This window comes from Salvelinus fontinalis, unplaced genomic scaffold, assembly GCF_029448725.1.
Source record: "Salvelinus fontinalis isolate EN_2023a unplaced genomic scaffold, ASM2944872v1 scaffold_0073, whole genome shotgun sequence".
Lineage (NCBI taxonomy): Eukaryota > Metazoa > Chordata > Actinopteri > Salmoniformes > Salmonidae > Salvelinus > Salvelinus fontinalis.
The window spans coordinates 186,636-258,724 of record NW_026600282.1 but is presented as its reverse complement, the minus strand read 5'-3'; the positions used below and the strand labels follow the sequence as shown (position 1 = coordinate 258,724).

The 72,089-nt window shown below is 43.7% G+C and overlaps 2 protein-coding genes across 2 annotated transcripts; both read right to left on the bottom strand.

The window, feature by feature from the left end:
* Window positions 1-23,570: 23,570 nt before the first annotated feature.
* On the bottom strand, window positions 23,571-29,426 carry LOC129842887 (olfactory receptor 2AT4-like). Its single transcript, XM_055911583.1, has 6 exons — window positions 29,204-29,426; window positions 28,272-28,449; window positions 26,058-26,222; window positions 25,754-25,892; window positions 24,508-24,656; window positions 23,571-23,706 (listed from the first exon to the last, which is right to left on the bottom strand). The coding sequence occupies exons 1-6, from the start codon at window positions 29,424-29,426 to the stop codon at window positions 23,571-23,573; spliced, it is 990 nt and encodes a 329-aa protein (XP_055767558.1).
* Window positions 29,427-41,057: 11,631 nt separating this feature from the next.
* On the bottom strand, window positions 41,058-64,328 carry LOC129842886 (uncharacterized). Its single transcript, XM_055911582.1, has 14 exons — window positions 64,112-64,328; window positions 63,139-63,316; window positions 59,773-59,937; window positions 59,477-59,615; window positions 57,470-57,618; window positions 56,597-56,729; window positions 55,878-56,096; window positions 49,305-49,310; window positions 48,727-48,955; window positions 47,664-47,841; window positions 43,585-43,749; window positions 43,282-43,420; window positions 41,572-41,704; window positions 41,058-41,206 (listed from the first exon to the last, which is right to left on the bottom strand). Exons 1-14 carry the CDS (start codon window positions 64,326-64,328, stop codon window positions 41,058-41,060), a joined length of 2,199 nt encoding a protein of 732 aa, XP_055767557.1.
* Between the last annotated feature and the right edge of the window lie 7,761 nt (window positions 64,329-72,089).

The window sequence follows — 72,089 nt, the reverse complement described above, 5'->3', positions numbered from 1 at the left end:
TAATCCCTAATTACAGGAATGTTTGATAAAAACTATAAGTCTTCAATTTAACGATAGCAAAGACACGACACAGCTTTCAAGTTGAAGGCGATCGATCTGGCTGTTGGAAAAGGAAATAGAGCTGCTGCATGGGAGCTTGGCCTTAACCTTTTACGGGGGCAGCCCGACACCGGTACACTTATGACAACATCCAGCTCAAAGTGCAGGGCGCGAAATTCAAAATCTATTTTTTTTTTTTATATTTAACTTTCACACATTAACAAGTCCAAGACACCAGATGAAAGGTGCACATCTTGTGAATCAAGCCAACATGTCCGATTTTTAAAATGTTTTACAGGGAAGACAAAATATGTAAATCTATTAGCTAACCACGTTAGCAAAAGACACAACTTTTCTAACTCCATCAGTTTCTTACTCCATCAGGTGCTATCACAAATTCGACCAAATAAAGATATAAATAGCCACTAACCAAGAAACAAATTCATCAGATGACAGTCTGATAACATATTTATTGTATAGCATATGTTTTGTTCGAAAAATGTGCATATTTCATGTATAAACCATAGTTTACATTTCAGCTACAATCCGAAATTGCACCGAAAGCAGCCATAATATTTACAGACACCAACGTCAAATAGCTAATTACTCATCATAAAACATTTCTGAAAAATACATAGTCTGGAGCAATTGAAAGACAGGCATCTTGTGATTCCAAACAATATTTCCGATTTATTAAATGTTTTACAGCGAAAACAAAATGTATCGCTATATTAGCGTAGCTACAATAGACAGATACAATTGGGCGCCCATGGCCAGTTCACATGCACGACAGATATATGAAATAACATCATAAAATGGGTCTTACTTTTGCTGATCTTTCATCAGAATGTTGAAGAAGGTGTCCTCTGTCCAGATGAGTCGTTGTTTCGATTCAGAATGGCAAATGTCCCTCTTCAATTAGCATTGGCACTAGACGAGTGGCATAAATTTCTCCAACGTAAACACAGTCAGAGGACGGAACACGGCAAAACTCGAGCCGGAGATGTTAGCCGTTCGATACGAAGGCAAAACAGAAGTCAATCCCACTTCCTTCAGAGTACCGGAAGTGGACGGTCACGTCAAAGAAATCGTTTTTTTCCCACCACAGAACAAGATGAGCACAAAAATTCCTTCTCTGACATCCTCTTTACACCAATAGGAAGGCGTATAGAGTCTAAGTAGACTCCTAAGTGTCAAGACCATGTATAGGCATCAAGTTGAAAAGAGCATCGATTTCTGACATTTCACTTCCTGTTCAGGAAAAGTGCTGCAGAAGGACTTCTGTTTCACTCAGAGAAATAATTCCAACTCTTTTAGAAACTAGAAAGTGTTTTCTATCCAAAAGGAATAATAATATTCATATTGTACCAACAAGATTTGAGTAGGAGGCCGTTTGAAATGGGCACGATTTCACTGGCTACTCAACACTTTGCCTTGCAGCCATAAGAAGTTTTAACCTGTTGGGGATGGGGGCGCTGTTTAGACTATTTATGCTAATGTGGCTAATTTTTTAAACGGCTTCCCACAAAATCCTTGATCGTACAATATGCATATTATTATTATTATTGGATAGAAAACAGTCTATAGTTTCTATAGGAGTTGAAATTTTGTCTCTAAGTGGAACAGAGCCCATTCTACAGCAATTTCCCTGACATGGAGTCAGATTTGAGAAACGTTGGCCACTTTTCTGAAGTCATTTAAACGGGCACTGTCGTTGCTATGACTATACGGACACTTCTTACGTCTTCCCCTGGATGCCTTTACGTGATGACGATTCCAACGGGCTCGATTGCTCGTTCACAGGCCCTACAAATGAAAAAAACCTTTAGCTAGCAAGTCTTTTCTTGCTGCGTAACGCGCGTGGAAGACACCGACCCTCTCCTGTTCCAAGCGTTAGTTTAGCCTGTTATATTTCTCCGGTCATCTTTTCACTCGTTATAGGAGTTACAAACATCACAAAGTAGTTAATTTAAAGCGTTTTATAGCAATTTATATCCGTTTAGTGCGATTTTGGGACATTTATTTTTGCAACGATGTGAAAAGTTGGTCACGCTTTTCAGTTCATCCCGAACGTAGTTGACATTTCCACATGGCAAGAGGACAGCTTTCCACCAAAAGACGATTTCTCCCAAGAAAGGATCCTTTGCCCAAGATACTGATGGAAGAACAGCTCAAGGTAGGACATTTTTATTATGATAAATCGTGTTTCTGTCGAAACATTTTAGTGGCTTAGGACGCCATGTTTTTTGACGTAGCTTCGCTTGGCGCAAACTGTATTGAAAAGTAAGGATAAATTAAAAAATGTAATAACGCAATTGTATTAAGAATTAAATTGTCTATCAATCCCTGTCCACCCTATATTTTTTAGTCACGTTTATGAGTATTTATGTATAAGAGTAGATCACTGTCTAAGTGGCGCAAGGACGTTTTCTTTACCAGCTTGTCTACATTTCACATTGTCTAACCATGATTTTGGTGGCTAAATATAAACATTTTCGATCAAACTGTATATGCATGTTGTAATGTGATGTTACAGGAGTGTCATCGGAAGAATTCTGAGAAGGTTAGTGAAAAAATTAATATCTTTTGGCGATGTTGACTTTTATCGCTCACTTTGGCTAGAATCAATGCTGGGCTGCTAATTGCTATGTGCTAAGCTAATATAACGATTTATTGTGTTTTCGCTGTAAGACACTTAGAAAATCTGAAATATTGTCTGTATTCACAGGATCTGTGTCTTTCGATTCGTGTATGCTGTGTATTTTTACGAAATGTTTGATGATTAGTAGTTAGGTAAACACGTTGCTCATTGTAATTATTCTAGTCCATTTGTGATGGTGGGTGCAATTGTAAACTATGCCATATACCTGAAATATGCACTTTTTTCTAACAAAACCTATCCCATACCATAAATATGTTATCAGACTGTCATCTAATGAGTTTTTTTGTTGGTTAGGGGCTATAAATATCTTAGTTTAGCCGAATTGGTGATGGCTACTGGTGTTGGTGGACAAATAAAAGATGGTGGAATATGCTAATGTGTTTTTTAGGTAATAGATGTACATCTTTACATATTGTGTCTTCCCTGTAAAACATTTTAAAAATCGGAAATGTTGACTGGATTCATAAGATCTGTGTCTTTCATTAGCTGTATTGGACTTTAATGTGTGAAAGTTAAATATTTTAAAAAAATATTTTTTTTGAATTTCGCGGCACTGGTTTTTCAGTGGGGGGGGGGGGGGAGTGCCGCTAGCGCCACGCTGATCCTAGACAGGTTAACTTCTTATGGCTGCAAGCCCGAAGCCGGGCACAATATGACAACAGCCACTTCAAGTGCAGGGCACGAAATTCTAAATATATTTTTTTGAAATATTTAACTTTCACACATTAACAAGTCCGATACAGCATATGAAAGATGAAAGATAAACATCTTGTGAATCCAGCCAACATGTCCGATTTTTAAAATGTTTTACAGCGAAAACAGCACGTATATTTATGTTAGCTCACCACCAAATACAAAAAAGGACAGACATTATTCACAGCACAGGTAGCATGCACAAAGCCAACCTAACTAACCAAGAACCAACCAAACTAACCAACAAACAACTTCATCAGATGACAGTCTTATAACATGTTATTCAATAAATCTACGTTTTGTTCGAAAAATTTGCATATTTCAGGTATAAATCATAGTTTACATTGCAGCTACAATCAGAAATTGCACCGAAAGCAGCCAGAATAATTACAGACACCAACGTCAAATACCTAAATACTCATCATAAAACATTTCTGAAAAATACATAGTGTACAGCAAATGAAAGACAAGCATCTTGTGAATCCAGCCAATATTTCCGATTTTTTAAAAGTGTTTTACAGCGAAAACACAATATAGCATTATATTAGCTTACCACAATAGCCAGAAACACAAGCCATTCCCCAGTAGCAAAAGTTAGCGATCGTAACAAACCAGCAAAAGATATATAATTTTTGACTAACCTTGATAACCTTCATCAGATGACAGTTCTATAACATCAGGTTATACATACACTTATGTTTTGTTCGAAAATGTGCATATTTAGAGCTGAAATCAGTGGTTATACATTGTGCTAACGTAGTATCTTTTTCCCACAACGTCCGGATATTTTTCGGACACTTTTTCTGACACACATATTCTGACCAAATAACTATTCATAAACATAACTAAAAAATACATGTTGTATAGGAAATGATAGATACACTAGTTCTTAATGCAATCGCCGTGTTAGAATTCTAAAAATAACTTAATTACGATATGCAGTTTACGTTATGGCGAGAGAGTACCCAAAACCTGGCCGCAAACGACTAGTTCACATGTACGACAGATATAAGAAATAACATCATAAAATGGGTCCTACTTTTGCTGATCTTCCATCAGAATGTTGTACAAGGGGTCCTTTGTCCAGAACAATCGTTGTTTGGTTTTAGAACGGCCTTTTTCCCTCTCGATTTAGCTAGCACACTTGCCAAGTGGCGCGAATCTCTCCATCGTCAACAAACTCAGAGAACGGAACACGGCAAAACTCCCGAAAAAATTTCAATAATCTTAAACTATATTGAAAAAACATACTTTACGATGATATTGTCACATGTATCAAATAAAATCAAAGCCGGAGATATTAGTTGTCTATAACGACAGCTGAACAGAAGGGAAATCCAGGTCCCTTCACGCGCTCTCCAGAAAACAGGAAACTGGTGACACGTCATACAAAGAGCATTTATTCGAGCCCAGATCAAGTTACACACTCCATTTCTTCTCTCACTGCCTGTCGACATCTAGTGGAAGACGTATGAAGTGCATCTAAACTAATAAATATCAAGGACTTTAATAGGCAGGCCCTAGAAGAGAGCATCGATTTCAGATTTTCCACTTCCTGTCAGGAAGTTTGCTGCAAAAGGAGTTCTGTTTTACTCACAGATATAATTCAAACGGTTTTAGAAACTAGAGAGTGTTTTCTATCCAATAGTAATAATAATATGCATATTGTGCGAGCAAGAATTGAGTACGAGGCCGTTTGAAATGGGCACCTTTTATCCGGCTACTCAATACTGCCCCTGCAGCTCAAACAGGTTCGGAACCCCCCCCCACATTCCACTGAAAAGGCAGCACGCGAAATTCAAAAAGATATTTTTTAAATATTTAACTTTCACACATTAACATGTCCAATACAGCAAATGAAAGATAAATATCTTGTGAATCCAGCCAACATGTCAGATTTTTTAAATGTTTTACAGTGAAAACACCACGTATATTTATGTTAGCTCACCGCTAAATACAAAAAAGCACAGACATTTCTTTCACAGCACAGGTAGCTTGCACAAAACCCCCAAATAGAGATAGAATGAATCACTAACCTTTGAAATTCTTCATCAGATGAGTCATATAACATCATGTTACACAATACATTTATGTTTTGTTCGATAATGTGCATATATATATATATATATACTAAAAATCTCAGTTTACATTGGCGCGTTACATGCAGTAATGTTTTGATTCCAAAACATCTGCTGATTTTGCAGAAATACTCATAATAAACATTGATAAAAGACGCAAGTGTTATTCACATAATTAAAGATAAACTTATCCTCTATGCAACCGCTGTGTCAGATTTAAAAATACACTTTACGGAAAAAGATTAATCGGAATGGCGTTTAGAGCACAATCCAGCCAAAGAAATAATCGCCATTTTGGTGTCAACAAAAGCTATAAAAACACTATAAATATGCACTTACCTTCGACTAACTTCATCAGAAGGCACTCCCAGGATTCCCAGATCGACAATAAATGACTGAAAAGTTCCATAAAGCCCATCATTTAGCCACTTGTTGTTAGCATGTTCATCCCAGGAATCCATTTCATGACGCACGAACAATCCATCCAGACAAAAACTCAAAAAGTTCCGTTACAGGTTGTAGCAACAGGTCAAATGATGTTTGTAATCCATATTTAGTATGTGTTTTACATGAATCATCAATAAGGATCCAACCGGAGAATTTCATTGTCTGAAGAAAGAGCATTGGCACGAGAGCTCTCTCTCTCCCTCGCGCACAAATTCTGACGACCACTAACTAACACAGCTCCTATGAGCCCCTCCTTTATAGTAGAATAATAAGACTAAAATCGAAAGACGACGACATCTAGTGGAAGCCCTAGGCAGTGTTTGTTTGGTCATATCTACAAGGGATACCATTTGGATACCATTTGTTTTGAAAATCGACTTCTCATTTCCTGTTTTGACCTCTTCTCAGGTTTTTGTCTGCCAAATGAGTTCTGTTATACTTACAGAAGTAATTCAAACAGTTTTAGAAACTTCAGAGTGTTTTCTATAAAATAGTAATAATAATATGCATGTATTACCTTCTGGGACAGAGTAGGAGGAAATTTCGTTTGGGCACACAATTTGTTCAATGTGGAAACACTGCCCCCTATCCCTATGAAGTTTTAAGCAGGACTGTTTCCAGGTATGGGCGTTTAGATTCGTGTTTAGTGGACATGTTCCCCACAAAGTGGAGTGTTTGTTCGCAACCACGTGATGTGCCATTTCTGTTCAAGGGGGAAGTTGATCGAATAATCGTATTTTGAGTGGGCTTGGCTTTACTGAAGCTTTTGACCTTTTTCTTCGCAACCTTTGTGTATGAGTCTATAGACAAAGCCTGTGGGCTTGTTTCTTGATCAAGCGGGCCCTGGATAGCGTCTCGAGTGAGAGCGGGAGAAATTTGAATTTTAACGTCCTTGCTATGGGTATTCATTTCTGCGGACCTGATGTCCGGTAATTCCTCGTCTAGTCCTTCCCCATCTAGTCCTTTAGTTCTTCACCTAGTGGAACTTCTGGAGAACATTTGTCTACGTTTTGATCGCCTTTAACCCTTTGTTAACCTTGTGATCTGACACTTTGTATGGGTTGGATGCAGGAACGTAGAGGTTGATTGTAGTGGTAGTCGTTTCGATGGCGACGTACTTTACAGTTATTTTGACTCCGGAGGTTATTGGAATCGTGGTTTTGTGGTAGAAACCGTTGTTGTGCGTCATCGCTCAACGCTCCAATACCTGATAATGCACCCTCTAACTGGAGTGAGTGCTCCTGATCAAACTTCAAAACCGAGTGGTCAGGGCTCTTAGCGTTGTGAACTTCTGATGCCTCAAAAGCTGTGCTTGCAAGCTCTCTGAGTTGTAAGATTGCTCAAGCCAACGTGGGCTGCAGGGCCGAAGTAGGTAATGAAGGTGGGATACATGTTCGACAGAAACATTTGTTTGAATGGTAACAGCTCTTCCATTCCTGTTTCAGTGAGTAAGCCAAAGTAAGCTGAACTAAGCCTATGACAGTAAGCTTGTGGGTGTTTGTTCCGAGCTTGTTTGACAGTGTTAGCCAGTGAGCTATCGTGTTTGCGAGTTGCAGAACCACTGAATTCTAATTTCAAAGCTGTGGCAAGTTTAGTGTAGTCATCTAGCACGTGTTGTTGTTGTAGATGAATGAACCTCGTCACGTGTCTATAAGACATTTGCTTCAACAGGTAAACCCTGTCAGATCCCATAGCATTCCGGTAGCCATCCAATGCGTCCTCTATGTCAGCTAGGAACGTATCAGTATCGTTTGGCTGTCCTGGAACAGGGTCAAAGGTGGGGAAATTCTTGACGAGTTTGTCAAGGTATTCCGCGTCAAATGGACGGAGAGGGTTGGCTTTATCCTGTGGGGAAATTGGGGCCGAAGAGGCACCATATCACACAGTGCCGAATGGCCAGGAGGAGAAGATTGAGGGACACATGAAGGAGGCAAAGTCTGAAACCTATCGTCTTTACTCTTTTGAGTACCGGGCTCCGGTTGCTTGGATGGATAGTCACACTGTAGAGCATGACCATTCTGGACTTCTTCCAGATGGTACCTAAGGGTGGTATTCTGCAGCATTGCAGAGTCCACTTGAGCCCTTAGAGTACTGATTTGGGACACGTGAGTGTCGCACTTGCTCCTTTCGGTCTCAAACTTATCTGTCATGGTTTGCAGATAGAGGTCTTGAGTACGGAGAGAGAGATTCTGTGATGAGATTTCCTCCACTTGCTTAGAAATCAATATTTCCATCTTCATCACCTAAGTTCTCTCATCATTCATTTGGTCAGTGACAGAAATGAGTTCTGCTGATCTGTCATCCAACTTAGTCATTGTGTTCATTAACTGATCGTCTTTGGTCTGCAGCATTTTCAGTAGAACCTTGTTACTTTGAGTAACGTTTAACAAAGCTGCATGCAAGTTGAGCGCTCCTGTTTGTAGATAACTCGTCATATTTATCTAGTTTGGCGTGGACGTCATCAAATTATGTTTGGCTAAATGTTGTTGTTCCTGTAGAAGTGATTTTGTTCCTGAGAAGACTATTTTGTTGAAGAGTTTGTACTCGTTCATCGACATAAGTTTTTTCAATTATATTTAATTGTTCTGTTTTCAAACGCAGCTCCATAGCTAGCAGAATTTTTCCCTTTTCTGCATTTGTCATTTGTTTCCCGGTTCTCGCCTTCTGTCAGTTTATGTCTACCGTTACCTGCTCATGCTTCAGCTGTGTACTGCAGTATTGGACCAATGCCAATCTCGGATGGCAAGACATCAGGGCTGGACGGGAGAGAACCTTTCCGAAGCCTGAGCCCGATGGTTGATTTTGGAGATGGTTTTACTGAATGTGCTTTGAAAAAGCAGATTTTACTGTTTGATCCATTGTAATGATAAATCAAACCTGTATAGCCATTTGGGAATTAAACTTTAAATTAACCTGAGAGCGTTGCCTCGTCTAGGTTAATGTGGAAAGTTTAAATTGTCTCATTGTGGAAAATCAATCAAATTGGATATTATTTAAGACTGGCTCTATGCCCTTGCTCTAGAAATTAAGATTGACCGACAGAAATAGTATCGTTTGGCCTAACGGACTAAATCTGGATTTTATAACTCATTGCTCTGACGCTATCGACACACGACCGGAGGCGCTTCCCGTAGCTTGTTATTATTACGTGATTAAACTAATCATGTAAATTTAATTAACTAGGAAGTCGGGGCACCAAGGCAAATCTTCAGATTACAAAGTTATAATTTTCCTAATATAACCCTTCAGCTCATTGAGGAACTCTCCAAGGGCACCTAGTGGGCGATAGATGACGACAATAATAAGCTTGAGCGGACAAGTGACAGTGACAGCATGGAATTGAAATGAGGAAAAGGACAGGTGAGGGACGGAGGGTACAGAAAATCTCCAGATATGAATAATTAGTAGCCCTGTGCCACCACTGTGTCGACCAGATGCTCTCGGACTATGAGAAAAAACCTAGTCAGATGATGAGAGCAGCTGGAGTAGCAGTGTTGTCTGGGGGGGTCCATGTCTCCCTCAGGGCCAAAAAGTCAAGGGACTGAAGGGCAGCATAGGCTGAGTTGAACTCAGCGTTCTTGACTACAGATCGGCAGTTCCAAACATTACCAGAGACCCAGAATTTCACATGGGTTGTGTGTGCAGGGTACACTAAATTAGAAGGGTTGCAGCCAGGGGGTGAGGCACGTCTGTAAAGCCAACAGGGAGAGGAGCCAACAGGTATAGAAAACACGCACATAGTTGCCAGAGCTACAAATAGGAGCAAAAATTTGATAATCAGAAAATAACTAGATAAGATACTCTACAGAACAACTCGGCGGAACAGTCTTACCAAGACAAGTCACACATTTATCAATCAATCAATCAAGTTTATTTTATATAGCCCTTCGTATACATCAGCTAATATCTCGAAGTGCTGTACAGAAACCCAGCCTAAAACCTCAAACAGCAAGCAATGCAGGTGTAGAAGCACGGTGGCTAGGAACAACTCCCTCGAAAGGCCAAAACCTAGGAAGAAACCTAGAGCGGAACCAGGCTATGAGGGGTGGCCAGTCCTCTTCTGGCTGTGCCGGGTGGTGATTATAACAGAACATGGCCAAGATGTTCAAAATGTTCATAAATGACAAGCATGGCCAAATAATAATCAGGAATAAATGTCAGTTGGCTTTTCATAGCCGATAATTAAGAGTTGAAAACAGTAGGTCTGGGACAGGTAGGGGTTCCATAACCGCAGGCAGAACAGTTGAAACTGGGACAGCAGCAAGGCCAGGTGGACTGGGGACAGCAAGGAGTCATCATGCCTGGTAGTCCTGACGTATGGTCCTAGGGCTCAGTTCCTCCGAGAGAGAGAAAGAAAGAGAGAAGGAGAGAATTAGAGAGAGCCAAGATGTTCAAAATGTTCTTAAATGACAAGCATGGTCAAATAATAATCAGGAATAAATGTCAGTTGGCTTTTCATAGCCGATCATTAAGAGTTGAAAACAGCAGGTCTGGGATAGGTAGGGGTTCCATAACTGCAGGCAGAATAGTTGAAACTGGGACAGCAGCAAGGCCAGGTGGACTGGGGACAGCAAGGAGTCATCATGCCCGGTAGTCCTGACGTATGGTCCTAGGGCTCAGTTCCTCCGAGAGAGAGAAAGAAAGAGAGAAGGAGAGAATTAGAGAGAGCCAAGATGTTCAAAATGTTCTTAAATGACAAGCATGGTCAAATAATAATCAGGAATAAATGTCAGTTGGCTTTTCATAGCCGATCATTAAGAGTTGAAAACAGCAGGTCTGGGATAGGTAGGGGTTCCATAACTGCAGGCAGAATAGTTTAAACTGGGACAGCAGCAAGGCCAGGTGGACTGGGGACAGCAAGGAGTCATCATGCCCAGTAGTCCTGACGTATGGTCCTAGGGCTCAGGTCCTCCGAGAGAGAGAAAGAAAGAGAGAAGGAGAGAAGTAGAGAGAGCATACTTAAATTCCCACAAACCACTGGATAAGACAGGAGAAGTACTCCAGATATAACCAACTGGCCCTAGCCCCCCGACACAAACTACTGCAGCATAAATACTGGAGGCTGAGACAGGAGGGGTCAGGAGACACTGTGGCCCCATCCGATGATACCCCCGGACAGGTCCAAACAGGAAGGATATAACCCCACCCACTTTGCCAAATCACAGCCCCCGCACCACTAGAGGGATATTTTCAGCCACCAACTTACAATCCTGAGACAAGGCCGAGTATAGCCCACAAAGATCTCCACCACAGCACAAACCAAGGGGGGGCGCCAACCCAGACAGGAAGATCACGTCAGTAACTCAACCCACTCAAGTGACGCACCCCTCCTAGGGACGACATGAAAGAGCACCAGTAAGCCAGTGACTCAGCCCCTGTAATAGGGTTAGAGGTAGAGAATCCCAGTGGAGGGGAACCGGCCAGGCAGAGACAGCAAGGGCGGTTTGTTGCTCCAGAGCCTTTCCTTTCACCTTCACACTCCTGGGCCAGACTACACTCAATCATATGACCTGCTGAAGAGATAAGTCTTCAGTAAAGACTTAAAGGTTGAGACCGAGTCTGCGTCTCTCACATGGGTAGGCATGGGTAGGCAGACCATTCCATAAAAATGGAGATCTAGGAGAAAGCCCTGCCTCCAGCTGTTTGCTTAGAAATTCTAGGGACAATTAGGAGGCCTGCGTCTTGTGACCGTAGCGTACGTGTAGGTATGTACGGCAGGACCAACTCGGAAAGATAGGTAGGAGCAAGCCCATGTAACGCTTTGTAGGTTAACAGTAAAACCTTGAAATCAGCCCTTGCCTTAACAGGAAGCCAGTGTAGGGAAGCTAGCACTGGACTAATATGATCAAATTTCTTGGTTCTAGTCAGGATTCTAGCAGCCATATTTAGCACTAACTGAAGTTTATTTAGTGCTTTATCCGGATAGCCGGAAGGTAGAGCATTGCAGTAGTCTAGCCTAGAAGTAACAAAGGCATGGATTAATTTTTCTGCATCATTTTTGGACAGAAAATTTCTGATTTTTGCATTGTTACGTAAATGGAAAAAAGCTGTCCTTGAAACAGTCTTGATATGTTCGTCAAAAGAGAGATCAGGGTCAAGAGTAACGCCGAGGTCCTTCACAGTTTTATTTGAGACGACTTTACAACCATCAAGATGAATTGTCAGATTTAACAGAAGATCTCTTTGTTTCTTGGGACCTAGAACAAGCATCTCTGTTTAGAAAGTTTGCAGCCATCCACTTCCTTATGTCTGAAACACAGGCTTCTAGCGAGGGAAATTTTGGAGCTTCACCATGTTTCATTACAATATACAGCTGTGTGTCATCCACATAGCAGTGAAAGTTAACATTATGTTTTCGAATAACATCCCCAAGAGGTAAAATATATAGTGAAAACAATAGTGGTCCTAAAACGGAACCTTGAGGAACATCGAAATGTACAGTTGATTTGTCAGAGGACAAACCATTCACAGAGACAAACTGATATCTTTCCGACAGATAAGATCTAAACCAGGCCAGAACTTGTCTGTGTAGACCAATTTGGGGTTCCAGTCTCTCCAAAAGAATGTGGTGATTGATGGTGTCAAAGGCAGCACTAAGGTCTAGTAGCACGAGGACAGATGCAGAGCCTCGGTCTGACGCCATTAAAATGTAATTTACCACCTTCACAAGTGCAGTCTCAGTGCTATGATGGGGTCTAAAACCAGACTGAAGCATTTCGTATACATTGTTTGTCTTCAGGAAGGCAGTGAGTTGCTGCGCAACAGCTTTTTCAATTTCTTTTGAGAGGAATGGAAGATTCGATATAGGCCGATAGTTTTTTATATTTTCCGGGTCAAGGTTTGGCTTTTTCAAGAGAGGCTTTATTACTGCCACTTTTAGTGAGTTTGGTACACATCCGGTGGATAGAGAGATGTTTATTATGTTCAACATAGGAGGGCCAAGCACAGGAAGCAGCTCTTTCAGTAGTTTAGTAGGAATAGGATCCAGTATGCAGCTTGAAGGTTTAGAGGCCATGATTATTTTCATCATTGTGTCAAGAGATATAGTATTAAAACACTTAAGTGTCTCTCCCGATCCCAGGCCCTGGCAGAGCTGTGCAGATCCAGGACAGCTAAGCCCTGGAGGAATACGCAGATTTAATGAGGAGTCCGTAATTTGCTTTCTAATGATCATGATCTTTTCCTCAAAGAAGTTCATGATCTTATTACTGCTGAAGTGAAAGCCATCCTCTCTTGGGGAATGCTGCTTTTTAGTTAGCTTTGCAACAGTATCAAAAATAAATTTTTGGATTGTTCTTATTTTCCTCAAATAAGTTGGAAAAGTAGGATGATCGAGCAGCAGTGAGGGCTCTTCGATACTGCACGGTACTGTCTTTCCAAGCTAGTCGGAAGACTTCCAGTTTGGTGTGGCGCCATTTCCGTTCCAATTTTCTGGAAGCTTGCTTCAGAGCTCGGGTATTTTCTGTACACCAGGGAGCTAGTTTCTTATGACAAATGTTTTTCGTTTTTAGGGGTGCAACTGCATCTAGGGTATTGCGCAAGGTTAAATTGAGTTCCTCAGTTAGGTGGTTAACTGATTTTTGTCCTCTGACGTCCTTGGGTAGGCAGAAGGAGTCTGGAAGGGCATCAAGGAATTTTTGTGTTGTCTGAGAATTTATAGCACAACTTTTGATGCTCCTTGGTTGGAGTCTGAGCAGATTATTTGTTGCGATTTCAAACGTAATAAAATGGTGGTCCGATAGTCCAGGATTATGAGGAAAAACATTAAGATCTACAACATTTATTCCATGGGACAAAACTAGGTCCAGAGTATGACTGTGGCAGTGAGTAGGTCCAGAGACATGTTGGACAAAACCCACTGAGTCGATGATGGCTCCGAAAGCCTTTTGGAGTGGGTCTGTGGACTTTTCCATATGAATATTAAAATCACCAAAAATTAGAATATTATCTGCTATGACTACAAGGTCCGATAGGAATTCAGGGAACTCAAAGAGGAACGCTGTATATGGCCCAGGAGGCCTGTAAACAGTAGCTATAAAAAGTGATTGAGTAGGCTGCATAGACTAGAAGCTCAAAAGACGAAAACGTCATTTTCTTTTTTGTAAATTGAAATTTGCTATCGTAAATGTTAGCAACACCTCCGCCTTTGCGGGATGCACGGGGGATATGGTCACTAGTGTAACCAGGAGGTGAGGCCTCATTTAACACAGTAAATTCTTCAGGCTTAAGCCATGTTTCAGTCAGGCCAATCACATCAAGAATATGATCAGTGATTAGTTCATTGACTATAACTGCCTTTGAAGTGAGGGATCTAACATTAAGTAACCCTATTTTGAGATGTGAGGTATCACGATCTCTTTCAATAATGGCAGGAATGGAGGAGGTCTTTATCCTAATGAGATTGCTAAGGCGAACACCGCCATGTTTAGTTTTGCCCAACCTAGGTCGAGGCACAGACACAGTCTCAATGGGGATGGCTGAGCTGACTACACTGACTATGCTAGTGGCAGACTCCACTAAGCTGGCAGGTTGGCTAACAGCCTGCTGCCTGGCCAGCACCCTATTTCATTGTGGAGTTAAAGCCCTGTCTATGTTGGTAGATAATATGAGAGCACCCCTCCAGCTAGGATGGAGTCCGTCACTCCTCAGCAGGTCAGGCTTGGTCCTGTTTGTGGGTGAGTCCCAGAATGAGGGCCAATTATCTACAAATTCTATCTTTTGGGAGGGGCAGAAAACAGTTTTCAACCAGCGATTGAGTTGTGAGTCTCTGCTGTAGAGCTCGTCACTCCCCCTAACTGGGTGGGGGCTAGAGACAATTACTCGATGCCGACATCTTTTTAGCTGATTTACACGCTGAAGCTATGTTGCGCTTGGTGACCTCTGACTGTTTCATCCTAACATCGTTGGTGCCGACGTGGATAACAAAATCTCTATACTCTCTGCACTCGCCAGTTTTAGCTTTAGCCAGCACCATCTTCAGATTAGCCTTAACGTCGGTAGCCCTGCCCCCTGGTAAACAGTCTATGATCGCTGGGTGATTCGTTTTAAGTCTAATACTGCGGGTAATGGAGTCGCCAATGACTAGGGTTTTCAATTTGTCAGAGCTAATGGTGGGAGCCTTCGGCGTCTCAGACCCCGTAACGGGAGGAGTAGAGACAAGAGGAGACTCGGCCTCAGACTCCGACTCGCTACTCAATGGGGAAAACCGGTTGAAAGTTTCTGCCGGCTGAATGAGCGACACCAGTTGAGCATTCCTACAGCATTTCCCTCCAGAAGCCATGAGAAAGTTGTCCGGCTGCGGGGACTGTGCGGGGGGATTTATACTAACGTTACTATCTGTACTTACTGGTGGCACAGACGCTGTTTCTTCCTTTCCTACACTGAAATTACCCTTGCCTAACGATTGCGTCTGAAGCTGGGCTTGCAGCACAGCTATCCTCGCCGTAAGGCGATCGTTCTCCTGTATATTATGAGTACAGCGACTGCAATTAAAAGACAACATGTTAATGTTACTACTTAGCTTCGGCTGTTGAAGGTGCTGACGAACCATGTCCAGATAAAGCATCCGGAGTGAAAAAGTTGAATGAGGGAAAAAAGTTGTGATGGGAAAAACTAAAAATATAAACGGTAATTAAAAAGTAAAAAGAAAAAAAAACGTAAAGTTGTCAGCTAGCAAAGTAAGGTTGGCAACAAAACGCACAGCAACAAAACGCACAGCAACACGTCTGCAAATTCAAGAGGAAGTGATGTCATCGATCGTAGACCAGAAATAGTCAGAAGTTGCAGTTGTTTCCTACTTCCTGGTAATGCAGACATTAACCTGCCCCTTAATCATGATTGACCTGAGAGAGCCTTTTTATTCTCTATTTTGGTTAGGTCAGTGTCACGACTTCCGCCGAAGTCGGCCCTTCTCCTTGTTCGGGTGGTGTTCGGCGGTCGACGTCACCGGCTTTCTAGTGGCCATCGATCCACTTTTCAGTTTCGTTTTGTTTTGTCTGTATTATCCACACCTGTTTTCAATTCCCCCATCATGTTCCCTATTTAACCCTCATGCTTTCATTTCTGTTTGTCCGTGATTGTTTGTGCGTTAGGTGTTGTATTTGATACGTGTTCGTATCTGTTTATGTTCCATTTGTGGAATTGTGCATTTATCGTGAGTAAAACTCTGTGGTTTCGCTCAACAGCTGTGTCCTGCGTTTGACTCCAAGTATTCTCCACACACAACCCCTGACAGAATCACGGACCAATTTCAAATGGAGTCAGCAGGCGCAGCCAGTCCTTCTCTCCCCGTAGAGGAGCAGGTTCAACAGCACGCGACTATGTTGCATAGTTTAGGGACAGCCATGGATCGTGTGCTACAAACTATGGAAAGATGGGAGAGAGGAGGTCTCCCGATAAATCATCACCCAGCACCCGCACCTCAACCTACACCACCATCCATCCCTCCACCGGTCGGAATCAGTGGAATTCGGCTCTCTCTCCCGGGAGCGTATGACGGAACAGCAGCCGGGTGTCAGGGTTTCCTCCTACAGCTGGAGCTATACCTGGCATCTGTCCATCCGTCCCCGTCGGTACATGAGAGGGTGGGCGCTCTCATCTCCTGTCTGACTGGTAAAGCCCTGGAGTGGGCCAACGCCATCTGGGGAAGAGAGGGATCTACCCTGGATGATTATGATGACTTCTCTCGCCGCTTCCGGGCAGTCTTTGACCATCCACCGGAGGGGAGAGCGGCGGGAGAGCGATTGTTCCATCTCAGGCAGGGGATGAAGAGCGCTCAAGATTTCGCTTTGGACTTCCGTACTCTGGCCGCTGGTGCGGGATGGAATGAGCGGGCCCTGATCGACCACTACAGGTGTAGTCTACGAGAGGACGTTCGTAGGGAGCTAGCCTGCAGGGACACCACTCTCAACCTGGACCAGCTGGTGGACTTATCTATCCGGCTGGATAACCTGTTGGCCTCCCGCGGGCGTCTAGATCGGGGTCCGCCCGTTCCATTACCCAGCCCCTTGGATCCTACACCGATGGAGTTAGGAGGGGCTGCTAGTAGGGAGACCGGAGGGAGGACCACTCCATGCACCAACTGTGGACGCAGAGGACACACTGCTGTCCGGTGCTGGGGTGTTTCTCCTGGAAGTCGAGGTAGCAGGCGGAACACTGATGGGTCATCTCCGGTGAGTAGGCACATAACTCACCCAGAGTCTTCTGTTGCGCACATGTGGTTACATATAGAATTTCCTGAGTTTTCCTCGCATCCTCAGCATAAGGCGCTAGTAGATTCAGGCGCAGCTGGGAACTTTATTGATCGCTCTTTAGCACATAGATTAGGGATCCCTATTATTCCTGTTGATGTTCCCTTCCCTGTACATGCCTTAGATAGTCGTCCTTTGGGGTCGGGACTGATTGGGGAGGTCACAGCGCCCATCGCTATGAGATCGCAGGGGGATCACGAGGAGAGAATTAGTCTCTTTTTGATCGACTCTCCTGCGTTTCCTGTTGTGTTGGGTCTTCCCTGGTTGGCCTCTCATGATCCGATTATTTCGTGGCAACAGAGGACTCTCAAGGGATGGTCCTGTCAGTGTTCAGGTAGATGTGTAGGTGTTTCCTTAGGTGCCACTACGGTGGAGAGTCCAAACCAGGTTTCCATCATGCACATTCCTCCCGAATATGCCGATTTGGCACTCGCCTTCTGTAAGAAGAAGGCGACTCAATTACCACCCCATCGACCGGGGGATTGTGCGATAGATCTCTTGGTAGACGCTAAACTTCCCAGGAGTCATGTGTATCCTCTGTCACAGGAGGAGACGGTGGCTATGGAGACATATGTCACCGAATCTCTGGGACAGGGATACATTCGGCCTTCCATCTCACCTGTCTCCTCGAGTTTCTTTTTTGTGAAGAAGAAGGATGGAGGTTTGCGCCCGTGTATTGATTATCGAGGATTAAATAAGATCACGAAAAAATACAGTTACCCACTACCACTCATAGCCAGTATGACCGAGTCATTACACGGGGCGCGCTTCTTCACAAAATTGGACCTCAGGAGCGCTTACAGCCTGGTGCGTATTAAGGGGGGAGATGAGTGGAAGACAGCATTTAGCACCACTTCTGGGCATTATGAGTACCTCGTCATGCCGTACGGGTTAATGAATGCTCCATCAGTCTTTCAATCATTTGTGGATGAGATATTCAGGGACCTGCACGGGCAGGGTGTAGTGGTGTATATAGATGACATTCTAATATACTCCGCTACACGCGCCGAGCATGTGTCCCTGGTGCGTAAGGTGCTTGGTCGACTGTTGGAGCATGACCTGTACGTCAAGGCTGAGAAATGTCTGTTCTTCCAACAGTCCATCTCCTTCCTAGGGTACCGCTTTTCAGCGTCAGGGGTAGAGATGGAGAATGACCGCATTTCAGCCGTGCGTAATTGGCCGACTCCAACCACGGTAAAGGAATTGCAGCGGTTTTTAGGGTTTGCCAACTACTACCGGAGATTTATCCGGGGTTTTGGTCAGGTAGCGGCTCCCATTACCTCACTGCTGAGGGGAGGACCGGTGAGACTGCAGTAGACAGCTGGAGCGAACAGGGCGTTTGGTCACCTGAAGGCTCTGTTTACTTCAGCTCCCGTGCTGGCTCATCCTGATCCTTCCTTAGCATTCATAGTTGAGGTGGACGCGTCCGAGGCGGAGATAGGGGCTGTGCTGTCTCAGCGTTCGGGTACGCCACTAAAGCTTCGCCCCTGTGCATTCTTTTCGAAGAAGCTCAACCCGGCGGAGCGAAACTATGATGTGGGGGACCGGGAGTTGCTGGCTGTTGTCATGGCTCTGAAAACGTGGAGACACTGGCTTGAGGGGGCTAGACACCCTTTTCTCATTTGGACTGACCACCGCAATCTGGAGTACATACGGGCAGCGAGGAGAATGAACCCTCGTCAGGCAAGGTGGGCCATGTTTTTCACCCGTTTTGATTTCACCCTTTCCTACAAACCAGGTTCCCAGAACGTTAAGGCAGACGCACTGTCCCGGCTGTATGATACAGAGGAGAGGTCCTCAGATCCCACTCCCATCATTCCAGCCTCTCGCCTGGTTGCACCGGTGGTATGGGAGGTGGACGCGGACATCGAACGGGCGTCACGTTCAGAGCCCATTCCACCTGACTGTCCAGCTGGGCGTATGTACGTTCCGTTTGATGTCCGCGATCGTTTGATCTGTTGGGCTCATACGTCACCCTCCTCTGGTCATCCTGGTATCGGTCGGACGGTGCGCTGCCTTTCTGAGAAGTACTGGTGGCCCACTTTAGCTAAGGACGTTCGGGTTTATGTTTCCTCCTGTTCGGTATGTGCACAGTGTAAGGCACCTAGACATCTGCCCAGAGGGAAATTACAACCCCTTCCCGTTCCACAGCGACCATGGTCACACCTATCGGTGGATTTTGTGACGGATCTTCCCCCGTCGCGGGGTAACACCACGATCCTGGTTGTTGTGGATCGGTTTTCTAAGTCCTGCCGTCTCCTTCCTTTGCCCGGCCTCCCTACGGCTCTACAAACTGCGGAGGCTCTGTTCACCCATGTATTCCGGCACTACGGGGTGCCTGAGGATATAGTTTCTGATCGGGGTCCCCAATTTACGTCTAGAGTCTGGAGGGCGTTTATGGAACGCCTGGGGATCTCGGTCAGCCTTACCTCAGGTTTCCACCCCGAGAGCAACGGGCAGGTGGAAAGAGTAAACCAGGATGTGGGTAGGTTTCTGAGGTCCTATTGCCAGGACCGGCCGGGGGAGTGGACAGCTTACATCCCCTGGGCCGAGATGGCCCAAAACTCCCTCCGCCACTCCTCTACCAACCTATCACCTTTTCAGTGTGTGCTAGGTTACCAGCCGGTCCTGGCACCATGGCATCAGAGCCAGATTGACGCTCCTGCGGTGGATGAATGGTTTCGGCACTCAGAGGAGACTTGGAACGCTGCCCACGTACGGCTACAACGGGCCATCAGGAGACAAAAGGCGAGTGCCGACCGCCACCGCAGTGAGGCCCCCGTGTATGCACCGGGGGATCGGGTCTGGCTCTCGACCCGAAACCTACCCCTTCACCTGCCCTGCCGGAAGCTGGGTCCGCGGTTTGTGGGGCCATTTAAAGTCCTGAGGAGACTGAACGAGGTTTGTTATAGGTTACAACTCCCCCCTGATTATCGTATTAATCGCTCGTTCCATGTGTCTCTCCTCAGGCCGGTGGTGGCTGGTCCGCTCCAGCAGTCTGAGGTGCGGGAGGTCCCTCCGCCCCCTCTTGACATCGAGGGGGTCCCGGCGTATACCGTAAGGGCCATCATGGATTCTAGACGTCGGGCGAGGGGCCTTCAGTACCTCGTGGAGTGGGAGGGGTACGGTCCGGAGGAGAGATGCTGGGTACCGGTGGAGGACATCCTAGATCCATCCATGTTACAAGAGTTTCACCGTCTCCACCCGGATCGCCCTGCGCCTCGCCCTCCGGGTCGTCCCCGAGGCCGGTGTCGTCGCGCGGCTCGAGGGGTACTGTCACGACTTCCGCCGAAGTCGGCCCTTCTCCTTGTTCGGGTGGTGTTCGGCGGTCGACGTCACCGGCTTTCTAGTCGCCATCGATCCACTTTTCAGTTTCGTTTTGTTTTGTCTGTATTATCCACACCTGTTTTCAATTCCCCCATCATGTTCCCTATTTAACCCTCTTGCTTTCATTTCTGTTTGTCCGTGATTGTTTGTGCGTTAGGTGTTGTATTTGATACGTGTTCGTATCTGTTTATGTTCCATTTGTGGAATTGTGCATTTATCGTGAGTAAAACTCTGTGGTTTCGCTCAACACCTGTGTCCTGCGTTTGACTCCAAGTATTCTCCGCACACAACCCCTGACAGTCAGGGTGTGACTAGGGTGGGTACTCTTTGTATTTCTATGTTGGCCTGGTATGATTCCCAATCAGAGGCAGGTGTCTATCATTGTCTCTGATTGGGGATCATATTTAGGCAGCCTTTTTTCCACCTGTTGTGTGTGGGATCTTGTTTTTGTATTGTAGCCTTTTTGCACTACAAAGCTGTACGTTTCGTTTGTTACTCTTTATTGTTTTGTTGCTGGTTCACCTTAATAAACATGATGAACGCCTTCCACGCTGCACCTTGGTCCAATCCTTCCAACAACGATCGTTACAACAGTACTAAACAACAGATAAAAACAAAAATTGTACTTGTCACTCCTGGAGATATCAAGTCCTCTAGCTATAGAATGAAGCATAAAAGTAATGTATTACTGTGACACATTACTGGTTACCACCAACACCGGTCATTACACAATACTTGCTTTGATACAGCAGATACCTGTAGGATACCTGCAATATTATATACAGTAACTTACTTGCCAATGAGCTGCTTGTAAGTTACTGTCAAATTCACAGCAACCCCTTTACAGTGCATCCATGAGATCAAAAGTCTAGTTTTAGCCATGTTTTGAAACTATACAGTGTTAATTTACATTGACTTTGTTTACACATGTGAAGTAAACAAGCTTTAATTTTGGGTTCTGATGGGGCACGGCAGTTCTGATGGGGCACGGCAGTTCTGATGGGGCACGACAGTTCTGATGGGGCACGGCAGTTCTGATGGGGCATGGCCGTTCTGTTGGGGCACGGCAGTTCTGATGGGGTACGACCGTTCTGATGTGGTACGGCAGTTCTGATGGGGCACGGCAGTTCTGATGGGGCACGGCCGTTGAACTAAGCTCATGATGCATTTATAAATTATATTCTTCAAGAATCAATGCTAATATGTCATTAATTTTAAAGTATTAAAAATTATGTACCAATTCTGGATTGCCCCGTTAAGGGTTATACTGCAGGTAGGAAAACGTATCAAATGTGATTTGATAACATCAGTGTCGTGTCTTTACTATCATTAAATTGAAGACTTAGTTTTTATCAAAGATTCTCTGTAATTAGTATTACGTGATTAAACTGAATAATCATATAACTGTAATTAACTAGGAAGTCGGGGCACCAAGGAAAATATTCAGATTACAAAGTTATAACTTCCCAATATAACCTTTCAGATATTTTCATATCTGATCAATAGTCTTCTGATTAATTAATTATTTATTTTAACTCACGTTAGTCTCATTCCAAACGTCGTAAATTGTTGGTTAACTGCGCGAACACAGTCTTCACTATGAGTCATCCATACATCAATTGTCTTAAATCATTTATTTATTACTAACTAAGTAATTCACAGAAATGCATAAACAAACAAACAAAGTAAATATGGTTACAAGAAATGATAGGAGAATGTGCCCTAGTGGGCAAAACCGGCATGGCGGCTTGTTAGACCAAAGGGAAGTGGGGGTCGACTGAGAAGTCACTACAGAGTTAATAATTATAACAATTGAAATGCTAATCCTTTGCACATGAACGCTCACTCATTCGGGAACAATTGCAATCAAAAATATATTTACGCTCAGTGTGTCGTCTTGATCGCTGTTGAAAAGTTCGTTTCTGTTGGAGAGTTTCCATCCTCTCTCTCTGTCTCTCTGTCGTGGTTAGAGTGGATAGTTCAGAGTGACATTCATTCGTGTTGTTGTAGAATGGATGTTTTGGCGGTTGTCGTTCTTCAATGATACCAAATTCCTAGCTGCAGACTAGTAATTAATATCAAAGACTTGTTCTTATTCTGTCGGTATCGATAGTCTAAGAGTTTAACCACGTGGTATGGTTAAAAGATTCAGCAATGGTCTGCAACCTTCGTCCCCTCCTAATGGAATTGAAAAAACATGGTCTGGTGATAATTTCTCAAAGTTGGGTTTTATTCGGAATTGCAGAAAAGGGGCTGTCCCAGGATGCCTGACCCTAACTGGGCTCAGGGGCGGTCCTCTGATTTAGTTCAAATCAAAAGGGAATTGGATTTTCCTTCATTAAACAGTCCAAAATCATATTACACAATTTTACAAACAGTATCATACTCACTCATTCATCTTATACAACAGTTAGATGTAAACCTCATATCTGAGGCTATTATATAAACAGCGTTATGGTAATGTGGCCACACCGTCTCCCATGAGCTTCCCCAAGTTGTAACAAACGGACCAGTTCGTAGCTGGATTCTTCACCGATCTTTTATACTTTCTCCGGAACATGACATTTGTTCGTACCTCAAGTTCTGTGAGGTTGAAGAAATTCCTTTGTTCTCTATGAAGATTTTCTCTGTCTCATATACTGTGTGGCCATGTGACAGGGTCTTCTCCTCAGGAATTTACGACCTCTCTCTGACCACAGCAGCGTAGTTGTAGGGGGCATGGAGAGGCAGGGAGAGGGGCATGGAGCTTGCTTTACCCAAATAGGGCAACGTCATGACAATCAGTCTTATTTGAGTGATGTGCCATTTCAAATAAAGATATGATTGTTGCTGTCTGAATCAGCACATTGAGTAAATGGGATCAAAACTACCAGACAGCAAAAACAAGTGTGAAAGTTTATTGTTTACCATAATGAATAAGGAAATGTAAAAAACATATCAGTTCTGGGGCTCAACATCTGCATGACCAGATGACGTTTCGGCCAATGGCTTCCTTCATAGGTGAGAGAACAGGTGAGAGTGCAGTCATAACGCCTCCTGTGTGGTTTGATTAGCAGCAGGCTGCCTGAGTGCCTGTCAGCAGGCTATGGGGTGGATGGAGGGTTTGTGATGTGCGTTGGCCTGCCCTCTGTTGGCCCACTTGGCCAGGGAAGCCTTGATCTCCTTGGTACGGAGGCAGTAGATGAAGGGGTTGAGGACGGGCGGCAGCAGACTGTAGAATAAGAAGAATACATTATTAAAACACACACACACACACACACACACACACACACACACACACACACACACACACACACACACACACACACACACACACACACACACACACACACACACACACACACACACACACACACACACACACACACACGGAGAGGCTGGAGCAATGGGCAGCTACTAGTGTAGTGCCCAGTGAGGAGTTTAGGGGTTAATTGCCTTGCTCAAGGGCACAACAGCAGGTGATGGCATCTAGGACATAGATTCCAGCAACCCACCACTCCCAACCACATTTTTCCCTGTCAAACATGGGATTCAAACTGACAACCTTCTGGTTGATGGCTCGCTTCTCTAATCTGTAAGCTACCTGCAATTTAGAAAAGGGTTAGGCAACAACAAAAAAATCCTGACTGATGGAGAAGTTGAGGATGCTGCTGGTGTAGACACAGCACCGGGGGACGTAGTACAGAGAGATGATACACAGTTGGGAACTACAAGGGCAAGAAAGGGACAGGACGGGACGGGAGGGGAGACAGGGACAGGAGGGGAGGGAGAGGGGGACAGGAATGAAGGGAAGGGGGAGAAACAGACAGAAGTGGTTTAGTTCAGACCGGGGAGCCCCTAGATGGATAGCTGTTTTTGGAATAAGTGCATTTCTCAAGGGCACAACGGCTGTGGTACTAATGATCTGACAAAATTAGCCAGATCATTCCACACTTTTGCATCGCCCGGCCCATGACTTGAACTAGCAACCTTTGGGTTTTCAGCCCACCTCTCTAACCTGTGGTCTACCTACCTGTAAAGAATGGTGAGGCCGATGCGCAGGTCAGGGGTCATGGTCAGGTTGGGGATGTAGGGTATAGTGTACACTACGAAGCGGGGGACGTAGTAAATAAAGATGATACAGCCCTGAGTAACACAGGTAGAGAAGGTCTTCAGCCTGCCCTGGGTTAGAGAGGGGAGAGACGGAGAAATGTTCTCATTGGGTTCACTTACTTTGCTAGCGAATGCAGCTAGCTAGTTTAACCTACTCAAACACCCGGCTCAAACAAAGAGAGATGCTATGTTAGCTAGCTGGCTATGGCAATCAAACACTGGAACTATTCCAAGTCATTGTAACCTTTTTGTTTTATTCATTTATTGCCACCGGGGCCCATCGATGTAACTGCTAAACTGCTTGCTGACTGTACACTGTAGTGCATGATTGTAGTGGGTTACCAATGTGTGAAATCTAGTAGCTCTCTTGACTATGAGATTAGCTAATATGGTGACAATGATGTGTAGGTGTGTAGCAGACGAGCAACGTGATCATGCTGTTTGTATGTGGCTGTTATGAAAGTGAACTGTGTTTGCGTGTGATCAGGGATGACTCATTACATCGATTCTGTTGAAAAACATTTATTAAACGGAAGCAAACGGAATGAAATGGGGATAAACATACCTGAATTTGTCCAATAGAAACTCTCGTTTACAACTGTTGGACTAATGGTTACACCCTAGATCAACTAGACGCAGGCAAGAGTGTTCAAGGTAGTATTGAATGTCACTGTCAGCTTGATTACTCCAATTTTTCTCTCGACCTGTGTAAACTTTCATTCATAGGACATGTTGTAGCAACCTCATGTTGGGTATAGGGAAAATTAGAGTATCATGTGTAGTAGCCTAAACCTATTCATGTTACGTTGAGGTCGTAATAGAAATAAAGCCATGCTCATAAACATTTAGTGGTGGGGTCACACACCCACCATCCCTTACCCCTCCTCCCACCCAGCACCCCTGCACTCCCCACCCGTCCTCCCACCCAGCCCCTCTGCACCCACCCTGCACACCTCCTCCCACCCAGCACCTCCTGCACTCCCCACCCCTACTCCCACACTGCACCCTGCACCCCTCCTCCCACCCAGCCCTCCTGCACTCCCCACCCCTACTCCCACACTGCACCCTGCACCCCCACCCCTCCTCCCACCCCTCCTCCCACCCCTCCTCCCACCCAGCCCTCCTGCACACCCCACCCCCACACCCCACACCCCCGGAGTTCTGACCTGTGTGTTAGCCATGCGCATCACGGTGACGATGATGTTGACATAGGAGAAGATGATGAAGCTGAAGGGGAGGAGGAGGACGAACATGGCTAGTGAGAAGGATAATCTGCTCTGGGACGAGATGTCAGCACACGACAGCCTGTTGAGTGAGTGAGAGGTTGTTTGGTTGATTTACTGAATTTATTTGATCATTTAAAAAAATACATATAGTGTATTTACATCAAGTATAACAGTAAAGTCACTAGGAGTCAAAACTAGTGCATTTTAAAGTGAATAGGGAGCAAATTGGGATGTGAGCATTGACTGGTTGAGAGATATGGTGTCGCAGTAGCAGTGGATGATGCGGTTGGGCCCACAGAAAGGCATCTGGGATGACTGGATGGTGGTGATGGCTGGAGATATCATGGCTGACACCCAGGACAGGGCTGTTAGGAGAGACATGGTCCTGTTGGTCATCAGCTCAGTGTACCTGGTAGAGAGGGAGGGAGAGAGGGATGGAGGGAGGGAGGGAGGGGAAGGGGAAAGGTGTCAGGAGGGAGAGAGGGGTGGAAGAGGGGGGAGAAGGGGGAGAGATGGGTGGGATAGGGGGTGAGAAAGAGAGAAAGAGACAGAGAGTTATGTTTGAGTTGCCTTCTGCAAAAGGTTGGTTGTCCTCTTTGAACACGTGAGAGGGAAATACCGGTAGTTACAGGTAGATATATCTACAGTATACTGATCAAGAATTTAAATGCAAAATGCAACAATTTAAAAAATGTTACAGTTCATAGAAGGAAATGAGTCAATTGAAATAAATAAATTTGGCCCTAATCTATGCTTTTCACGCGACTGGGCAGGGGCGCAGCCCCACGGGTGGGCATAGGAGGGCATAGGCCCACCCACATGGGAGCAAAGTCAACCCACAGGGGAGGCAGGCCCAATCAATCAGAATATGTTTATTACAGACAGAAATACTCAATTTCATCAGTTGTCTGAGTGTCTGGTCTCAGACAATCCCGCAAGTGAAGAAGCTGGATGTGGAGGTCCTGGGTTGGTGTGGTTACACCTGGTCTGCGTTTGTGAGGACGGTTAGACATATTGCCAAATTCTCTAAAAACAACTTTGGAGGTGCCTTGTGGTAGAGAAATGAACAATCAATTCTCTGGCAACAGCTCTGGTGGAAATTGCTAGACGTAAGGTGCTAGAGAGGGTAGTGTGTACGGCCCAGTACATCACTGGAGCCAAGCTTCCTGCCATTCAGGACCTCTATACCAGGCGGTGTCAGAGGAAGGCCCTAAATATTGTCAAAGACTCCAGACACTCTAGGTCCAAGAGGCTTCAAAACAGCTTCAACCCCCAAGCCATAAGACTCCTGAACATCAAATCAAATGGCTACCCAGACTATTTGGACTCCCTCCCCCACCTTTTACACTGCTGCTACTCTCTGTTATTATCTATGCATAGTCACTTTAATAACTCAACGTACATGTACATATTACCTCAATTATCTCGACTAACCGGTACCACCGCACATTGACTCTGAACTGGTACCCCCTGTATATAGCTTTGCTATTGTTATTTACTGCTGCTGTTTAATTATTTGTTACTTTTATTTCTTGTTCTTATATTTTTGAGGTTCAATTATTATTTTTCTAACTGCATTGTTGATTAAGGGCTTGTAAGTAATAATTTCACTGTAAGGTGAAACCTGTTGTATTCGGCGCATGTGACAAATAAAATTTGATTTGATTTGAATGATGAGACTCTCATGAACAAGATGGTTGGTGTTCTCCGTCTTGGGACTAGTCTTGAAGACGGTACAGCTGATCTGCCAACGTCTTTAGGGGGTGAACAGTTTGGGCAACACACTAATCTGTGTAAAGGAGAGACTCTCAGGAACACGTACATGTCAGTTGTTATCGCGAGGACACCCACAGGCCTCACAAGACTTGTCTGAAGGCCCCCTTCAGATTAAATGTATGGAATTATAAATGGAAACGTTTTAGTGACAAAAATAAGGGGTTAAATACATGTAAAAAAAATATATACAAATGTTGCCGGATCTTTCTTAAATCTCTATGACACTTTTTGTGAGGGGGACTCTTTGTTGTTCCATGTAGTGAATCTGTTATTCATTGTGTTTGTATGGGCTAATAACAGTAAGGACAAAACTATTTTTTCATCACATAAAAAAAAATATTACGATGTGTCAAGGGGTCTTACAATTAAAAATCAAAGAGTATAATGATCCTTGGTATGACCTTCTGAAAACAATTCGATATATCTTAGACAGGGCGTATACTCTTATGAGTTAATGTTAGGGTTAAGTAGATCTATGTTACCTGAGAGGGTAGCAGATAGCCAGGTATCCATCCATAGCCATGGTCAACATGATGAGAGAGTTAGGGTAAAGGTTGGGGTTAGGTAGATCTATGTTACCTGAGAGGGTAGCAGATAGACAGGTATCCATCCATAGCCATGGTCAACATGATGAGAGAGTTAGGGTAAAGGTTGGGGTTAGGTTTAGGTAGATCTATGTTACCTGAGAGGGAAGCAGATAGCCAGGTATTTGTCCATAGCCATGGTCATCATGATGAGAGAGGTGAGTGTTCCAAAGTAGTGGATGAATTGTTTCTGTATCAGACACGTATAGAAAGAGATGCCAGCGTCGTCCCACCAGTACCGAGCTATCACTTTGGGAAGGGCCACCGTGCAGAAGCCTGGGATATGAACAAGTACCACAACATATCAACATTTTTAAAGAAACAGTGAATTTTGTGATTTTTTTGGTGCTATGCAGATTGGAGAACAAGCACACAAATGAACAGGACAACAGGATAACAGAATAACCTTTCTGTCATGATGACTTCTCTCTCTTCTCTATATCTGACAAATCCAGGCTGAGTATATTACCTATTTCTGACATTGCCAGGCTGAGTATCTTACCTATATCTGACAGTGCCAGGCTGAGTATCTTACCTATATCTGACAGTGCCAGGCTGAGTATCTTACCTATATCTGACAGAGCCAGGCTGAGTATCTTACCTATATCTGACAGTGCCAGGCTGAGTATTTGACCTATATCTGACAGAGCCAGGCTGAGTATATTACCTATATCTGACAGTGCCAGGCTGAGTATCTTACCTATATCTGACAGAGCCAGGCTGAGTATCTTACCTATATCTGACAGTGCCAGGCTGAGTATATTACCTATATCTGACAGTGCCAGGCTGAGTATCTTACCTATATCTGACAGAGCCAGGCTGAGTATCTTACCTATATCTGACAGTGCCAGGCTGAGTATATTACCTATATCTGACAGTGCCAGGCTGAGTATTTTACCTATATCTGACAGTGCCAGGCTGAGTATTTTACCTATATCTGAAAGTGCCAGGCTGAGTATTTTACCTATATCTGACAGTGCCAGGCTGAGTATTTTACCAATATCTGACAGTGCCAGGCTGAGTATTTTACCTATATCTGACAGTGCCAGGCTGACCATGATGATGTACATGGGTTTCTGCAGGCTGCGCTCCAGGGCAAACAGCACCACCAGCAGGATGTTCCCCACCACCGTGATCACATATATGAAGAAGAAGAACCAGGCCACCAGCTGGTTGAAGGATGGATGGAGCCCCGGGAAGCCCACGATCACAAACTCTGACACACGCGTGTAGTTTCCATTCACTTTTAACATACTGTCCTGGGAAGGTGGGGGGATGGAGGAGGAGAGGTAAAGCCTTTTACAATCCCTACCACCCGAGTTAGAGAGAGAGATAACGAGTGAGTGAGAGAGATTATGAGTGAAAGAGAGAGAGCTACACAAAGAGAGAGAGAGAGAGATGCTGAAGACCCTGGAGGATCCCTCTTCATCCTTACCTCCCAGGTTAGAGAGAGAAAGTGAGTGACATATAAAGTGACATATAAAGAGAGAAATCCTGGAGACCCTACATTCTCGGTCCTTACCTCCACCTAAGATGGAGTAAGAGAGAGAGAGAGAAATATACATAAAAGAGAGAGAATCTGGTGACCCTCCATCTCTCCATCATTACCTCCACCTAAGATTGAGAGAGTAATAGAGAGATAGTTAGAGAGAGTTACATAAAAGAGAGAGATGTTGAAGACCCTGGATGAACTCTCTCTCTCCTTCCTTAACTCCTAAGATGGAGAGAGTAATAGAGAGAAAGTTAGAGAGAGTTACATAAAAGAGAGAGATGTTGAAGATCCTGGAAAATATCACTCACTCTCTCCCTCCCTCCCTCTTGCTCTTGCTTGCGCTCTCTCTCTCTCTCTCTCTCTCTCTCTCTCTCTCTCTCTCTCTCTCTCTCTCTACCTCACTCTCTGTCCATCCTTACCTCCTTCCCAACCAGTGGCCCCAGAGGTGTGTGGCGTTAGCCGCTCTGTACCTCCCAACTTTATACCCAACATGCCCTCTGACAAGACAGCCAACAACAAATCAGAGACCTCCACCCTGGTGATGTCTTCATTGTCACATTACTCATGATGACGATTACATAATGTTTTCATCACTGGCCACCCCTCTCTAGTGCTATGCAAGTTCTCTCTATCTTTTTTGTGTGCAAAAGTGTGTGGACACCCTTTCAAGTTAGTGGATTCGGCTTTTTCAGCCACACCCGTTGCTGACAGGAGTATAAAATCGAGCACAGCCAAGCAATCTCCACAGACAAACAGTAGAATGGTCTTACTGAAGAGCTCAGTGACTTTCAACGTGGCACCGTCATAGGATGCAACCTTTCCAACAAGTCAGTTCGTCAACTTTCTGCCCTGCTCGAGCTGCTGAACTGTAAGTGCTGTTATTGTGTCGTGGAAACATCTAGGAGCAACAACGGCTCAGCCACAAAGTGGTAGGCCACACAAGCTCACAGAAGGGGATTGCCGGGTGCTGAAGTGTGTAAAAATAGTCTGTCCTTGGTTGCAACACTCACTACCGAGTTCCAAACTGCCTCTGGAAGCAACGTCAGCACAAGAACTGTTTGTCGGGAGCTTCATGAAATAGGTTGTAATGGCCGGGCAGCCGCACACAAGCCTAAGATCACCATCCGCATTCCCAAGCATCGGCTGGAGTGGTGTAAAGCTTGCTGCCAATCGACTCTAGAGCAGTGAAACACGTTTTCTGGAGTTATGAATCAAGCTTCACCATCTGGTAGTCCGATGGATGAATCTGGGTTTGGTGGATGCCAGAAGAACGCTACCTGCCCCAATGCATAGTGCCAACTGTAAAGTTTGGTGGAGGAGGAGTCTGGGGCTGTTTTTCAAATCAAATCAAATTTTATTGGTCACATACACATGGTTAGCAGATGTTAATGCGAGTGTAGCAAAATGCTTGTGCTTCTAGTTCCGACAGTGCAGTAATATCTAAAGAGTAATCTAACAGTTTCACACCAGATACCTTATGCACACAAGTGTAAGGGAAGAATTAAGAATATGTACATATAAATATATGGATGAGCGATGGCCGAACGCCATAGGCAAGATGCAGTAGATGGTATAGAGTACAGTATATACATGAGGTGAGTAATGTAGGGTATGTGAACATTATATAAATTGGCATTGTTTAACTTCTCTGCACTACGGATCCCTTTAGCGGGATCATTTTCCTAAACAACCGCTGATTTGCAGGGCGCAAAATATTACTAAAAATATTTATAATCATGCAATCACAAGTGAAATATACCAAAACACAGCTTGGCTTGTTGTTAATCCACCTATCGTGTCACATTTTGAAAATATGCTTTGCAGCGAAAGCAATCCAAGCTTTTGTGAGTGTATCAATCAATGCTAGAACAGCTAGCCCCAAATTAGCATGGTCACGAAAGTCCGAAAAGCAATAAAAAGAATCACTTACCTTTGATAATCTTCGGATGTTTGCACTCACGAGACTCCCAGATACACAATAAATGTTATTTTTGTTCGATAATTATTACTTTTATAACAAAAAAACGCCATTTGGTTTGCGCGTTATGTTCAGAAAACCAAAGCCTCGTTCTCTTCGACGAAAATTCCAAAAAGTATCCGTAAGGTTCGTAGAAACACGTCAAATGTTTTTTATAATCAATCCTCTGGTTGTTTTTAACAAACATAATCGATAATATTTCAACCGGACCGTAACCTATTCAATAAAAGAGAGAAAGAAAATGGAGCGCTACCCCTCTCGCGCGCAGGAACTAATCAAAGGACACCTGACTATTTTTTTTTTTTAAATCTTGCTCATTTTTCAAAATAAAAGCCTGAATCTATGTCTAAAGCCTGGTCACAGCCTGAGGAAGCCATTGGCAAAGAAATCTGGTTGAAACCCCTTTAAATGGAAGAAAGACGGGCAAGGAAACACAGATAAAAAAGAAAAGAAATCACTTCCGGGTTAGATTTCCTCAGGTTTTCGCCTGCAGAATCAGTTTTGTTATACTCACAGACAATATTTTGACAGTTTTGGAAACTTTGGAGTGTTTTCTATCCTAATCTGTAAATGATATGCATATTCTACGATCTGGACCTGAGAAATAGTCCGTTTACCTTGGGAACGTTATTTTAAAAAAAGTGACTAGTGACTAGTGATACATATATTACATTAAATTATTGATTATTAAAGCGGCTAGAGATTGAGTCTGTATGTTGGCAGCAGCCACTCAATGTTAGTGATGGCTGTTGACCAGTCTGATGGCCTTGAGATAGAAGCTGTTTTTCAGTCTCTCGGTCCCAGCTGTGATGCACCTGTACGGACCTCGCCTTCTGGATGATAGCGGGGTGAACAGGCAGTGGCTCGGGTGGTTGTTGTCCTTGATGATCTTTTTGGCCTTCCTGTGACATCGGGTGGTGTAAGTGTCCTGGAGGGCAGTTAGTCTGCCCCCGGTGATGCGTTGTGCCGACCTCACTACCCTCTGGAGAGCCTTACGGTTGCTGGCGGAGCAGTTGCCGTACCAGGCGGTGATACAGCCCGACAGGATGCTCTCGATTGTGCATCTGTAAGTTTGTGAGTGTTTTTGGTGACAAGCCAAATTTCTTCAGCCTCCTGAGGTTGACTGACTGTAGAACCTGCCTCATACGTCTCGTGTCTGAGCCATTGAATTGCGACTCTACTTTGTCTCTATACTGACGCTTAACTTGTTTGATTTTCTTGCAGAGGGAATAGCTACATTGTTTGTATTCTGTCATGTTTCCGGTCGCCTTGCCATGATTAAAAGCAGTGGTTCGTGCTTTGAGTGGGACGGTAGCGTCCCACCTGGCCAACATCCGGTGAAATGGCAAATTCAAATTAAATTACTATAAATATTAAACTTTCATGAAATCACAAGTGCAATACATCAAAAATAAAGCTTAACTTGTTGTTAATCCAGCCAAGGTGTCAGATTTCAAAAAGGCTTTACGGCGAAAGCAAACCATGCGATTATCTGAGGACAGCGTCCAGCACAAAAATGCATAACAAATCCTTTTCAACCAGGGAGATACGACACGAAAGTCAGAAATAGCCATATAATACATGCCTTACCTTTGAAGATCTTCTTCTGTTGGCACTCCAAAATGTCCCAGAAACATCACTAATGGTCCTTTTGTTTGATAATGTCCTTTTTTATGTCCCAAAAATGTCCATTTATTTGGCGCCTTTGATTCAGAAATACACTGGTTACAACTCGCCCAACATGACTACAAAGTATCTAATAAGTTACCTGTAAACTTGGTCCAAACATTTCAAACAACGTTCCTAATCCTTCCTCAGGTATCCTAAAACGTAAATAATCGATAAAATTTAAGACGGGATAATCTGTTTTCAATACTAAAGAAAAATACCACGGAGCGCAATAAAAGACTTCAGCCCTTCACAGTGAGACAAACAATTTACAGCCATACTTCTTCATTACTCAAAAGGAAAACATCAACCAATTTCTAAAGACTGTTGACATCTAGTGGAAGCCATAGGAACTGCAACCAGGGCCCATATAAATCAGGATTCCCAATGAAACCTGGTGGAAAACACAATGAGCTCAATACATTTTGCCTGAGTTTTGCCTGCCAAATCAGTTCTGTTATAATAACAGACATTATTCTAACAGTTTTAGAAACTTCAGAGTGTTTTCTATCCAAATCTACTAATTACATGCATATCCTAGCTTCCGTGCCTGAGAAACAGGCAGTTTACTTTGGGCACACTTTTCATCCGATAAGTCTACAGCTGTAAGGCACTAGTTTTGGGTAGTCTACAGGGATGTGCTTCTACACCTGCATTGCTTGCTGTTTGGGGTTTTAGGCTGGGTTTCTGTACAGCACTTTGAGATATCAGCTGATGTAAGAATAAAACAGCTATATAAATAAAATGTATTTGATTTGATTTGATGACCTATGGACTTCTGGGAAGAAAACTGGTGATTACTGTAGCTGTAGAGTCAAAGACCTCAAAGTAAATGTTCAACTTTACTAAGGCTGGTATTTTTCTCGGAACCTTATGTGATCCTAGTATAACTACTAATTGGATGTTCCGTTGTACATGTGCATTTATGCTTACACAAGCACTCATGTCAAGGGAAGAAAACCAAGTTTCCTGGCAGACTACAACTTGTTCAGAATGAGTCTCTAACCTTCTTACTGATTGTAGCTGGACTGACTGTTAATGGCATTGCTACTGGTACTCAATGGGACCAATTATCCTACAAATTTATTCTGAACTATTATCCTGCCGGAACAGATTATTATAGTATTTTACTAGTTGTATTATAGTTGAACCTACAAATGGCAAGGCATGACTATTTTTGCCATTTGTTTCAGGTTTAAGTCCACTGGACTTCTACAACCAGTGTGGTACACCTCAGTAATGTCTTAGATGTGTTCTAAGATAATCTCCGTCTAGGGGCCTGTCTGCTCCTCACTGTTCTCATAGGGGGGTTTACAACTAGATTTGTTTTATGCTCTGGCAGCCTCGTACGGTGTTGCACGTTGTCTCGACCCCCCCACCGGCCTCGTTGAGGCTCATCATGGGAATGGGCTACTATTCCCCCCCCCCCCTCCTTTGTGTCTCGGGACCTCAAAAAAGCCTGAGAAAATGCAGAGCGCCAATGAAAATTACTATAAAAATCAAACTTTCATTAAATCACACATGAAATATACCAAATTAAAGCTACACTGGTTGTGAATCCAGCCAACATGTCAGAATTCAAATAGGCTTTTCGGCGAAAGCAAAAATGCTATTATCTGAGGATAGCACCATTGTAAACAAAGAGAGATAAGCATATTTCAACCCTGCAGGCGCGACACAAGACGCATAAATAAAAATATAGTTCATGCCTTACCTTTGACGAGCTTCTGTTGTTGGCACTCCAATATATCCCATAAACATCACAAATGGTCTTTTGTTCTATTAATTTCGTCGATATATATCCAAAATCTCCATTTATTTGGCGCGTTTGATCCAGAAAAACACAGGTTCCAACTTGCTCAAACGTGACGACAAAATATCTCAAAGGTTACCTGTAAACTTTGCCAAAAAATGTCAAACTACTTTTGTAAAACATCTTTAGGTATTTTTTAACGTTAATAATTGATCAAATTGACCATTCTGGTCATTCTGGTCACCATTCTGGCCTCTAACAGGACACAACAAGTGACCCTGATTCAAAATGGCCGTACTTCTTCATTACACAAAGGAATAACCTCAACCAATTTCTCAAGACTGTTGACATCCAGTGGAAGCGGTAAGAATTGCAAGCATGTCCTTTAGAAATCTGGTTTCCCAATGAAACATTGAAAGAGAGTGACTTAAAAAATTTTTTTATCTGAATGGTTTGTCCTCTGGGTTTCGCCTGCTAAATAAATCCTGTTATACTCACAGACATGATTCAAACAGTTTTAGAAACTTCAGAGTGTTTCCTATCCAAATCTAATAATCTACTAATAATACATCTACTAATAATATGCATATCTTATATTCTGGGGATGAGTAGCTGGCAGTTTAATTTGGGCATGCTTTTCATCCAAAATTCCGAATGCTGCCCCCTACTCTAGAGAAGTTAAATCAGACACTCTGGCTGGATTAACGAGATTTGTATCCTTAAAATGGTGCCTAATACTTGTATGTTTGAGAAATTCAATTTATGAGATCTCTGTTGATTTGTATTTGGCGCCCTGTTAGCGAGGGGTTCCGCTAGCAGAACCCCAGTCCTAGACAGGTTAAAAGACTGGGTCTATGCCCTTGCTCTAGAAATTAACATTGACCGACAGAAATAATACCGTTTGGCCTAACGGACTAAATCTGGAATTTATGACTCATTGCTCTGACGCTATCGACACACGACCGGAGGCACTTCCCGTAGCTTGTTCAAATGGAAACACACACAACCAATATCTTTCTCTATTCACATACAACAGTCCGTTTGCACAATTCTGTTTGCACAATTGAAATATACATAGTTCAACAGCAAAGTCCAATTCTATCTTAGATTCCTCACACGGGGCACCATAAATGTCATGTTTTTGGCATCATTGAAAGTAAAGTTGTTTTATCAAATCAATTCCCTGTAATTATTATTACGTGATTAAACTAATCATGTAAATTTAATTAACTAGGAAGTCAGGGCACCAAGGAAAATCTTCAGATTACAAAGTTATAAATGTCCTAATATAACCCTTCAGCTCATTGAGGAACTCTCCAAGGGCACCTAGTGGGCGATAGATGACAACAATAATAAGCTTGAGCGGACAAGTGACAGTGACAGCATGGAATTGAAATGAGGAAAAGGACAGGTGAGGGACGGAGGATACAGAAAATCTCCAGATATGAATAATGAGTAGCCCTGTGCCACCACTGTGTCGACCAGATGCTCTCGGACTATGAGAAAAAACCTAGTCAGATGATGAGAGCAGCTGGAGTAGCAGTGTTGTCTGGGGGGGTCCATGTCTCCCTCAGGGCCAAAAAGTCAAGGGACTGAAGGGCAGCATAGGCTGAGCTGAACTCAACGTTCTTGACTGCAGATCGGCAGTTCCAAACGTTACCAGAGACCCAGAATTTCACATGGGTTGTGTGTGCAGGGTACACTAAATTAGAAGGGTTGCAGCCAGGGGGTGGGGCACGTCTGTAAAGCCAACAGGGAGAGGAGCCAACAGGTATAGAAAACACGCACATAGTTGCCAGAGCTGCAAATAGGAGCAAAAATTTGATAATCAGAAAATAACTAGATAAGATACTCTACAGAACAACTCGGCGGAACAGTCTTACCAAAACAAGTCACAAATTGAACTTGCCCCTTAATCATGATTGATGTGTCAACAACAATCTGCAACTATGAGCAATCAGCAGTTTACACACCAAGACAGGCAGCACTTAATGTAGATGGCCCTAGCTAGAAATAAGACAGTACTAGACAACAGATAAAGACAAAAATTATATCACTCCTGGAGATATCAGGAGTCCTCTAGCTATAGAATGAAGCATAAAAGTAATGTATTACTGTGACACATTACTGGTTACCCCCAACACCGGTCATTACACAATACTTGCTTTGATACAGCAGATACCTGTAGGATACCTGCAATATGATATACAGTAACTTACTTGCCAATGAGCTGCTTGTCTGTCAAATTCACAGCAACCCCTTTACAGTGCATCCATGAGATCAAAAGTCTAGTTTTAGCCATGTTTTGAAACTATAAAGTGTTTTTACAAAGTGTTTTTACTGCACGGCAGTTCTGATGGGGCACGGCAGTTCTGATGGGGCACGACCGTTCTGATGGGGCACGGCCGTTGAACTAAGCTCATGAGGCATTTATAAATTATATTCTTCAAGAATCAATGGCTTATATGTAATTCATTTTAAAGTGAAAAAAAAATGATGTACCAATTCTGGATTGCCCCGTTAAGGGTTATACTGCAGGTAGGAAAACGTATCAAATGTGATTTGATAACATCATTGTCGTGTCTTTACTATCATTAAATTGTAGAATTTATCAAAGATTCCTGTAATTTGTATTGCGCAATTAAACTGAATAATCATATAACTGTAATTAACTAGGAAGTCGGGGCACCAAGGAAAATATTCAGATTACAAAGTTATAACTTCCCAATATAGCCTTTCAGATATTTTCATATCTGATCAATAGTCTTCTGATTAATGAATTATTTATTTTAACTCACGTTAGTCTCATTCCAAACGTCGTAAATTGTTGGTTAACTGCGCGAAAACAGTCTTCACTATGAGTCATCCATACATCAATTGTCTTAAATCATTTATTTATTACTAACTAAGTAATTCACAGAAATGCATAAACAAACAAACAAAGTAAATATGGTTACAAGAAATGATAGGAGAATGTGCCCTAGTGGGCAAAACCGGCATGGCGGCTTGTTAGACCAAAGGGAAGTGGGGGTCGACTGAGAAGTCACTCTCTGTCGTGGTTAGAGTGCATAGTTCAGTGACATTCATTCGTGTTGTTGTAGAATGGATGTTTTGGCGGCTGTCGTTCTTCGCGTTCAGTGAAACCGAATTCCTAGCTGCAGACTAGTAATTAATATCAAAGACTTGTTCTTATTCTGTCGGTATTGATAGTCTAAGAGTTTAACCACGTGGTATGGTTAAAAGATTCAGCAATGGTCTGCAACCTTCGTCCCCTCCTAATGGAATTGAAAAAACATGGTCTGGTGATAATTTCTCAAAGTTGGGTTTTATTCGGAATTGCAGAAAAGGGGCTGTCCCAGGATGCCTGACCCTAACTGGGCTCAGGGGCAGTCCTCTGATTTAGTTCAAATCAAAAGGGAATTGGATTTTCCTTCATTAACCTGTTGAGGATGGGGGCGCTGTTGTGACTATTTATGCTAATCGTGTAATTTTTGAAACGGCTTCCCACAAAATCCTTGATCGTACAATATGCATATTATTATTATTATTGGATAGAAAACAGTCTATAGTTTCTATAGGAGTTGAAATTTTGTCTCTAAGTGGAACAGAGCCCATTCTAAAGCAATTTCCCTGACATGGAGTCAGATTTCAGAAATTTTGGCCCCTGATCTGGAGTCAGTTAAAAGGGCACTGTTATTGCTATGAGTATACGGACACTGCTTACGTCTTCCCCTGGATGCCTTTACGTGATGACGATTTGAATGGGGTCGATTGCGCGTTTACAGGCACTATAAATTAAAAAAACCTGTAGCTAGCAAGTCTTTTCTTGCTGCGTAATGCGCCTGGAGGACATCGACCCGCACTTGTTCCAAGCATTAGTGGAGGGAGTAATATTACTCTGGTCATGTTTCTACTCGTTATGGGAGTTAAAAACATCATAAGGTAGTTAATTTAAAGCGTTTTATAGCAATTTATATCCGTTTAGTGCGATTTTGGGACATTTATTTCTGAAACGCTGTGAATTGCTGGGCACGCTTCCAGTTCATCCCGAACGCAGTTGGCATTTCCACATGGCAAGAGGACAGCTTTCCACCAAAAGACGATTGGACCCAAGAAAGGATCCTTTGCCCAAGATACTGATGGAAGAACAGCTCAAAGTAGGACATTTTTATTATGATAAATCGTGTTTCTGTCGAAAAATGTTAGTGGCTTAGGACGCCATGTTTTTTGACGTAGCTTCGCTTGGCGCAAACTGTATTGAAAAGTAAGGATAATTTAAAAAATGTAATTCCGCGATTGTATTAAGAATTAAATTGTCTATCAATCCCTGTCCACCCTATATTTTTTAGTCACGTTTATGAGTATTTATGTATAAGAGTAGATCACTGTCTAATATGGCGCACGGACATTTTCTCACCAGCTGGGCTACATTTCACATTGTCTAACCATGATTTTGGTGGCTAAATATAAACATTTTCGATCAAACTCTATATGGATTGTGTAATATGATGTTACAGGAGTGTCATCTGAAGAATTCTGAGAAGGTTAGTGAAAAAATTAATATATTTTGGCGATGTTGACTTTTATCGCTCACTTTGGCTAGAATCAATGCTGGGCTGCTATGTGCTATGTGCTATGCTAATATAACGATTTATTGTGTTTTCGCTGTAAGATACTTAGAAAATCTGAAATATTGTCTGTATTCACAGGATCTGTGTCTTTCGATTAGTGTATGCTGTGTATTTTTACGAAATGTTTGATGATTAGTAAGTAGGTAAACACGTTGCTCAATGTAGTTTTTCTAGTCCATTTGTGACGGTGGGTGCAATTGTAACCTATGCCATCTACCTGAAATATGCACTTTTTTCTAACAAAACCTATCCCATACCATAAATATGTTATCAGACTGTCATCTGATGAGTTTTTTTCTTGGTTAGGGGCTATAAATATCTTAGTTTAGCCGAATTGGTGATAGCTACTGGTGTTGGTGGACAAATAAAAGATGGTGGATTATGCTAATGTGTTTTTAGGTAATAGATGTACATCTTTACATATTGTGTCTTCCCTGTAAAACATTTTAAAAATCGGACATGTTGGCTGGATTCACAAGATCTGTGTCTTTCATTAGCTGTATTGGACTTTAATGTGTGAAAGTTAAATATTTAAAAAAAATATTTTTTTTGAATTTCGCGGCACTGGTTTTTCAGTGGGGGTGGGGGGGGGAGTGCCGCTAGCGGCACCCTCATCCTAGACAGGTTAAACAGTCCAAAATCATAATACACAATTTTACAAACAGTATCATACTCACTCATTCATCTTATACAACAGTTAGATGTAAACCTCATATCTGAGGCCATTATATAAACAGCGTTATGGTAATGTGGCCACACCGTCTCCCATGAGCTTCCCCAAGTTGTAACAAACGGACCAGTTCGTAGCTGGTTTCTTCACCGATCTTTTATACTTTCTCCGGAACATGACATTTGTTCGTACCTCAAGTTCTGTGAGGTGGAAGAAATTCCTTTATTCTCTATGAAGATTTTCTCTGTCTCATATATTGTGTGGCCATGTGACAGGGTCTTCTCCTCAGGAATTTACGACCTCTCTCTGACCACAGCAGCGTAGTTGTAGGGGGCATGGAGAGGCAGGGAGAGGGGGATGGGGCTTGCTTTACCCAAATAGGGCAACGTCATGACAATCAGTCTTATTTGAGTGATGTGCCGTTTCAAATGAAGATATGATTGTTGCTGTCTGAATCAGCACATTCAGTATATAGGAACAAAACTACCAGACAGCAAAAACAAGTGTGAAAGTTTATTGTTTACCATAATGAATAAGGAAATGTAAAAAACATATCAGTTCTGGGGCTCAACATCTGCATGACCAGATGACGTTTCGGCCAATGGCTTCCTTCATAGGTGAGAGAACAGGTGAGAGTGCAGTCATAACGCCTCCTGTGTGATTTGATTAGCGGCAGGCTGCCTGAGTGCCTGTCAGCAGGCTATGGGGTGGATGGAGGGTTTGTGATGTGCGTTGGCCTGCCCTCTGTTGGCCCACTTGGCCAGGGAAGCCTTGATCTCCTTGGTACGGAGGCAGTAGATGAAGGGGTTGAGGAGGGGCGGCAGCAGACTGTAGAATAAGAAGAATACATTATTAAAACACACACACACACACACACACACACACACACACACACACACACACACACACACACACACACACACACACACACACACACACACACACACACACACACACACACACAAACACACACACAGAGAGGCTGGAGCAATGGGCAGCTACTAGTGTAGTGCCCAGTGAGGAGTTTAGGGGTTAATTGCCTTGCTCAAGGGCACAACAGGAGGTGATGGCATCTACAACACAGATGCCAGCAACCCACCACTCCCAACCACATTTTTCCCTGTCAAAAATGGGATTCAAACTGACAACCTTCTGGTTGCTGGCTCGCTTCTCTAATCTGTAAGCTACCTGCAATTTAGAGAAGGGTTAGGCAACAACAAAAATCCTGGCTGATGGAGAAGTTGAGGATGCTGCTGGTATAGACACAGCACCGGGGGACGTAGTACAGAGAGATGATACACAGCTGGGAACTACAGGTGGAGAAGGTCTTCCACCGACTCTGGATGGCAGGGGGCAGAAGGGAGAGGGCGAGAAAGGGACAGGATGGGAGGGGAGACGGGGAGGGGAGGGAGAGGGGGACAGGAATGAAGGGAAGGGGGAGAGATCGACAGAAGTGGTTTAGTTCAGACCGGGGAGCCCCTAGATGGATAGCTGTTTTTGGAATAAGTGCATTTCTCAAGGGCACAACAGCAGTGGTGGTAATGATCTGACAAAATTAGCCAGATCATTCCACACTTTTGCATCGCCCGGCCCATGACTTGAACTAGCAACCTTTGGGTTCCCAGCCCACCTCTCTAACCTGTGGTCTACCTACCTGTAAAGAATGGTGAGGCCGATGCGGAGGTCAGGGGTCATGGTCAGGTTGGGGATGTAGGGTGTAGCATAAACTGTGAAGCGGGGGATGTAGTAAATAAGGATGATACAGCCCTGAGTAGCACAGGTAGAGAAGGTCTTCAGCCTGCCCTGGGTTAGAGAGGGGAGAGACGGAGAAATGTTCTCATTGGGTTCACTTACTTTGCTAGCGAATGCAGCTAGCTAGTTTAACCTACTCAAACACCCGGCTCAAACAAAGAGAGTGGCTATGTTAGCAAGCCGGCTATGGCAATCAAACACTGGAACTATTCCAAGTCATTGTAACCTTTTTGTTTTATTCATTTATTGCCACCGGGGCCCATCGATGTAACTGCTAAACTGCTTGCTGACTGTACACTGTAGTGCATGATTGTAGTGGGTTACCAATGTGTGAAATCTAGTAGCTCTTGACTATGAGATTAGCTAATATGGTGACAATGATGTGTAGGTGTGTAGCAGACGAGCAAAGTGATCATGCTGTTTGTATGTGGCTGCTATGAAAGTGAACTGTGTTTGCGTGTGATCAGGGATGACTCATTACATCGATTCTGTTGAAAAACATTTATTAAACGGAAGCAAATGGAATGAAATGGGGATAAACATACCTGAATTTGTCCAATAGAAACTCTCGTTTACAACTGTTGGACTAATGATTACACCCTAGATCAACTAGACGCAGGCAAGAGTGTTCAAGGTAGTATTGAATGTCACTGTCAGCTTGATTACTCCAATTTTTCTCTCGACCTGTGTAAACTTTCATTCATAGGACATGTTGTAGCAACCTCATGTTGGGTATAGGGAAAATTAGAGTATCATGTGTAGTAGCCTAAACCTATTCATGTTACGTTGAGGTCATAATAGAAATAAGGCCATGCTCATAAACATTTAGTGGTGGGGTCACACACCCACCACCCCTTACCCCTCCTCCCACCCAGCCCCCCTGCACCCCCACCCCTCCTCCCACCCAGCCCCCCTGCACTCCCCACCCATCCTCCCACCCAGCCCCTCTGCACCCACCCAGCCCCCCTCCTCCCACCCTCCCAGCCCCCCTGCACACCTCCTCCCACCCAGCACCTCCTGCAATCCCCACCCCCACCCCTACTCCCACACTGCACCCTGCAACCCCACCCCTCTTCCCACCCAGCCCCCCTGCACCCCCACCCCTCCTCCCACCCAGCCCCCCTGCATCACCGACACCTCCTCCCACACCCCCGGAGTTCTGACCTGTGTGTTAGCCATGCGCATCACCGTGACGATGATGTTGACATAGGAGAAGATGATGAAGCTGAAGGGGAGGAGGAGGACGAACATGGCTAGTGAGACGGATACTCTGCTCTGGGACGAGATGTCAGCACACGACAGCCTGTTGAGTGAGTGAGAGGTTGTTTGGTTGATTTACTGAATTTATTTGATCATTTAAAAAAATACATATAGTGTATATACATCAAGTATAACAGTAAAGTCACTTGGAGTCAAAGTAGTGCATTTTAAAGTGAATAGGGAGCAAATTGGGATGTGAGCATTGACTGGTTGAGAGATGTGGTGTCGCAGTAGCAGTGGATGATGCGGTTGGGCCCACAGAAAGGCATCTGGGATGACTGGATGGTGGTGACGCCTGGAACTATCATGGCTGACACCCAGGACAGGGCTGTTAGGAGAGACATGGTCCTGTTGGTCATCAGCTCAGTGTACCTGGTAGAGAGGGAGGGAGAGAGGGATGGAGGGAGGGAGGGAGGGGAAGGGGAAAGGTGTCAGGGGGGAGAAAGGGGTGGAAGAGGGGGGAAGAGGGGTGGAAGAGGGGGGGAGAAGGGGGAGAGATGGGTGGGATACGGGGTAAGAAAGAGAGAAAGAGACAGAGAATTATGTTTGAGTTGCTTTCTGTAAAAGGTTGGTTGTTCCCTTTGAACACGTGAGAGGGAAATACCGGTAGCTACAGGTATATATATCTACAGTATGCTGATCAAGAATTTAAATGCAAAATGCAACATTTTTTTTTATTTTTACAGTTGCCATTTACATTTTAGTCATTTAGCAGACGCTCTTATCCAGAGAGACTTACAGTAGAGTGCATACATTTTTATTACATTTTACATACTGCGACAAGGATATCCCTACCGGCCAAACCCTCCCTAACCCGGGACGACGCTATGCCAATTGTGCGTCGCCCCACGGACCTCCCGGTTGCGGCCGGCTGCGACAAAGCCTGGGCGCGAACCCAGCCCAGCCTAGGCGCGAACCCAGAGACTCTGGTGGCGCAGCTAGCACTGCGATGCAGTGCCCTAGACCACTGCGCCACCCGGGAGGTCGACTTCCGCAGTTCATAGAAGGAAATGAGTCAATTGAAATAAATAAATTTGGCCCTAATCTATGCTTTTCACGCGACTGGGCAGGGGCGCAGCCACGGGTGGGCATAGGAGGGCATAGGCCCACCCACATGGGAGCCAGGTCAACCCACAGGGGAGGCAGGCCCAATCAATCAGAATATGTTTATTACAGACAGAAATACTAAATTCCATCAGTTGTCTGAGTGTCGGGTCTCAGACAATCCCGCAAGTGAAGAAGCTGGATGTGGAGGTCCTGGGTTGGCGTGGTTACACCTGGTCTGCGTTTGTGAGGACGGTTAGACATATTGCCAAATTCTCTAAAAACAACTTTGGAGGTGCCTTGTGGTAGAGAAATTAACAATCAATTCTCTGGCAACAGCTTTGGTGGAAATTGCTGCAGTAAGCATGCCAATTGCACACTCCTTCAAAACTTGAGACATCTGTGGCATTGTGCTGTGTGACAAAGCTGCACATCATAGAGTGGCCTTATATTGTCCCCAGCACAATGTGCACCTTTGTAATGATCATGCTGTTTAAAAATGTGTTAATCAATCAATCTGCTTCCTGATATGCCACACCTGTCAGGTGGATGGATTATCTTGGCAAAGAAGAAATGCTCACCAATCGGGATATAAACAAATTTGTGCACACAATCTGAGAGAAATAAGCTTTTTGTGCACGCTCTACATAGCCGATGTGAGTCTAATGGGTGCGTGTTGGTGGCAGGGAAGTCAGGCGCAGGAGAACGAACTTGGTATAAACGGAGTCGTTTAATAAAAGTTAACAAAACTCCAAAAACCAAAATATCTAAAATAATCAGTGGGTACAAAACCCGTCGCGCACCAACACATAACTTGCACAAACATACAATCAAACAATCACCGACAAGGACATGAGGGGAAACAGAGGTTTAAATACACAACATGTAATTGATGGGATTGGAACCAGGTGTGATGGAAGACAAGACAAAACCAATGGATAATGAAAAATGGATCAGTGATGGCTAGAAGATCGGTGACGTCGACCGCCGAACACCGCCCGAACAAGGTGAGGGACCGACTTCGGCGGAAGTCGTGACAGTGAGCAAGACCTTTAAATAGGTCAACATTTATAAGGCCAGACGGATTACCAGGACGTGTACTTAGCATGCGCGGACCAACTGGCGAGTGTCTTCACTGACATTTTCAACCTCTCCCTGACCGAGTCTGTAATACCTACATGTTTCAAGCAGACCACTGTAGTCCCTGTGATCAAGAAAGCAAATGTAACCTGCCTAAATGACTACCACCCCGTAGCACTCACGTCGATAGCAATGAAGTGCTTTGAAAGGCTGGTCATGACTCACATAAACACCATCATCAAAGAAACCCTAGACCCACTCCAATTCGCGTACTGCCCCAATAGATCCACATTGGTAGGTCTAACAGTGGTAGGTCGGATCACCGACAACGATGAGACAGCCTATTTGGAAGAGGTCAGATCCCTGGTCATGTCCTGCCAAGACAACAACCTCTCCCTCAATGTGAGCAAGACCAAGGAGCTGATCGTGGACTACAGGAAAAGGAGGGATGAACAGGCCCCCATTAACATCGACGGGGCTGTAGTAGAGCGGGTCGAGAGTTTCAAGTTCCTAGGTGTCCACATAACCAACAAACTATTATGGTCCAAACACAACAAGAAAGTCGTGAAGAGGGAACGCCCCTTCAGGAGACTGAAAAGATTTGGCATGGGTCCCCAGATCCTCAAAAAGTTCTACAGCTGCACCATCGACAGCATCCTGACTGGTTGCTTCACCTCCTGGTATGGCAACTGCTTGGCATCCGCCGTAAGGTGCTAGAGAGGGTAGTGTGTACGGCCCAGTACATCACTGGAGCCAAGCTTCCTGCCACCCAGGACCTCTATACCAGGCGGTGTCAGAGGAAGGCCCTAAATATTGTCAAAGACTCCAGACACTCTAGGTCCAAGAGGCTTCACAACAGCTTCAACCCCCAAGCCATAAGACTCCTGAACATCAAATCAAATGGCTACCCAGACTATTTGGACTCCCTCCCCCACCTTTTACACTGCTGCTACTCTCTGTTATTATCTATGCATAGTCACTTTAATAACTCAACGTACATGTACATATTACCTCAATTATCTCGACTAACCGGTACCACCGCACATTGACTCTGAACTTGTACCCCCTGTATATAGCTTTGCTATTGTTATTTACTGCTGCTCTTTAATTATTTGTTACTTTTATTTCTTGTTCTTATATTTTTGAAGGTTCAATTATTATTTTTCTAACTGCATTGTTGATTAAGGGCTTGTAAGTAATAATTTCACTGTAAGGTGAAACCTGTTGTATTCGGCGCATGTGACAAATAAAATTTGATTTGATTTGAATGATGAGACTCTCATGAACAAGATGGTTGGTGTTCTCCGTCTTGGGACTAGTCTTGAAGACGGTACAGCTGATCTGCCAACGTCTTTAGGGGGTGAACAGTTTGGGCTACACACTAACTAATCTGTGTAAAGGAGAGACTCTCAGGAACGTACATGTCAGTTGTTATCGCGAGGACACCCACAGGCCTCACAAGACTTGTCTGAAGGCGCCTGGTACCAGTCAAATTAAATGTATGGAATTATATATGGAAACGTTTTAGTGACAAAAATAAGGGGTTAAATACGTGTAAAAAAATATATATAAAAATGTTGCCGGATCTTTCTTAAATCTCTATGTCACTTTTTGTGGGGGGGACTCTTTGTTGTTCCATGTAGTGAATCTGTTATTCATTGTGTTTGTATGGGCTAATAACAGTAAGGACAAAACTATTTTTTCATCACATAAAAAAAAATATTACGATGTGTCAAGGGGTCTTACAATTAAAAATCAAAGAGTATAATGATCCTTGGTATGACCTTCTGAAAACAATTCGATATATCTTAGACAGGGAGTATACTCTTATGAGTTAATGTTAGGGTTAAGTAGATCTATGTTACCTGAGAGGGTAGCAGATAGCCAGGTATCCATCCATAGCCATGGTCAACATGATGAGAGAGTTAGGGTAAAGGTTAGGGTTAAGTAGATCTATGTTACCTGAGAGGGTAGCAGATAGCCAGGTATCCATCCATAGCCATGGTCAACATGATGAGAGAGTTAGGGTAAAGGTTGGGGTTAGGTAGATCTATGTTACCTGAGAGGGTAGCAGATAGCCAGGTATCGGTCCATAGCCATGGTCAACATGATGAGAGAGTTACGGTAAAGGTTGGGGTTAGGTTTAGGTAGATCTATGTTACCTGAGAGGGAAGCAGATAGCCAGGTATTTGTCCATAGCCATGGTCATCATGATGAGAGAGGTGAGTGTTCCAAAGTAGTGGATGAATTGTTTCTGTATCAGACACGTATAGAAAGAGATGCCAGCGTCGTCCCACCAGTACCGAGCTATCACTTTGGGAAGGGCCACCGTGCAGAAGCCTGGGATATGAACAAGTACCACAACATATCAAAATTTTTAAAGAAACATAAATCAATTGATTAGTGATTTTTTTGGTGCTATGCAGATTGGAGAACAGGCACACAAATGAACAGGACGTTTTGGTAACATGTCCTTACAGACACACATTTTAACAGGATAACCTTTCTGTCATGATGACTTCTGTCTCTTCCCTATATCTGACAGATCCAGGCTGAGTATCTTACCTATATCTGACAGAGCCAGGCTGAGTATCTTACCTATATCTGGCAGTGCCAGGCTGAGTATCTTACCTATATCTGACAGAGTTAGCCTGAGTATCTTCCCTATAAATGACAGAGCCAGCCTGAGTATTTTACCTATATCTGACAGAGCCAGGCTGAGTATCTTACCTATATCTGACAGAGCCAGGCTGAGTATCTTACCTATATCTGGCAGTGCCAGGCTGAGTATCTAACCTATATCTGACAGAGTTAGCCTGAGTATCTTCCCTATAAATGACAGAGCCAGCCTGAGTATTTTACCTATATCTGACAGAGCCAGGCTGAGTATCTTACCTATATCTGACAGAGCCAGGCTGAGTATCTTACCTATATCTGGCAGTGCCAGGCTGAGTATCTAACCTATATCTGACAGAGTTAGCCTGAGTATCTTCCCTATAAATGACAGAGCCAGCCTGAGTATTTTACCTATATCTGACAGAGCCAGGCTGAGTATCTAACCTATATCTGACAGAGCCAGGCTGAGTATCTTACCTATGTCTGACAGTGCCAGGCTGAGTATCTTACCTATATCTGACAGTGCCAGGCTGAGTATCTTACATATATCTGACAGTGCCAGGCTGAGTATCTTACCTATATCTGACAGTGCCAGGCTGAGTATTTTACCTATATCTGACAGTGCCAGGCTGACCATGATGATGTACATGGGTTTCTGCAGGCTGCGCTCCAGGGCAAACAGCACCACCAGCAGGATGTTCCCCACCACCGTGGTCACATAGATGAAGAAGAAGAACCAGGCCACCAGCTGGTTGAAGGATGGATGGAGCCCCGGGAAGCCCACAATAACAAACTCTGAGACACGCGTGTAGTTTCCATTCACTTTTAACATACTGTCCTGGGAAGGTGGGGGGATGGAGAAGGAGAGATAAAGCCTTTTACAATCCCTACCACCCGAGTTAGAGAGAGAGATAACGAGTGAGAGAGAGAGATTATGAGTGAAAGAGAGAGAGCTACACAAAGAGAGAGAGAGAGAGATGCTGAAGACCCTGGAGGATCCCTCTTCATCCTTACCTCCCAGGTTAGAGAGAGAAAGTGAGTGACATATAAAGTGACATATTAAGAGAGAAATCCTGGAGACCCTACATCCTCGGTCCTTACCTCCAACTAAGATGGAGTAAGAGAGAGAGAGAGAAATAAACATACAAGAGAGAGAATCTGGTGACCCTCCATCTCTCCATCATTACCTCCACCTAAGATTGAGAGAGTAATAGAGAGATAGTTAGAGAGAGTTACATAAAAGAGAGAGATGTTGAAGACCCGGAATGATCTCTCTCTCTCCTTCCTTAACTCATAAGATGGAGAGAGTAATAGAGAGAAAGTTAGAGAGTTACATAAAAGAGATGTTGAAGACCCTGGATGATCTCTCTCTCCTTCCTTAACTCCTAAGATGGAGAGAGTAATAGAGAGAAAGTTAGAGAGAGTTACATAAAAGAGAGAGATGTTAAAGATCCTGGAAAATCTCTCTCCCTCCCTCTTGCGTTCTCTCTCTCTCTCTCTCTCTCTCTCTCTCTCTCTCACTCACTCTCTGTCCATCCTTACCTCCTTCCCAACCAGTGGCCCCAGAGGTGTGTGGCGTTAGCCGCTCTGTACCTCCCAACTTTATACCCAACATGCCCTCTGACAAGACAGCCAACAACCAATCAGAGACCTCCACCCTGGTGATGTCATCATTGTCACATTACTCATGATGACGATTACAGAATGTTTTCATCACTGGCCACCCCTCTCTAGTGCTATGCAAGTTCTCTCTATCTTTTTTGTGTGCAAAAGTGTGTGGACACCCTTTCAAGTTAGTGGATTCGGCTATTTCAGCCACACCCGTTGCTGACAGGAGTATAAAATCGAGCACAGCCAAGCAATCTCCACAGACAAACAGTAGAATGGTCTTACTGAAGAGCTCAGTGACTTTCAACGTGACACCGTCATAGGATGCAACCTTTCCAACAAGTCAGTTCGTCAACTTTCTGCCCTGCTCGAGCTGCTGAACTGTAAGTGCTGTTATTGTGTCGTGGAAACATCTAGGAGCAACAACGGCTCAGCCACAAAGTGGTAGGCCACACAAGCTCACAGAAGGGGACTGCCGGGTGCTGAAGTGCGTAAAAATAGTCTGTCCTTGGTTGCAACACTCACTACCGAGTTCCAAACTGCCTCTGGAAGCAACGTCAGCACAAGAACTGTTTGTCGGGAGCTTCATGAAATAGGTTGTAATGGCCGGGCAGCCGCACACAAGCCTAAGATCACCATCCGCATTCCCAAGCATCGGCTGGAGTGGTGTAAAGCTTGCTGCCAATCGACTCTAGAGCAGTGAAACACGTTTTCTGGAGTTATGAATCAAGCTTCACCATCTGGTAGTCCGATGGATGAATCTGGGTTTGGTGGATGCCAGAAGAACGCTACCTGCCCCAATGCATAGTGCCAACTGTAAAGTTTGGTGGATGAGGAGTCTGGGGCTGTTTTTCAAATCAAATCAAATTTTATTGGTCACATACACATGGTTAGCAGATGTTAATGCGAGTGTAGCAAAATGCTTGTGCTTCTAGTTCCGACAGTGCAGTAATATCTAAAGAGTAATCTAACAGTTTCACACCAGATACCTTATGCACACAAGTGTAAGGGAAGAATTAAGAATATGTACATATAAATATATGGATGAGCGATGGCCGAACGCCATAGGCAAGATGCAGTAGATGGTATAGAGTACAGTATATACATGAGGTGAGTAATGTAGGGTATGTGAACATTATATAAATTGGCATCGTTTAACTTCTCTGCACTACGGATCCCTTTAGCGGGATCATTTTCCTAAACAACCGCTGATTTGCAGGGCGCAAAATATTACTAAAAATATTTATAATCATGCAATCACAAGTGAAATATACCAAAACACAGTTTAGCTTGTTGTTAATCCACCTATCGTGTCATATTTGAAAATATGCTTTACAACGAAAGCAATGCAAGCTTTTGTGAGTGTATCAATCAATGCTAGAACACCTAGCCCCAAATTAGCATGGTCACGAAAGTCAGAAAAGCAATAAAATTAATCGCTTACCTTTGATAATCTTCGGATGTTTGCAATCACGAGACTCCCAGATACAAAATAAATGTTCTTTTTGTTCGATAATTATTACTTTTATAACAAAAAAACGCCATTTGGGTTGCGCGTTATGTTCAGAAAACGACAGCCTCGTTCCGGTCCTGAAAGGCAGAAGAAAATTCCCAAACGTATCAGATTCAAAAATATTACTAAAAATATTTATAATCATGCAATCACAAGTGAAATATACCAAAACACAGCTTGGCTTGTTGTTAATCCACCTATCGTGTCACATTTTGAAAATATGCTTTGCAGCGAAAGCAATCCAAGCTTTTGTGAGTGTATCAATCAATGCTTGAACAGCTAGCCCCAAATTAGCATGGTCACGAAAGTCCGAAAAGTAATAAAAAGAATCACTTACCTTTAATAATCTTCGGATGTTTGCACTCACGAGACTCCCAGATACACAATAAATGTTCTTTTTGTTCGATAATTATTACTTTTATAACAAAAAAACGCCATTTGGGTTGCGCGTTATGTTCAGAAAACCAAAGCCTTATTCCCTTCGACGAAAATTCCAAAAAGTATCCGTAATGTTCGTAGAAACACGTCAAATGTTTTTTAGAATCAATCCTCTGGTTGTTTTTAACAAACATAATCGATAATATTTCAACCGGACCGTAACCTATTCAATAAAAGAGAGAAAGAAAATGGAGCGCTACCCCTCTCGCGCGCAGGAACTAATCAAAGGACACCTGACTATTTTTTTTTAAATCTTGCTCATTTTTCAAAATAAAAGCCTGAATCTATGTCTAAAGCCTGGTCACAGCCTGAGGAAGCCATTGGCAAAGGAATCTGGTTGAAACCCCTTTAAATGGAAGAAAGACGGGCAAGGAAACACAGATAAAAAAGAAAAGAAATCACTTCCGGGTTAGATTTCCTCAGGTTTTCGCCTGCAGAATCAGTTTTGTTATACTCACAGACAATATTTTGACAGTTTTGGAAACTTTGGAGTGTTTTCTATCCTAATCTGTAAATGATATGCATATTCTACGATCTGGACCTGAGAAATAGTCCGTTTACCTTGGGAACGTTATTTTAAAAAAAGTGACTAGTGATACATATATTACATTAAATTATTGATTATTAAAGCGGCTAGAGATTGAGTCTGTATGTTGGCAGCAGCCACTCAATGTTAGTGATGGCTGTTGACCAGTCTGATGGCCTTGAGATAGAAGCTGTTTTTCAGTCTCTCGGTCCCAGCTGTGATGCACCTGTACGGACCTCGCCTTCTGGATGATAGCGGGGTGAACAGGCAGTGGCTCGGGTGGTTGTTGTCCTTGATGATCTTTTTGGCCTTCCTGTGACATCGGGTGGTGTAAGTGTCCTGGAGGGCAGTTAGTCTGCCCCCGGTGATGCGTTGTGCCGACCTCACTACCCTCTGGAGAGCCTTACGGTTGCTGGTGGAGCAGTTGCCGTACCAGGCGGTGATACAGCCCGACAGGATGCTCTCGATTGTGCATCTGTAAGTTTGTGAGTGTCAGCCAGCCAGATCCGTCAGCCAGCCATGAGCAGCCAGATCCGTCAGCCAGCCATGAGCAGCCAGATCCGTCAGCCAGCCATGAGCAGCCAGATCCGTCAGCCAGCCATGAGCAGCCAGATCCGTCAGCCAGCCATGAGCAGCCAGATCCGTCAGCCAGCCATGAGCAGCCAGATCCGTCAGCCAGCCATGAGCCATCCAGCCAGGATCCGCCAGAGCCGTCATCCAGCCAGGATCCGCCAGAGCCAGCCAGCCAGGATCCGCCAGCCAGCCAGGATCCGCCATCCAGCCAGGATCCGTCCCTCAGTCCGGAGCTGCCGTCCCTCAGTCCGGAGCTGCCCCATATCCTGGTGCTGCCCCTTATCCCGGTGCTTCCCCTTATCCCGGTGCTGCCCCTTAGTCCGGTGCTGCCCCTTAGTCCGGTGCTGCCCCTTAGTCCGGTGCTGCCCCTTAGTCCGGTGCTGCCCCTTAGTCCGGTGCTGCCCCTTAGTCCGGTGCTGCCCCTTAATCCAGTGGGGTTAATGTGGAGGTTGGCTATTTGGAGGAGGCTACGAAAGCGGGTAGTGACTATGGTGGGGTGGGGACCACGACCAGTGCCAGAGCCGCCACCGTGGACAGACGCCCACCCAGACCCTCCCCTAGACTTTATGCTGGTGCGCCCGGAGTTCGCACCTTAAGGGGGGGGGGGGGGGGTTTATGTCACACCCTGGCCTTAGTTTTCTTTGTTTTCTTAATTATTTTAGTTAGGTCATGGTGTGACATGGGGAATGTATGTGTTTTTGTAGTGTCTAGGGTGGTTGTAAGGTTTAGGGGGTTTATTAGAGTAGTTGGGTTTATGTTTAGTATAGAAGTCTAGCTGTGTCTATGGTTGAGTGTAGGTATCTAGGAAAGTCTATGGTTGCCTGAATTGGGTCTCAATTAGAGACAGCTGGTTATTGTTGTCTCTGATTGGGAGCCATATTTAAGGCAACCATAGGCTTTAGCTGTTTGTGGGGAATTGTCTATGTCTAAGTGTTTAGTGTCAGCACTTATGTTTGTATAGCTTCACGGTTGTCTGTTTTGTTTTGTTGTTTTGTTTTTCCTTCTTCTTAATAAAAAGAAGATGTATTTTTCACGCGCTTCGCCTTGGTCCTCTCTCTCTCCCTTTGACGATCGTGACAACGTTGGAGAGATCCGTGCCACGTGGCTAGCGCGCGTGCTAATTCAAGAGGGAAAGAGTCCGTTCTAATTCCAAACAACGACTGTTCTGGAAAAAGGACACCTTGTCCAACATTCTGATGAAAGATCAGCAAAAGTAAGAAACATTTTATGATGCTATTTCATATATCTGTCGAACTGTGTACTAGTCGTGGGCGGCCAACGTTTTGGCTACTCTAAGCTATACCGAAGCTGCATAACGTAATGAAGTTATTTTTAGAATTCTAACACTGTGATTTCATTAGTAACTAATGGATCTATCATTTCCTATACAACATGTATTTTTTAGTTATGTTTATGAAAAGCTATTTGGTCAGAATATGTGTGTCAGAAAAAGTGTCAGTAAAATATCCGAACGTTGTGGGAAATAGTAGCTACGTTAGCATAATGGGTAACCACTGATTTCCGCTATAAATGTGCACATTTTTGAACAAAACATAAGTGTATGTATAACCTGATGTTATAGGACTGTCATCTGACGAAGAAAATCAAGGTTAGTCAAAAATTATATATCTTTTGTCTGTTTGTTATGATCGCTTACTTTTGCTACTGGGAAATTGCTTGTGTTTTTGGCTGTTGTGGCTACGCTAATATAACGCTATATTGTGTTTTCGCTGTAAAACACTTGATAAATGGGAAATATTGTCTGGCATCACAAGATGCCTGTCTTTCAATTGCTGTACACTATGTATTTTTCAGAAATGTTTTATGATGAGTAATTAGGTATTTGACGTTGATGTCTGTAAATATTATGGCTGCTTTCGGTGCAATTTCTGACTGTAGCTGCAATGTAAACTATGATTTATACCTGAAATATGCACATTTTTCGAAAAAAAAACATATGCTATACAGTAAATATGTTATCAGACTGTCATCTGATGAGGTTGTTTCTTGGTTAGTGGCTATTTATAACTTTATTTGGCCGAATTTGTGATAGCTACTGATGGAGTCAAAAACTGATGGAGTAATAAAAGTGGAGTCTTTTGCTAACGTGGTTAGCTAATAGATTTACATATTTTGTCTTCCCTGTAAAACATTTTAAAAATAGGACATGTTGGCTGGATTCACGAGATGTGTACCTTTCATATGCTGCATTGGACTTGTTAATGTGTGAAAGTTAAATATTTAAAAAAAATCTCTTTTGAATTTCGCGACCTGCACTTGAAGTGGCTGTTGTCATAAATGTACCGACGTCGGGCTTGCACGCCAAACAGGTTAACCTGCCCCTTAAATCATGATTGACCTTAGAGAGCCTTTTTATTCTCTATTTTGGTTAGGTCAGGGTGTGACTAGGGTGGGTACTCTTTGTATTTCTATGTTGGCCTGGTATGGTTCCCAATCAGAGGCAGCTGTCTATCATTGTCTCTGATTGGGGATCATATTTAGGCAGCCTTTTTTCCACCTGTTATGTGTGGGATCTTGTTTTTGTATTGTAGCCTTTTTGCACTACAAAGCTGTACGTTTCGTTTGTTACTCTTTATTGTTTTGTTGCTGGTTCACATTAATAAACATGATGAACGCCTTTCACGCTGCAGCTTGGTCCAATCCTTCCAACAACGAGCGTTACAACAGTACTAAACAACATATAAAAACTAAAATTATACTTGTCACTCCTGGAGATATCAAGTCCTCTAGCTATAGAATGAAGCATAAAAGTAATGTATTACTGTGACACATTACTGGTTACCCCCAACACCGGTCATTACACAATACTTGCTTTGATACAGCAGATACCTGTAGGATACCTGCAATATTATATACAGTAACTTAATTGCCAATGAGCTGCTTGTAAGTTACTGTCAAATTCACAGCAACCCCTTTACAGTGCATCCATGAGATCAAAAGTCTAGTTTTAGCCATGTTTTGAAACTATACAGTGTTAATTTACATTGACTTTGTTTACACATGTGAAGTAAACAAGCTTTTATTTTGGGTTCTGATGGGGCACGGCAGTTCTGATGGGGCACGGCAGTTCTGATGGGGCACGGCAGTTCTGATGGGGCACGGCAGTTCTGATGGGGCACGGCAGTTCTGATGGGGCACGGCCGTTCTGATGGGGCACGGCCGTTCTGATGGGGCACGGCCGTTCTGATGGGGCACGGCCGTTCTGATGGGGCACGGCCGTTCTGATGGGGCACGGCCGTTCTGATGGGGCACGGCCGTTCTGATGGGGTACGGCCGTTCTGATGGGGCACGGCCGTTGAACTAAGCTCATGAGGCATTTATAAATTATATTCTTCAAGAATCAATGATAATATGTCATTAATTTTAAAGTAAAAAAAATTAGATACCAATTGTGGATTGCCCCGTTAAGGGTTATAATGCAGGTAGGAAAACGTATCAAATGTGATTTGATGACATCAGTCTTATTTGAGTGATGTGACATTTCAAATGAAGGTATGATTGTTGCTGTCTGAATGTGCTGTAGCCTCTTCTTTCGCAGCACATTCAGTATATGGGAACAAAAACAAACTACCAGACAGCAAAAACAAGTGTAAATGTTTATTGTTTACCATATTGAATAAGGAAATGTAAAAAAACATATCAGATCTGTTCAAAATTATTAATTTCTGGGGCTCAACAACAACATGACCAGATGACGTTTCGGCCAATGTCTTCCTTCATAGGTGAGAGAACAGGTGAGAGTGCAGTCATAATGCCTCCTGTGTGGTTTGATTAGCGGCAGGCTGCCTGAGTGCCTGTCAGCAGGCTATGGGGTGGATGGAGGGTTTGTGATGTGCGTTGGACTGCCCTCTGTTGGCCCACTTGGCCAGGGAAGCCTTGATCTCCTTGGTACGGAGGCAGTAGATGAAGGGGTTGAGGAGGGGCGGCAGCAGACTGTAGAATAAGAAGAATACATTATTAACAAACACACACACACACGGAGAGGCTTGAGCAATGGGCAGCTACTAGTGTAGTGCCCAGTGAGGAGTTTAGGAGTTAATTGCCTTGCTCAAGGGCACAACATCCGGTGGTGGCGTCACCAGCAACCCACCACTCCCAACCACATTTTCCATGTCAAACATGGGATTCAAACTGACAACCTTCTGCTTGCTGGACCGCTTCTCTAAGCTACCTGCCTGTTGAGGAGGGTTAGGCCGATAACAAAGTCCTGGCCGATGGAGAAGTTGAGGATGCTGCTGGTATAGACACGGCACCGGGTGACGTAGTACAGAGAGATGATACACAGCTGGGAACTACAGTGGGAGAAGGTCTTCCACCGACTCTGGATGGCGGGGGGCAGAAGGGAGAGGGCAAGAAAGGGACAGGATGGGAGGGGAGACGGGGAGGGGAGGGAGAGGGGGACAGGAATGAAGGGAAGGGGGAGAAACAGACAGGACGAGGGGGGCAGAGGGACAGAAGGGAGACAGGGACAGGACGGGTTTAGTTCAGACGGGGGAGCCCCAGGTTGGATTGCTGTTTTTGGGACAAGTGCCTTTCTCAAGGGCACAATGGCAGTGGTACTAATGATCTGACAAAAGTAGCCAGATCATTCCACTTTAGCATCGCCCGGCCCGGGACTTGAACTAGCAACCTTTGGGTTCCCAAACCACCCCTCTAATCTGTGGTCTACCTACCTGGAGAAAATGGCGAGGCTGATGCGGAGGTCAGGGGTTGTGGTCAGGTTGGGGATGTAGGGTGTAGCGTTCACTATGAAGCGGGGGATGTAGTAAATAAGGATGATACAGCCCTGAGTAACACAGGTAGAGAAGGTCTTCAGCCTGCCCTGGGTTAGAGAGGGGAGAGTAGTGGGTTAGAGGAAAGGTTTAGTTTAGAATGATACAGCCCAGGTTGAGAAGGTCTTCAGCCTGCCCAGGGTTAGAGAGGGGAGAGATGGAGAAGTGTTCTCAGTGGGTTAGGGTTAGGAGAGAGTAGGTCAAATTAGGGACACGGACAGGACAGGACAAGCATTGTGTTATGTAAAGGTGAAATGGTGAACCTGGCAGTCCAGGTTTAGTGCTTAGGAGGCTCCTCAGATGAGGATGGGGAGGAACATACTCCTCAGTTAATTTAATAAAATAAAATAGTGAAACAAAAAAAAGTTATAATTTTTAGTTAAAACTGTAGTAAATATATACACGTCAGAAAAGATTTGATTAAATCACACTGCTTTGTAATGAATGGTCTACAGTAACCTCAACAGCACTTTGTAGGGTAGCACCAGGTGTAGCCGGAGGACGGCTAGTTTCCGTCCTCCTTCGGGTACATTGACTTCAATACAAAATCTAGTAGGCTCTTGGTTCTCACCTCCTTCCATAGACTAAGACACAGTAATTATGACAACTCCTGGAGGACGTCCTCTTGCAGCATGAACTAACATTGTCCACCAAATCAAAGGGTCAGGGAATGAATCTAGTACTGAAAGCATAAGCTACAGCTAGCGAGCGCTGCAGTGCATAAAATGTGGTGAGTAGTTGACTCAAAGAGAAAGAAAGACAATACTTGAGCAGTTTTGAACAAATTAAGGAGAAGCAAGAGAGAGAGAGCTAGCAATAATTCATTGTATTTTTTTTAAACTTTCATTTACTTAGCTAGCAAATGAAGCTAGGTACTTTATCCTACTCAAACACCCAGCTCAAACAAAGAGAGATGCTATGTTAGCTAGGTGGCTATGGCTATCCAACACCGGAACTCTTCCAAGTCAATGTAACCTTTTGGTCTATTGCTACCGGGTTCCACCAATGTAACTGCTAAACTGCTTGCTGACTGTAGACTGTTGTGCATGATTGTAACGGGTTTACTAACGCGTGAAATCTAGTAGCTATGTTGACTATGACATTAGCTAATTTGGTGACAATGATGTAGGCAGTGTGTGGCAATTAGCGGTTATGAAATGAAGGTTGGCTTGGAAAGGTTATTTCGCCTGGTCACAGACAGCTGATATGTTGTGCACTGAAGTTCACGAGTGAAGGGAAAAGGTGAGAGGAGGAGAGCACGTAGATGCGAGAAGGATTTGTGCAAAGAGCAAAGTGATCATGCTGTTTTTATGCGGCTGCTGTGAAAGTGATCTGTGTTTAAGTGTGATCAGGGATGTATTCATTCCGCCGATTCTGTTGAAAAACATTTATTAAACGGAAGTAAACGGAACGAAATGGGGATAAACATACCTGAATTTGTCCAATAGAAACTCTCGTTTACAACTGTTGGACTAATGGTTACACCCTAGATCAACTAGACGCAGGCAGAGTGTTCAAGGTAGTATTGAATGTTACAGTCAGCTTGATTACTCCAATTTTTCTCTCGACCTGTGTAAACTTTCATTCATAGGACATGTTGTAGCAACCTCATGTTGGGTATAGGGAAAATTAGAGTATCATGTGTAGTAGCCTAAACCTATTGATGTTACGTTGAGGTCGTAATAGAAATAAGGCCATGCTCATAAACATTTAGTGGTGGGGTCACACACCCACCACCTTTTACCCCTTCTCCCACCCAGCTCCCCTGCACCCCCACCCCTCCTCCCACCCAGCCCCCCTGCACACCCCACCCCTCCTCCCACCCAGCCCCCCTGCACCCCCACCCCTCCTCCCACCCAGCCCCCCTGCACACCCCACCCCCACACTTCACACCTCCAGAATTCTGACCTGTGTGTTAGCCATGCGCATCACGGTGACGATGATGTTGACGTAGGAGAAGACGATGAAGCCAAAGGGGAGGAAGAGGACGACCATGGCTAGTGAGAAGGATACTCTGCTCTGGGACGAGATGTCAGCACACGACAGCCTGTTGAGTGGTTGGTTGATTGTTTGACTGAATTTATTTAATCAATTAAAAAAAGGCAAACTGTATGTACATCAAGTATAACACAGTAAAGTCACTAGGAGTCAAAAGTAGTGCACTTTAAAGTGAATAGGGAGCAAATTGGGATTCGGACACTGACTGGTTGAGAGATGTGGTGTCGCAGTAGCAGTGGATGATGCGGTTGGGCCCACAGAAAGGCAGTTGGGATGACTGGATGGTGGTGATGGCTGGAGATATCATGGCTGACACCCAGGACAGGGCTGTTAGGAGAGACATGGTCCTGTTGGTCATCAGCTCAGTGTACCTGGTAGAGAGGGAGGGAGAGAGGGATGGAGGGAGGGAGGGGAAGGGGAAAGGTGTGGGAGAGAGAGATGGAAGAAGGAGGAGAAGGGATCAAGATGGATGGGATAGGAGGTGAGAAAGAGAGAAAGAGACAGAGAGCTGCCTTCTGTAAAAGGTTAATCGTTATCTTTGAATACCTGAGAGGGAAATACAGGTAGTTACAGATAGATATATTGACAGTATAATGAACAAAAATATAAATGCTAAATACAACATTTTCAAAAATGTTTCTGAGTTTCAGTTCATATAAGGAAAGAAATTCATGATGCCCTAATCTCTGCTTTTCACATGCCTGAGTGCAGCTTTGGGTGGGCATGGGAGGGTATGGGCCCACCCACTTGGGAGCCAGGCCCACCCACTTGGGAGGCACGCCCAGCCATTCAGAATATGGTTTTCCCCACAAAAGGGCTTTATTACAGACAGAAATACTCCTCAGTTTCATCTTTTGTCTGGGTGGCTGGTCTCAGACGATCTCGCAGGTGAAGAAGCCGGATGAGGAGGTTCTGGGCTGGCGTGGTTACACCTGGTCTGCGGTTGTGAGGACGGTTGGACGCTGTGACATTGTGCTGTGTGACAAAGCTGCACTTCTTAGAGTGGCCTTTTATATTGTCCCCAGCACAATGTGCACCCGTGTAATGATCATGCTGTTTAATCAGCTTCCTGATATGCCACGCCTGTCAGGTGGATGGACTATATTTGCAAAGTAGAAATGCTCACCAAAAGGGATGTAAACACATTTGTGACCAAAATATGAGAGAAATAATATTTTTGTGCACGCTCTACATAGCCGACGTGAGCAAGACCTTTAAACAGGTCAACATTCACAAGGCTGCAGGGCCAGATGGATTACCAGGACGTGTACTCAGAGCATGCGAGGACCAAATGGAAAGTGTCTTCACTGACATTTTCAACCTCTCCCTGACCGAGTCTGTAATACCTACATGTTTCAAGCAGACCACTGTAGTCCCTGTGATCAAGAAAGCAAATGTAACCTGCCTAAATGACTACCACCCTGTAGCACTCACGTCGGTAGCCATGAAGTGCTTTGAAAGGCTGGTCATGACTCACATCAACACCATCATCAAAGAAACCCTTGACCCACTCCAATTCGCATACTGCCCCAACATATCCACAGATTACGCAATCTCAATCACACTCCACACTGCCCTTTACCACCTGGACAAAGGAACATCTATGTGAGAAGGTAGTTCTTTGACTACAACTCAGCGTTCAACATCATAGTTCCCACAAAGCTCATCACTAAGCTAAGGACCCTGGGACTAAATACCTCACTCTGCAACTGGGTCCTGGACTGCTGCTCCCAGGTGGTAAGGGTAGGCAACAACACATCTGCTATGCTGATCCTCAACACTGGGGCCCCTCAGGGGTGCATGCTCTGGTACCCCTCAGGGGTGCGTGCTTAGTCCCCTCCTGTTCACCCACGACTGCATGGCCAAGCCCGACTCCAACACCATCATTAAGTTTGCTGACGACACAACAATGGTTGGTCTGATCACCGACAACGATGAGACAGCCTATAGGGAGGAGGTCAGAGATCTGGTCGTGTCTTGCCAAGACAACAACCTCTCCCTCAATGTGAGCAAGACAAAGGAGCTGATCGTGGGCTACAGGAAAAGGAGGGCTGAACAGGCGGGTTGAGAGTTTCAAGATCCGTGGTGTACACATCACCAACAAACTATCATGGTCCAAACACACCAAGACAGTCGTGAAGAGGGCACGCCAACACCTTTTCCCCTTCAGGAGACTGAAAAGATTTGCATGGGTCCCCAGATCCTGAAAAAGTGCTACAGCTGCACCATCGAGAGCATCCTGACTGGTTGCATTACCTCCTGGTATGGCAAATGCTCGGCATCCACCCGTAAGGTGCTAGAGAAGTTAGTGTGTACGGCCCAGTACATCACTGGGGCCAAGCTTCCTGCCATCCAGGACCTCTATACCAGGCGGTGTCAGAGGAAGCAGTAATATTGTCAAAGACTCCAGCCACCTTAGTCATAGACTGTTTTCTTTGCTACCGCATGGCAAGAGATATCGGAACGCCAAGTCTCGGTCCAAGAGGCTTCAAAACAGCTTCTACCCCCAAGCCATAAGACTCCTGAACATCTAACCAAATGACAACCTAGACTATTTACACTAGGTCACAAGGTCCCCTGGTACCAGTCAAAAAGTGTATGGACTTATATATGGGACATTTTTAGTGACAAAAATAAGGGGTTAAATACATGTAAAAAGAATTATATAAAAATGTTGCCTGATCTTTCTTTAATCTCTAAGACACTTTTTTTGCGTGGGACTATTTGTTGTTCCATGTAGTGAATCTGTTATTCAATGTGTTTGTATGGGCTAATAACTGTAAGGACTATCTGTTGTTCCATGTAGTGAATCTGTTATTCAATGTGTTTGTATGGGCTAATAACAGTAAGGACTATCTGTTGTTCCATGCAGTGAATCTGTTATTCAATGTGTTTGTATGGGCTAATAACAGTAAGGACTATCTGTTGTTCCATGCAGTGAATCTGTGATTCAGTGCGTTTGTAATGGGCTAATAACAGTAAGGACAATCTGTTGTTCCATGCAGTGAATCTGTTATTCAATGTGTTTGTATGGGCTAATAACAGTAAGGCCAAAACTATGTTTTTCATCACATAAAAAGAAAAAAACTGTTACGATGTTTTTAAAATTCAAAATCAAATAGTAAAATATGACCTTAAAACAGTTCAATATACACTGCTCAAAAAAATTAAGGGAACACTAAAATAACACATCCTAGATCTGAATGAATGAAACATTCTTATTAAATACTTTTTTCTTTACATAGTTGAATGTGCTGACTACAAAATCACACAAAACGTATAAATGGAAATCAAATTTATCAACCCATGGAGGTCTGGATTTGGAGTCACACTCAAATCCAGACCAGTGTGATTGACTTGGAGTTACATTGTGCTGTTTAAGTGTTCCCTTTATTTTTTTGAGCAGTGTAGCTTAGACAGGGCGTATACTCTTATGAGTTAAGGTTAGGGTTAGGTAGATCTATGTTACCTGAGAGGGAAGCAGATAGCCAGGTATCCATCCATAGCCATGGTCAACATGATGAGAGAGTTAGGGTAAAGGTTGGGGTTAGGTTTAGGTAGATCTATGTTACCTGAGAGGGAAGCAGATAGCTAGGTATTTGTCCATAGCCATGGTCATCATGATGAGAGAGGTGAGCGCTCCAAAGTAGTGGATGAATTGTTTCTGTATCAGACACAGATAGAAAGAGATGCCAGCGTCGTCCCACCAGTACCGAGCTATCACTTTGGGAAGGGCCACCGTGCAGAAGCCTGAGAAAGTACAAGCACCGCAACATTTTAAAATTTAAATAAATATTAATCAATTGTTTAGTGGTCACATGTCACATGTCCTTACAGACACACATTTCAACAGGATAACCTTTCTGCCATGATTCTGTCTCTTACCTATATCTGACAGTGCCAGACTGAGTATCTTACCTATATCTGACAGAGGCAGGCTGAGTATCTTACCTATATCTGACAGAGGCAGGCTGAGTATCTTACCTATATCTGACAGAGCCAGGCTGAGTATCTTACCTATATCTGACAGTACTAGGCTGAGTATCTTACCTATATCTGACAGAGCCAGGCTGAGTATCTTACCTATATCTGACAGAGCCAGGCTGAGTATCTTACCTATATCTGACAGTGCCAGGCTGAGTATTTTACCTATATCTGACAGTGCCAGGCTGAGTATCTTACCTATATCTGACAGTGCCAGGCTGAGTATCTTACCGATATCTGACAGAGCCAGGCTGAGTATCTTACCTATATCTGACAGTACTAGGCTGAGTATCTTACCTATATCTGACAGAGCCAGGCTGAGTATCTTACCTATATCTGACAGAGCCAGGCTGAGTATCTTACCTATATCTGACAGAGCCAGGCTGAGTATATTACCTATATCTGACAGAGCCAGGCTGAGTATATTACCTATATCTGACAGAGCCAGGCTGAGTATCTTACCTATATCTGACAGAGCCAGGCTGAGTATCTTACCTATATCTGACAGTGCCAGGCTGAGTATCTTACCTATATCTGACAGTGCCAGGCTGAGTATCTTACCTATATCTGACAGTGCCAGGCTGAGCATGATGATGTACATGGGTTTCTGCAGGCTGCGCTCCAGGGCAAACAGCACCACCAGCAGGATGTTCCCCACCACCGTGATCACATAGATGAAGAAGAAGAACCAGGCCACCAGCTGGTTGAAGGATGGATGGAGCCCCGGGAAGCCCACGATCACAAACTCTGACACACTTGTGTAGTTCCTTGGGAGCATACTGTATGGGGAGAGAATATTATGTGGCGATTCCACCTCTGCCACCAATGTACTGAGGAGAGAATAGTATGGGGCGATCCCACCTCTGCCACCAATGTACTGAGGAGAGAATAGTATGGGGCGATCGCACCTCTGCCACCAATGTACTGAGGAGAGAATAGTATGGGGCGATCCCACCTCTGCCACCAATGTACTGAGGAGAGAATAGTATGGGGCGATCCCACCTCTGCCACCAATGTACTGAGGAGAGAATAGTATGGGGCGATCCCACCTCTGCCACCAATGTACTGAGGAGAGAATAGTATGGGGCGATCCCACCTCTGCCACCAATGTACTGAGGAGAGAATAGTATGGGGCGATCACACCTCTGCCACCAATGTACTGAGGAGAGAATAGTATGGGGCGATCCCACCTCTGCCACCAATGTACTGAGGAGAGAATAGTATGGGGCGATCCCACCTCTGCCACCAATGTACTGAGGAGAGAATAGTATGGGGCGATCCCACCTCTGCCACCAATGTACTGAGGAGAGATTAGTATGGGGCGATCCCACCTCTGCCACCAATGTACTGAGGAGAGAATAGTATGGGGCGATCCCAGGGGCGTCATGCACTCTAAAAATCTGAGGGGCCACAAAGTTCTTGAGGGTGGTCTGGAAGGGGGCTAGATGTCTTTATTTTTCAAACACCTGAAACAGCTTTTTCCTACAATCTAGAGCCATAATAATTTATCTGCATATCTAAGCATACCTCTTGAGCTGTCTGTGTCCTGACTGGTGGTTATATTTTTAAAGAAGCAAAATATGCTTCTCTCCATCTCTGCTAAAATCTATGTAAAAGATTGAAAGGAATGTGATTCTTATTCAGTACATTTAGTTATTACTTGCTTTTCTAAAGTCTAAAAACCTTGGCAGCAGGCATGCCAGCTAAGATAGTTACACAAGCTAGCTACTCTAACTTGATTGGTAGCCTGAAATGGCTCCTTGGTAGCTAGTTATGAGGTTGGAATATCTGGGCCAGCTAAAGCCAACTTCATAACATTAGTAGGTGGCTCGTAGTATTAAAAAGAAACAACAAAAACAATTAATAAAAACAAAAATTCTTATTATAATTCTTATTACAGGACAAATCTTGAGGGGTCACGTGCCCCTGTGCCCCCTATGGACATGATGCCTCTGATCGCACTACTGCCACCAATGTACTGAGGAGAGAATGATTGACAATACAACCCCATTATGATAAAGAACATGCCACGGCGCGGCAGGTAGCCTAGTGGTTAAGAGGTTGTGCCAGTAACCGTAAAGGTTTACCGGGTTGAACCCTCGAGCTGACTAGGTGAAAAAACAGTCGATGTGCCCTTGAGGAAGGCACTTAACCCTGATTGCTCCTGTAAGTCGCTCTGGATAAGAGCGTCTGCTAAAATGTAAATGTGATTAGGATAGACAATACACCATTGTTATGATAGACAATACAATATCATTATGATAGAGAATACACCAGACACAAGTTTAACTTGTACCTAAATAAGAGGATTATTTAGTAGCAGGTCCTGAATGATGTTTGCTTGATAAAACAGTTAAAAAAGACCTTACAGTATAATAACATGTATAATATAACATTACAGTATAATAACATGCAGAATCTAAAAGTACATAGCCATAACATAACAAACAGTATAATGATAACATAGTTGTACCTCTCTTTTTGATGGTGGCCAGAGAATGGAGTTGCCTTCACCCACCTATTGATTTAAATACTATCGACAGGGGCTCCATCCTAAAGAGGGAGTGTGTGTGTGTGTGTGTGTGTGTGTGTGTGTGTGTGTTTGCACGTGATACTCTTACTCTACGGGATGGGGATAATTCTGTGACTGGTACAGGCCATGCCTCCTCTCCCATTACAAGAAATGCATGTGTGTTGGTTTGTTTATGTGTCCATATGTGTGTGTGTGTGTGTGTGTGTGTGTGTGTGTGTGTGTTTGGTAAATATCTGATTCCTTGACCATGTAGATTATCTACATGTATTGTATACTGCTAGAATGAATAGTCCCTGTAAAACAGTCATATTCAAAGTCGAGGTCGCAACCCAAATTGCAGTGGGGTTGCCAAAATATACTGAACAAAAATATAAACGCAACATGTAAAGTGTTGGTCCCATGTTTCATGAGCTGAAATGAAAAATCACATTAATTTTCCAATTTTCCGCACAAAAAGCTTATTTCTCTCAGTTGTGCACAAATTTTGAGGGAGCAGTAATGTCCACCACAGCTCCTTCCAGACAATCTAATGTTAATTTCTCTATCATAAGCCTCTATCAATGTCGCTTTAGAGAATTTGACAGTCCGTCCAATCTGCCTCACAACTGCAGACCACATGTACAGTGTTGTGTTGGCGAGCGGTTGGCTGATGTCAACGTTGTGAAGAGAGTGACCCATGATGGCGGTGGGGTTATGATATGGGCAGGCATAAGCTACGGACAATGAACACAATTGCATTTTATCGATGACAATTTGAATGCATAGAGATACCGTGACTAGATTCTGGCTCATTGTGACGCCAATTGTTTTTAAGTTATCTGTGACCAACAGATGCATAACTGCATTCCCAGTCTTGTGAAATCCATAGATTAGGGCCTAAATGGATTTCCTTATAAGAACTGTAACTCGGTAAAATCTTCGGAATTGTTGCATGTTGCATTTATATTTTTGACAGTACCAGTCAGTATTTATATTTAAGATTCTTCAATGTAGCCACCTTTTGCCTTGATGATAGCTTTGCACACTCTTGGCATTCTCTTGGCATTTAACCAGCTTCATGAGGTAGTCACCTGGAATGCATTTCAATTAACAGGTGTGCCTTGTTAAAAGTTAATTTGTGAAATGTCTTTCCTTCTTAATGCGTTTGAGCCAATCAGTGTGTTGTGACACGGTAGGGGTAGTATAAAGAAGATATCATGGACTTGGTCTTTTACCAAATAGGGCTATGTCAAGAACAGCTCAAATAAGCAAAGACCATCATTACTTTAAGACATGAAGGTGCAGAACATTTCAATAACTTTTTAAGTTTCTTCAAGTGTAGTCCCAAAAACCATCAAGCGCTATGATAAAACTGACTCTCATGAAGACCGCCACAGGAATAGAAGACCCAGAGTTGACTCTGCTGCAGAGGATACGTTCATTAGAGTTACCAGCCTCAGAAATTGCAGCCCAAATAAATGCTTCACATTGTTCATCTCAACATCAACTGTTCAGATGAGACTGCATGAATCAGGACTTCATGGTCGAATTGCTGCAAAGAAACCACTACTAAATGACATCATTAAGAATAAGAGACTTGCTTGGGCCAAGAAACACGAGAAATGGACATTAGACCAGTGGAAATCTGAGATTTTTGGTTCCAACCGCCGTGTCTTTGTGAGACACAGAGTAGGTGAACGGATGATCTCTGCATGTGTTGTTTCCACCGTGAAGCATGGAGCAGGAGGTGTGATGGTGTGGGGGTGCTTTGCTGGTGATACTGTCAGTGATTTATTTAGAATTCAAGGCACACTTAACCAGCATTCTGCAGTGATACGCATCCCATCTGGTTTGCGATTAATGGCACTATCATTTGTTTTTCAACAGGACTCTGACCCAACACACCTCTAGGTGATGTAATGGCAATTTGACAAAGAAGGAGAGTGATGGAGTGCTGCATCAGATGACCTGGCCTCCACAATCACCCGACCACAACCCAATTGAGATGGTTTAGGATGAGTTGGACTGCAGAGTGAAGGAAAAAGCAGTCAACAAGTGCTCAGCATATGTGGAAACTCCTTCAACATTATTGGAAAAGTATTCCAGGTGAAGCTGGTTGAGAGAAGGCCAAGTGTGTGCAAAGCTGTCATCAAGGCAAATGGTGGCTACTTTGAAGAATCTCAAATATAAAATATATTTTGATTTGTTTAACACGTTGTTGGGTACTACATGATTCCATATGTGTTATTTCATAGTATTGATGTCTTCTCTATTATTATACAATGTAGAAAATAGTAAAAATACAAAAAAAAACTTGAAGGTGTGTCCAAACGTTTGACTGGTACAGTATATATTTACAGTGCATTCGGAAAGTATTCAGACCCCTTGACTCTTTCCATATTTTCTCATGTTACAGCCATATCATCATTAACACAATACCCCATTTTAGCCCAAATTTGTGGAAATTTACAAAAAAAATTAAACAGAAATAATGCATTTACATAAGTATTCAGACCCTTTACTCAGTACTTTGTTGAAGCACCAATGGCAGTGATTACAGCCTCGAGTCTTATTGGGTTGACGCTACAAGCTTGGCACACCTGTATTTGGGGAGTTTTTCCCCTTCTTCTTTGTAGATTCACTGAACTCTGTCAGATTGGATGGGGAGCGTCAATGCAGAGCTATTTTCAGGTCTCTCCAGAGATGTACGATCGGGTTCAAGTCTGGCCTCTGGCTGGGCCACTCAAGGACATAGGATCGTTGTCCTGTTGGAAGGTGAACCTTCACCCCCAGTTTGTGGTTCGGAGTGCTGTGGAGCAGGTTTTTTTAACAAGGATCTCTATGTACTTTTCTCTGTTCATTTTTCCTGAGAGTCCTTTAGGTGCCCTTTGGCAAACTCCAAGCGGACTGCCATGTGCCTTTTACTGAGGAGTGGCTTCCGTCTGGCCACTCTACCATAAAGGCAAGATTGATGGAGTGCTGCAGAGATTGTTATCGTTCTGGAAGGTTCTCCCATCTCTACAGAGTAATTCCGGAGCTCTGTCAGAGTGACCATAAGGTTCTTAGTCACCTCTCTGACCGAGACCCTTCTACCACGATTGCTCAGTTTGGCCAGGTGGTCAGCTCTAGGAAGAGTCTTGGTTGTTCCAAGCTTCTTTCATTTAAGAATGATGGAGACCACTGTGTTCTTGGGGACCAATAATGCAGAAATGTTTTGGTACCATTCCCGAGATCTGTGCCTCGACACAGTCCTGTTCCGGAACTCTACGGACAATTCCTTTGACCTCATGGCTTGGTTTTTGCTCTGATATGCACTGTCAAATGTGGGACCTGATATAGACAGGCGTGTGCCTTTACAAGTCATGTCCAATCATTTGAATTTACCACAGGTGGACTCCAATGAAGTTGTAGAAACATCTCAAGGATGATCAATGGAAACAGGATGCACCTGAGCTCAATTTCGAGTCTCATAGCCAAGGGTCTAAATAATTATGAAAATAAGACAGTTGTGTTTTTCATTTGTAAGAAATTTGCTAAAATGTTTAAAAACTTGTTCGCTTTGTCATTATGGGGTATTGTATGTAGATTGCTGAGGATTTGAATAAAAAAATCTATTTTAGAATAAGGGTTTAACGTAACAAAATGTGGAAAAAGGGAAGGGATCTAAATTCTTCCAGAAGGCACTGTATGTACCAATAGGTAGGGATAAAGTGACTAGGCAACAGGATAGATAGTAAACAGTAGCAGCGCATATGATGAGTGAAAAGAGTTAGTGCAAAAAGGGTCAACGCAGATTGTCTGGGTAGCTGTTTGGTTAACTATTTAACTAACTATTTATCAGTCTTATGGCTTGGGGATAGAAGTTGTTCAGAGTCCTGTTGTTTCCAGACTTGGTGCATCGGTAATGCTTGCCGTACGGTAACAGAGAGAACAGTCTATGACTTGGGTGGCTGGAGTATTTGATCATTTTTAGGGCCTTTCCTCTGACACCGCTGTCCTTTGAGGAAAATGAAGGAAATCTATTTCAAACACAGCTGCGAGCAGCAATGAACGGAGTTCACAGGAGGACAAAAAGGACACAAGATCCGATAAGAAAGCAAGCATTCTATCATGTAGGATCTATCTATCTTTATGTGAAATCCGTAAAAGCATTACCCTGTTTATCTCTCAATACCAAAAGGGTCACACAGGTGAAGCTTAGTCTAGTGCCGTAGGTCTAGTGGCGTAGGTCTAGTGGCGTAGGTCTAGTGGCGTAAGTCTAGTGCCGTAGGTCTAGTGCCGTAGGTCTAGTGGCGTAAGTCTAGTGGCGTAGGTCTAGTGCCGTAGGTCTAGTGCCGTAAGTCTAGTGCCGTAGGTCTAGTGCCGTAGGTCTAGTGACGTAGGTCTAGTGCCGTAGGTTGGTTATCTTTAAATGCAGCAGGTGTCATTACTTTATGTATTGAGTTTATAGAACAATTCTGAGGAAAATATGACGAATGGTTTACGTATGTCAGCGTTAGTGTATTGGTATATTGCAGTCATCATTGAATGCTGGGATTTTATTTTGTTGAAATCTGTTTGTGTAAATGATTTAAATCTCAGTTGATACACTCCACATTAGCATTCCAAAGTATAGTGCTTTGCAAAGTATTCAGACACCTTGGATTTCTTCACATTTTAATGTGTTACAAAGTGTGATATAAATGTATTTAATTGTAATGTTTGTCAACAATCTACACAAAATACTCTGTAATGTAAAAGTGAAAGAAAAAACGATATTTTTTCCTAAAATGAATAACTAAAATATAGTTGTTGCATAAGTATTCCACCTTTTTGTTTAGGCAAGCCTAAATTCAGGAGTAAAATTTGGCTTAACAAATCACATATGTTACATGGACTCAGTCTGTGTGAAATAATAGGGGTTGACATTTTTTTGAATGACTAACCAAAGACCAAATTTGGAGTGAATCTGACTTTTAGTCCATGAGAAGAAGTTTTTTTATGATTATTTTAAGCATTAGCGTTACATAGTCAAAAAAGTGAATTTGTTAATAGTTTATTTTTGAAGATATCAATTTCAAACTTAACATGTTTCATCATGGTAATGTCTTTGATGACCATAGAAAGTTGCAAGTTGATCGGCCATTGTGGAGTGGATTTACAAAAGATGGACGTAATTGGTACTTGAGGCAAATTTGTGTAGCGGGAGGAAAGACACCTACAGTACATACAGAGTTTCAAGTCTCTAGATCAAATGGGGCGATGAATATGAGGGTTTAAATTGAACTGCTTATAACAGCACCACCTATAGGCCAATCAGTGCCATTAGTTTTGACCAAGTTACACATGGTCTAGTTTCTGTGTGTCAAATTAGAAAAAAAGTTACAAATCTATGCTTTAATTATTTGTCCATGTAAAAAAAAATACTCAGAGAAGGTTTCACTGTGAACCCGTTATTGAGTACCACAGTATGAGTCATAATACCCATAAACCCAGCGGTACTACCCAGAAATGGTTCCAATCGTTATTTCACCATAAATTTTTGCGTCTGGGATTTTAGAATTATTTCATATAAGGTCTGTGTTTCATGTAAGCTTACCCTGGGGGCGACGTTTTGATAACTCGCAAATCTCTCTTGGACAAGGTAACTTTATCAATATATTAGCTTGCAATTACCACTGCTAGCTAAATATTGCCTGGTGGGCTAGCTAGTCAGACACCTTAATTGGATAGTTAGCTACATTAGCTAAAGTTGGCTAGATAGCTCGCAAACGACTTGTGGGCTCAATGTTTTCCTCATACAAAACACAGAAACGGTTTTGTTCCACGAGTGCATCTGTTGTGACCTTTTTATTGACAAGTCTTTAGTGGCCAGCTAGTTAACTATTTAGGACCCATAGCGGCCGTCGACAGCTTTTCTTTAAATTACTATAGCAGCCGTGAACGGCGTTGTTTTTCTAACAATAATATCTATGTCAATATCGCTAAATGAACTTGCTAAGAACCTGGCTGTTGTCATCAACCCGAAACCGGGCATGCTGTCATTTG

Coding starts and splice junctions, on each gene's coding strand:
- LOC129842887 (XM_055911583.1), bottom strand. CDS start 29,426: ATGTTAAAAGTGAATGGAAACTACACGCGTGTGTCAGAGTTTGTGATC. Junction 28,450..29,203: donor CCTGGCACTGTCAGATATAG/GTAAAATACTCA, acceptor TTCATATCCCAG/GCTTCTGCACGGTGGCCCTT. Junction 23,707..24,507: donor GGCCTCACCATTCTTTACAG/GTAGGTAGACCA, acceptor CTTATTCTACAG/TCTGCTGCCGCCCGTCCTCA.
- LOC129842886 (XM_055911582.1), bottom strand. CDS start 64,328: ATGCTCCCAAGGAACTACACAAGTGTGTCAGAGTTTGTGATCGTGGGC. Junction 57,619..59,476: donor TGCGCATGGCTAACACACAG/GTCAGAATTCTG, acceptor TCTCTAACCCAG/GGCAGGCTGAAGACCTTCTC. Junction 56,097..56,596: donor CCATCCACCCCATAGCCTGC/TGACAGGCACTC, acceptor TCATGAGCTTAG/TTCAACGGCCGTGCCCCATC.